The sequence below is a fragment of the Agelaius tricolor genome, unplaced genomic scaffold (genome assembly GCF_023055355.1).
Source record: "Agelaius tricolor isolate 1412-34295 unplaced genomic scaffold, bAgeTri1.0.p SCAF_8, whole genome shotgun sequence".
Lineage (NCBI taxonomy): Eukaryota > Metazoa > Chordata > Aves > Passeriformes > Icteridae > Agelaius > Agelaius tricolor.
Window position 1 is genome coordinate 17,863,729 of NW_027269268.1, and position 72,089 is coordinate 17,935,817.

The 72,089-nt window shown below is 40.1% G+C and overlaps 1 protein-coding gene across 1 annotated transcript; it reads left to right on the top strand.

Annotated features, from left to right (window-relative positions):
* Positions 1–12,686: 12,686 nt before the first annotated feature.
* DKK2 (dickkopf WNT signaling pathway inhibitor 2) lies at positions 12,687–55,268 on the top strand. The gene is made up of 4 exons (XM_071431790.1): positions 12,687–13,591; positions 49,228–49,378; positions 50,025–50,174; positions 50,701–55,268. Exons 1-4 carry the CDS (start codon positions 13,334–13,336, stop codon positions 50,949–50,951), a joined length of 810 nt encoding a protein of 269 aa, XP_071287891.1. The 5' UTR covers positions 12,687–13,333; the 3' UTR covers positions 50,952–55,268.
* Positions 55,269–72,089: the final 16,821 nt, after the last annotated feature.

Consider the following 72,089-nt stretch of genomic DNA (forward strand, 5'->3'; position numbering starts at 1 on the left):
AGCCCCACCTAAGCTTCCAAAACTCTTAATTTGCCTTCCACCCCAGATGCGTGCACTGTTATTTTTCTGAGCTCACTCCTCTGCTCAGCCACTGCATCACCCCAGATCTGCCTTTGCACAGCTCACATGGCTTTTTCCTCCTGTACTGTTAGTGTAGCCTTTGTGAAGGGATAGCTCTGAATTTCATGGGGGAAAACCATAGTGCCTCTGAACAGAGAATGTTAAAAGCAGAAGGGAGAGAAAAAGCTAAAATTTAGAATATCTTACCCTCCTTTATAATTTCTCAAGGTTCTCTATTTCAGCAGTGCCTACAGAAAGCTCCTGAAAGATGCCGTGGCTGAGTCAGAGGAGAGTAGCTCACACTGTGGCTTTAATTGTAGCATAAAAAGATGCAAAGCACAAACATATGAAAACCAAATATCAGTGGCTATATACCACTCTCACACCCTTCATTTTGAATGGCCTCCTGTTTGGGCCACAACCTGTGGTGAGCCCTGGACTGCAGGCTGGTGGATTTGAAGCAGCGAGGCTAAGGGTCATGGTGGTGCTGCTAGCAGCCGAGGTGGGGCAGCTGTTGGGGCAAACCACGAGGCTCTTGGCTAGCAGGGCAGGTCCCCCTGCTTTCTGCTGCAGCCAGCCTGCACACAAATAGCTCTTGTTGGTTAATGAGACATTGCCCTGTGCTCTCCTTGTCACATCTGCCACCTGGAGAAGGGATGTGAAGCTGGCGGGTGCACTGGCAACAGCAATGTCACATAAAAATCTGCTCTGGGAGATGGGACAGTGGTGGCACAGCCTCTGCAGAGCGTATTTGTCATGTAACAAAATTCCTTGGTTATATTCTCCATCTCCTCTGCATTAAGACAGAAAACAGCTGGGGTTAAGCTGAGGCACTTCAAAATTGTATGTAAAATCAGCTAGTTACACTAATGAAGGGCTGGTACCGACCATCTCCTGACATTACTTTACATTCTGACTCTGAAAACACTAAAAACCTGATGCTGTTCAGCCATAATTAAGAAAAAAAGAGTAAACAAAAGCAGTCTCTCTGATGAAGAAAATTAATTTGATGTATCAAAGTAGCAACAAAAGTTTTTTTTCCCCCTATATTGTTTCCCTTACTAAAGAACCCATTCTGCATCTGCCATGAAGATTTGGATGGTGGGTTGAGATCACACTGAAAGTCAGGGTGGCCTACATCAGAAAAGTTGCATTTCACAGAACATTTGCTATTGATATGTTGGGAAAGTGTCAGACTTGTGGGAGGACTGGAGAGTATTTGCATGATACATTAATAAGAAACAGTTTAGTATACTAGATTACTAAAGCATGGTTAATTTTGAAGCCAAAGCCCACACATTCTTAACTTTGTTTCCCAGCTGAAGAGCCAGTGTGCTCTCATGTATTGTACAGAAACTGGAGTGTTGTTCTTTGAAAGCAAACCCAGTGTTTAGAAAATGCAAAACTGAGCTAACAGCTCAGCATATAGGCATCACACAGGATGTTATTTTAAGCTGTAATGGAGAAATGTCAGTACAGTCAGTATTTGTATTTGCAGCACGTGTATTTTGAAAAAGCAGGTTACATACGTTCTTGCTTTACAAGTCTTATGAAACCGAGATAGTTTCATTTGTCTTGGGAAGTTCAGTATCTGACAGGCTGATGGGAGGTCTGCTCAACAGTTCCTAGAGGCTTTAATGTGCCAGTTTGATGGGGAGCTGCTTTTTGAGACCATGTTCCTCCTCCCAGGAGTATTTTGAAACAAAATTTTCTGAACTTGAGAATTTAACTGACTTTAACCAAGTTTGCTGTACCACATCTCCAGCTACTGTACTTGTCTTCTGGAAGTAGTATTAATCTTTTCCACCTTGAGAAAAGCACTGGGCCTATGGGAATGAATGTTTTCTGGAGCTATTGAAAATGTACTCCTATTTCCTATGATCATATAAAGAATTAGAACTAGAGTCGATTAAGTTTCTTCTCATTTCAATTTCAATCACTGCAATCAAAAACTAATACAATCTTCAAGTCAAAACTTGGGTGGCATTGTTGCTTGAGAATGAAAAAGCTATCAAAAGGTGCTGTGATTAGCTGGTCACCTGTAAATTCAGTGTTTAGGAGTTGAGAGATAATAATGTTAAAGTCAGAGAGACACTGCATGTGAGTAAGTTTTAATCATCTTGATTGATTTTATTGGGTTTTTTTGAGAGGTATTTTTCTTTGATAATGAATGCAGTGTAACAGTGGCTTTCATTGAAGCAGCAGAATTCTACCACCCAGATGCTTCGTGCTGAGCTTGTGCCTTACAGTTAATGTCACTGTTGCTCTTGAGTTGTAAATGGTGTCCCCTCAAAAAGTGCCTTAGTTCTTCCTCCTTTGGTTTGTTAGATTTTTTACATTCCTGTCTGAAAAATACCTAACTCTGGGAATAACCATCTGGACTGCTTTGATGGTTTGTTGCTGACCATGTGTGTGGCTGTGTGTGGTAGCAAATTAAAAAAACCAGTGTCTTAGCCACTGATTAATAAATAGTACCATACAATTTGGAAGGGTGTTTTTTTCCACAGAGAAGCTCCCGGCTCCTGCCACGGACATAATGAGTTGATGATCATCTGTAAACTGGTAGGAGCAGAGATAACAAAAAACTCACATAATAAAACCATGTGAATGGTAAAAAAACACTAATAAAACAGGTACATCAGTTAACCTAAATTATTTTTTCTTTGATTATGCACAGAATCCCTGTGAAGAACCTTCTCTTGTTCAGTTTTAGATAAAGTGATTTTATTATAGTAGTGTTCTTTTGAGGTATAGAGGCATGGATATAAAGGATTTTTTCAGTAAACATATACAGAATTTAAATATTTCTGTCAGAATTGATGCTTTGCTTTAATAAGAACTATAAGTAGAAATTAGCACTTTATTTTTTTATTCATCATTCCCCTTGTTTCAATGTTGTGGGCTACTTACTGTTGTTTTGTGAAAAATTCCTAACCAAGAAAGACTAAGATTTAGCATGTATTGGTACCATATTGTTTTTCATTTGGTATGTAAAATTGGGAAGACTGCATAGCCTGGACATAGAGTATGGGGTAGAAGTGAGATATTCTTTCTCACTAGCAATCAGAGCCAAGTCTACACAGATACACAGAAGTCAAAAATTGGAGGTTTGGAAAATATAAGTTAAATGTCCAAAGTTGATCAGACTGGTGAAGAAAACCAGAGTCAATGTATTCAGCTGCAGGTTGGAAACCCTGGGGACACCACCTGCAGAGCTGTGTCCATCTCTGGGGTCCCCACCACAGGAAGGACATAGACCTGTTGGAGCAAGTCCAAAGGAGGGGCCACCAAGTTGATTGGGAGGGATGGAGCACCTCTTGTGTGAGGAAAGGATGAGGGAATTGGGATTGCTCAGCTCAAACCAGTCTGTGATTCTGTGATTCCATTTAAACTCTTCTCATCCCCCATAAGTCATACCTAGATTATTATCTGGTTCACTTTTTATGTTAAATCTCTTAATATTTACTCTGTTTCTTAGATTTTTCTCTCTTCCTAATAATTTTAATTCCACTGTTTTAATAATTAGTTTTCTCTCTACTGATACTTTATGCAAAATTGAGATGGCTAGTTGCACCTTTTGTTACAGTCAATCTTTTCATGGGGATTCCAAAGCTATTATTATTGAACTGGGCAATATGAGTGATTTTAGTACCTTTTGTGTCAGGACACAAGTTTATATTTTAGACTATGAACTAATGCTTCAAACCTCTAGGGAAGAATAAAGGATCAAGTCTGGGCTGAAAGAATCAGAAACTTGAAATGAGAATCATTCAAAAACCTCACATTTCCATGTTTTCATTAATTTGTTATGTTATGCTCTGAAAAAAGGAAAGTCAAATTCAAAGACCAAAGTCCACATAGCTTTCTACACACAAACTAGCATTTCATCTAGATTATACATATAAATAAAGTTGCAGCTTGCTCCTAAGACATAAAAAGCAAAGGTCAGATGATGGAAATAAAGGGAAAAATATGTAAGTCTGTTTGTTCTGCATTTCTTGGCAGCTAATATATTCAGTATTCTGGTACTTGTTATGTAGAAAAATAGAGCTGCCTATTGTGGATAACAGCAAATAAGGCAAAGGACCGGTTTTGTTCCTCTTGTAACTCCATCAGTGTCAGTGCACTTAAACCAGGAATTCATTTAGCAGGGGTCTCTGAGTCACCAGCTGAGGTTCAAGTGCTAACTTCTTCTAAGACCCAGAGAAGTTAAGCTGAGAAAGGCTGGCAAAAAGGTGCAATTAACCCTTTCAGCTGGAAAACTCTGGGACAGAGCAGGCTCTGGAGCACAGTGATAGATGGAGCCAAGCCTTGGGAAGGAAGCTGAGGCTGAGGTTTACACAGTCATTGTCTTTGAATTACCAAAGGCTGTGAGTGAAGCTGGCTTACCCAATGCCAGAATGGGAGTAAATTTAGATGCTCCCAGGATTATTTGGGCTTTGAGCAGTGAAGCAAGCTCCCTTCTCACTAGCAAACTGGGCTGCACACCAAAGAGGAGAGCCTCCCTTTTCTTCTCCTCACCTTTATTTGTCATTTTCCTACACCAAGAATAAAATGGGGAAATATCTACAGCCAGGGAGCTGTGTATAAATATACACTGGCAAGAGGAAAACTGCAGCACCTTGTTCTGACCTGTAACCATTGAGCTTCTCAGTTGCTCTCCATCACCTGTGCATTAAGCCAGGAATGAAGCCTGCACAGTTCACTAAATGGCTATCCTAATTTTACCTTCTTCAAAGATTTTAGGGAGAAAAATGTACCATAGTGCTGCACTTTGCTCCTACTCTATTTAGAAGATGCGTAGACAATGTCTTTAAAACAATATGGACTGAACTCCTTATCTTATTGCTGTCCACTTTCAGTGACAGATAGATCAAAGAGCTATGGTATCTTTAGTGCTGCCTTGAGGTTCTTTTTTCTCTGATATGCAAGCAGAAAAATAAAATACAGTTGTATTAACCTGTTAGTAGAACAGATTTTGAGTCTGTTTAATGAACTAACTGTTAAGCATAAATTCTTTTATTGTGGGCAAGGAATTTTTGCCATCATATTGCCATCTCCAGATTCTAAAGCAATATACTTGTGGTACACAAACTGGGGGGTGGGGGGATGGAAGGGGGCTGTAAAGAAGCTTATTTTAAAATATTTATCTCTTTATATTTTAGTTATTTTTTGAAAATAAAGACAGGCCATAAATTGAACAGTCATACAGAGAAGGAAGAAACCACAGTTATTTATAAAGCAGAGGGTCTGGTGTTGCCCTGACAGTGGGATATCTACAGCCACTAGATACACCATCCTAACTCCAAAACCATATATAAGGTAGGTTTGAAAGCCAAAGCATATGCACAAAATATGCACATATTTTTACTTTTGGTCTTTTATACAGTATTCAGTTGTGACTGCTGAAGACTACATGAAATCTGTTTATCAGACAACATGAAATAAATGTAAGAAACAACAATCAGTTTTTTCAGTACTTATTATAGCTAAGGTTGCACAACGGTTTCTGTTCTAACCCTTTTTAACCTTGTAATTTTCTACTGTTTCATTTCAGAGAAGGGAATTTTCCTTACGGTTATTTTTCTTCGGAAAGTTTGAGTAACTTGGCTCAATATTGCTAAAAATATTGCAAAGAAAATGGGTGAATGTAGGCTTGCTAATTATAGATATTTTTCTTGTTTTAACAACTCTTCAACATATGCAGCTGGGGGAGGGAGAGAGGCTGAAATTTCAGCTATTTCCATATCAAGCCAGCCGCCTTTCTGAGCTACCGCGGATTCATGTTTTGGTTTGTGAGTTGTGATCTTCTGGAAAACCACGTGCTGAGCGTTCCCAGTGTCGCTCACAGACATCCTCCCCACGGCTCTTGGTGCTGGGGAAAGCTCTGGTGGGGCCAGCAGCATTCCTGCTCACACACACACACGGCAGGAACACGGGGAGTGCTGCCTGGCCATTGCTCTGCACGTGTGGCTGGCCCCCAGGGAGATTGTGGAGGTGGCTGGGGGGTTTAGCTTGTGGTCTCCCAGGGGTGGGGCCTGCCCCTTCATTGTGTTTGGCTGAGACTTTCCTTTTGGAAAGAACTTCTTTGTCTGATCAGTGCTAAAATACAGGTGGCTTTGGGAACGTGGTCAGGTGGCGTTTAGTTCACTGACATAGTAAAGGAGTTTCAGAGAAAAAGTGAAATGGCTTGAAATAATTTAAAACGACCTATTATTGCATTGGCTTTTGAAGCAATGTTTATCAATGGTTATTAATTTTGATGGGCTGGGAGTGCTTTGCCATCCTTCCAAGAATTTGGTTATTCCTGCTCCAAAGGGTTAATTGTTGTCAGAGAGGCTGATTGAAATCCTGGACTGCGAGCAACCAAGCTAGTCACAGCACACTGTGTTGTGAATTAACTCTGACACCATCCTGGCCTGTTTTAATCAGGAAAATGAGTTATTTATGAGGAATAACTGTAACATTCAGTACTCATATTTTTCAAAAAATATCAGTGGGAGAAAAAAATATAAATAAGAATTTCAAAACAGTTTTATTGCATCATTTGCCTTTCTGCTCAAGAGGAGCATGGTGCTAGGAATTAGACCCAAAAATACAGAAATCAAAGGACGTGATATTTCTCCTCCTGTTTCCGTGCCCGGGGTTGCACGCTGTGAGCCTGCCGCTCTCCAGGCTGTGGTTGTGCCTCCTGCTCGGGCTGCAGCTGGAGCCTCCCGTCACGACTCAGCCGGGTCAGGCGGCAATTACAGCAGTGGCTGTGCTTGCTGACAGTTTTGGGGCGAGGGGAACCTTTGGGGAGGAAGAGGTGAGCCGGGGCTGCTTGATGTGGCCGGGCACGACGTCAGCCGGGGGATGCTCCGCAGCCGGCACCGAGCTCCTGCCAGGCGTGTTGTGGTGGCAGCCAGCGAGCGCTGGCAATGCCACTGCTGGCAGTGCCACTGCTGCCAGCATCTCCCTGCACCACCCTGCAGGGCACCGACAGCCTGTCCCACCACACTGAATAGTAAGGGATGAAAGCAGAGGAGGAGGAGGAGGAGGATGAATTTTACTCCTCTGGCCGTCTGTCCCAGCATCTACAGCAGGGTTTCCGTGGCACTCTTGGCTCGAAGGGTTATGGCAGCGGCTTTCACACACCATCTGTCAAGTGGGAAAGAGGAGGAGGAGCAGGGGGACAGTTCCTGGGGCAGGAGCAGTCCCACCTATGGACTTCAGTGCAACGAGGCATAAGCTCTAATGAGGGGTGGTGATATAGAAATGTTGCCCGTGAAGAAGAGGTTTGTGCTGGCCATGGGTTGCATTACTGTGGATTTCTGGACACCTATGTCATGGCTTCAGGCCCCAGATTGTCCTCCAAGGGCTTTGCTAGGGCCACAGTCCCAAGCCATGAGACATTTGCTGGAAGTGCTGGAGTGGGGGCGTCCTGTTGCCCTTGGTCCCCATTCCACCAGCAGTGCCTGCACACTCTTGCCTGTCTACTGCTGTGCAAAGCCTTTTCTGTTGAGAGGGTTTGGTTGTGAGCTAATTATAGAAATGGTGAAAAAAGGAAGGAGGAGATCCTTAAATGTACTTTAAAAAAAAATAACATTGTTGTGCTATAGCCTTAGCAAAAGCAACTTATTGTTTGATGGTCCTGATTTAATTTTTTAGTCAAAAATATAATAAAAGACATAATAGGCCCCAAGAGCAATGCTAGGAGAGATTTGGCCATATCCAAATTGTTAATGTGAGGGGCAATGGAAATTCATTGCAGCTGGTAAACCTAAAAAATAATAACAAAAAACAATGCACCTCTATGTAATAGAATGTCTTTTGGATGACAAGTATTCCTAAATGCTTTATATAGAATTAAAAACAGATTTAATTTGAAGAACAGGTAATTTTGTTTGTTTAAGGGAAAGGAAAACATAGGACATTAGAGTTAACTTAAGCTGGTGTAAATCAAAAAGGGTTCAACTAAAGTCACATGGCTTAAAATATAGATGCTGTAAAATACACAGGATCGTAATTGTGCCCGTAATATTTTACATTTACAGTGTGTAATTTTGCCCCTTTGGAGGAGGTCAGGTAAAGGATCTCTTCATTACATCCTATTTCTCTTTTGCCTTTAAATTTGGTTTATTAATTTCTTGTGTTCCTTCATTTCTTGCTTTTGTCTTGACTTCTGCTAGATTCTGCTCTTTCCAAATATTTAGTCTTTTAAAACTTTCAGTCAAAGGAGGGGGAAACAAGAGGACAAAAGGTTGCTTCTTTTTCCCATGTCTCTCCTGACACCCTCCCCCACCAAATCCTATTCTCCTCCCAAGAAAAATGAAAAAAGGCTGACAATTAACTTAATGGAACTCCCTGGCAAAGAAAAACAAAGAGACAGTAGAAAAGTAGAAAAAATATTGATATCTGTGAATGAAAATACCCCAAATTTAAATAAATTTTATGCCTTTTTTTGTCAAGAATAAGAAAAATTCTGGAAAAATTCTGTAAAACTTCTGTTTGCTTAAGGCCACTCAATTGTCTCATTAAATTTATAAACAAGTTTAATTAAAAGAACCAAAGCATTTGTGAAATAGAAGTATGTGTTTGAACCATTTAAACCTCCAACATTTGTTCAGGGAATGAATACCGGCTTTAGAAATAAAGAGAATCTCTGTGGCGTGTCTCCTCTCCATGGGTGCAAGTGAGACAAATGAAAAACTCTATGTTTCTTACAGAAAGCATGCTAGTTTAGCTCCAAAGAGATACAAATGCAGACTTCTGTATTGCAATATATATGGTTTTTATGATGAAAGGAGAGCTGAACACTTGTGGCCTGCTGATGTAGTTCTCAGTGTTTGCACTGGAGGTCTCACTGGCATTTAATGAGCGTGGCCCTCTTGGCTGTCAGGCTTCTGTGCCTGGGCTGTAACCAGCTCAGCCTCACCTTCTGCCTACTGGAATTCTTCAGGAAGAAACAGCAGTTAATGTGGAATGTACCCAGAGTCAAGGGATAAGTCCCACCTCTTGAGCATCCCAGGAAGATTTGTGGTTATGTATGCAATGGTGAGGAGCAGATTCAGGATGGAACTTGGTGAGAGATTTCTTGTGACTTTCCCACATGTGATGTAGGATTTGCCATTCACTGGTTTTGGTTTTTTTTGGGTAGTGCTGCTTCCATTATTCTGTATGGTTACTTGCAAAGTGTCCTTTTGGACACAAATACTGAATTGCTCTGGGTAGTGTGACTAACCACACACGAAGTATGTGGGCCTTAGCTTCTCCAGAATAGGCATCAAACTTAGTGGAGAACTTAGAGGTAGACTGTGTTTCTGCATGATCTGTAGTGTGACCACCTCTGCTTAGTGCACTCCATGCACTTGGCTCTCTGGTAGAGGAGCCCCATGGCGAAACACAATGTCCCCCGGGGCATTTTTATGTTTTAGAAGTTCTTGATGTTTCTCAAAATCTAAGTTGCAGTGGCACAGTCTGAAAAAATCTGAAAAATAAATCTGAAAAACAGAGATGCTTCTTGATATTTTTGCTTCCACATTACCTTATTTAAGTGGATATTGTGAAATAAGTCTGTGTACAGACTCTGAGGTGCATCAGGGCTGCTGAAGTGAGGAGCATGGGTAATTTACGTGTCAGTTTGGAAGCCTGTATTTGACCGGTTTGAAGGAGCAAAGGCATGGGTTGAATGCTAGTTAAAAATGGGGGGAAAAAAACAAAACAAAAAATTCCCCATCAAACTACCAAATAGCTAGTTTCTCTACAGGTATTTTTCTACAAGTACAAGCTTTTGTTAAGGGGAGAAAAACAAAAGCTCCTCCCTAGCAGAGATTTGGTGTCCTGCCCATCTACTTCTGCTTTCTGTGGTCTTGAGCATCCTGTTGGCCTGGCAGCAGCTGCCCTGCAGTGAAGTGGGTTGTTGCTTCCTCTGGAGGGAAATGTCTGTCAGGCTAATAAAGCAATACCTGTTCCCAGTCCCTCTGAGATGCTGCAGAATATCTTCCCTTCAGAGCAGTGAGTCACAAGATAGGTCTTGCCCTGTTGTACGGTTACCCATTTCTATTCCCACTAAATTTAAATTAATGCCCGGAAACTTAGTTGAATACAACTGACTGATGAACTTCATACTTGAGTGAATCCAGACCGATTGACAAAATGAGTTTGGGGCACCTGTTCTGAGATAGCTGAAAAGCTTTGATCATTCCTTCCCAGTTTTCTTCAAATTTCTAAGTGTTGTGGATGTACAAGGACTTTGTTATTTACATCTAAAGACTTGTAATGTGGCTTGAGTTTTCCATGTATTAATGTAAATAAAAATTTTAATAAGGTATTAATAGACATATATTTAATTAATTTAGAGTCTACTTATTATCTGATCCTTTAGGTGCTCTGTGCCTCTTTTAATACCACCCATGTCCATTTATTTCAAGAAGAGCTGTATGATATTGGCATGAGGTCATTGTATTGTGTTTTTAATGGCATGAATTTTCTTCGCATGTCTCATCAAATTATTTTGTTCTCTTTAGAATCTTCCCTTATTCCAAGAAACTCTGGTGGATAATACTCTACCACTGACTTAAAAATTTGTGTTTGTTCCTGGGTGAGAGAAACACAGGTGAGATAAGAATTTTCCATGTCATTACCTATTAGAGCTTTTCCTTTGGGCATGGATAGCTGTTTGCTTTTGGGTTTGGGAGGGCTGAAGTGCCATGAGGCCTGGGTGTCAAAAGCCAAGTCAAAAACAATCAAAAAAGACTGGCTTACATCTCTTTCCTGTGAAGTAGCAAATTCCTTTTTGATTTTTCAGAAACATTTCCTTAAAAATGTCTCCAAGCATTACCAAGGATTAAGTCAGAAAGGTAATTTTAGTTTATTTGAAGCTGCACAAAGATAGAAAAAAAGGAAATGCTACAAAGAAGACAAACTTGAGGGCTTTTTTTTTCATTCTTTGCTCTTTGCCAAGCTGAGTACAAAAAAAAAATCAATTTTAATTTTGAACCTAAGTTTTTGAAATCAAGTCAAATAAAATTTCTTTCAGTTTCAAATCCAGTAAACACAAACTCATCTGAAGCCTGAGTCAGAGCAAGTGCCATACTCTGTAGAAGAGTTTAAAACTCAGTCTTGACACTGAAATGTCATTTCAGTTGTTCCTTAAAAACAAAAAAATTAGTAATTCCCTAAAGAGATCCTTAGATAAAGAAGATAAAATATCCAAAAACTGCCCCAGGAGATGGATTTAAATTATCTCAAACAATTCTAAGGTTCTGAGCTCTGGATAAAGACAGAAATTACTCCATTCTTCACAAGGTGCTCTGTTTAATATAATACAGCCCATGAGGTTAGGACACATTGCTACCACTCACATGATGCTCGCTGGACAACATTTGACAGACCTTATCCAAGGTGGTGTGGTTCCTGGGACATTCCTGCTGAGAGCTCCCAAGTTCCCAGGAGGGCTTCTGCTCACTGCAAGGGAGCAGCAGCACTGGAGGCCACAACGGTGCCTGGGTCCTTTCTGGTTTTTCTTGACTTGGCAACTGCTGTTTGCACAGCAGTTAATTTACAGTAAATGAAATTTCGAAGTGCACATTTCTTGTTCCCCCCCTTCTGCTATGTAAAGGGCTAGAGTAAGAGGAAATGATTGATTAGAGGAGGGACCCTCCAGAAGAGGGGAAAAGCATGAAAATTCTCTCCACTGTTCCCAGACAAGGTAATGTTCATACAAGAACATGTGGGACAGCAAGAACGCTGTTCCTCTCACCATCTTTTGTTCCCTCCACCCCCTTTCACAAGCCCAGGGGAAGGACAAGGGCTTGTAGCTGCTCCATGCCAGTAACTGAGTGCCTCGCAGTGATGTTCTCTGCTTTGTTCTAGAGCTTTTGCAGGGAAAAGTTAAGAGTTGTACTGTTCTGCTAATTTTATACTCTGTGTCCCTGTATACCTTCTGTTTCTGAAACTCGCTGTTTTGGTGCTGCAGCAAGGCGATGTCTTGGATGGTGTGAGTGTACTTTGTAGCACTGGGGATTTTACAATCGGATGTGTGCTCAGGCCGAGGAAATGGAGAAGGTGGATACGAAGAAAGTGTCCTGGGTTGATGTTGGCACTGTGGTGTGAGAAGGGGCAGGTGGGGAAGAGTGCAGCACAGCCTTCTCGGCTGGACGTGCCCTGAGCTTGGACATCGCTGGCTGGGGCAGCAGGTTCGGCAGGGTTCGATTGCCGCTCCCGCCCTCCCAGCTCTGCGGGTGTGACGAGCTCTGCGCGTCCGAGCGTTTCGGGCTTTGCCGGGGCACCTGGACACTTGTTCCGGTGCGGCAGCCCGGTGTCGGGGAGGGGGCACGGGGGGCTGAGCCCCGAGCGGGGCCGGGCCGGGCTGACCCCGCGGCAGAGGGGGAGCCGGCCGGGCTGGGGGGAAGGGGTCGGGAGGCGCTGAGCGGCGTGTCCCCCCCGGGGATGGGATTGCGGGCTGCGGAGGGGCCAGCGAGAGACTCCGAGACCACCGAGTGAGAGGGGCAGCGGCGCAGGAAGCCCGGCGGGGGCTCTGCCTCCCCTGCCGGGTCCCGGCGGGCCGGTGCCGGGGCTGCCCCGCCGCCGGATGCCCAGAACCCCTCGCCCCGCACCGACCGGGCTGCAGGAGGAGGAGGAGAGGAGGAGGAGGAGGAGGAAGAGTAGGAGGAGACCGGGCGCTTTCACTCCTGCTGACTGCTGAGGCAAAAGGCAGAAAAAGGAGGAGGGGAATAAAAAGTAAAGAGGGGGGAGAGAGAGTGAAAGAAAACTAAGCCCAGCTTTTGCCGGTGCTGCTTGGATTGGATCTGGTTTGAGTTTCCTCTCTGCTGGCTTGAGCAGCAAGAGAAGGAGGAGTGGGGGGAAGTCGCTCACTCTTCCTCTGAAGCTGTAGCAAACGTGCTGGTTGGTGCCTGTGCTGCCGGGGAGCTGCCCGGGTGCAGTTCCTTCGCAGCATATTGCTCTCACTGCCTGGACTTCTCGAGGACCTGGAGGAAAAAGACATCACAGACCTGACGGTTGCTCACTGCCTATAGACTTGTCACATTTTTTTGTTTTTTGTTTTTTTTTTTCCTAGGGGAATCTTTTTTTAAAGTATTTTTCTCCCGTGTCTCAGAACAGCAGTTCCTTGAGTGGCTTTGAAGTCCATTGCTTCCTTATCAACTTCGGGAGATATTTAGAAAAACTTTTACCCCCTCTCTTCTGTTCTCATAGCCAAAAAAAAAAAAAAAACCAAAACCAAACAACAAAAAAGGACAAAAAAAAGATAATCCTTTTTGGGGGAGGGGAGATGATCGTGCTGATGTGGAATAAGTGCTCCTGCTGTCTCCTCTTACTAGCCGCGGTCCTGATCGTGGAGAGCTCCCAGCTAGACAGCTCCAGCTCCAAGGTGAACTCCATCAAGTCCACCCTGATGGGGGAGGCTCCAACTCAGGCAACCAACAGATCTGCAGGCATCCACCAGGGACTGATGCTTGCTAGCAGTAAGAAGGGCAAAATGCTAGAGCAGATGGGAAAACCTCCCAAGCACTATCACCGGCAAGGAGAGGTAGGACATGGCTTCATTGCTTGAGTGTCTGTCCGTGTGCTGTATGTAAATAATTGCTGGTCTTCCCCTTCATATTATTTTCAGAGCTTTAATATCCTAAATTAATTAATTTACTTCATTGGGCTTGCCTGGGACAATATAATGTCATAATAGATGTTAAGAACTGTGCAAGTGGGAGGTTTAAACCATTGATTTTTATCTGTAGGGTTAATAACTGGTGGAAGAAAGAGCAATCTAAAAAACGATCATCTTTTCTTTTTTTCGACTCCTTCAAAAGGCTGCCAGAAGCAAAGGAAGAAATTTCTTGGTAACTGTCAAGACAGTAAATGAGTTGAATTTGAATAGGTGAGGAAAATTTGAACGTGAAGTAAAAAATTCACAGCAGTGTAACAAACTTGGTTTTAGAAATCACACCTGGCAAGTTGATCTCTGGTATCTTTATCCTTGGTAAGAATAAAAAAGCATGCTATCCCTGTGGTATACTTTAAGGTACAGTCCTTTGTTTAATAAGACAGAAAACTAATTCTATGTTCCTTGTCCAGAATATGCTCCAATGATTGTGGAAGTTTTGTTTGGTTATGAGAGTTGGAATGTAAAGAAGATAGTAAAGGTTATAGAAAAAGAAAAAGAAGGTTAAGGGGAAAAAACCCCAACACTCTAACTTGCTTGTGCAGTCTTCTTTCCTCCTTACCCTGTCTGGAAACTTGCAAGTCTGGTAGAAAATAATCTTCATTCAACTGTCTTTGCACTAAACTATAAAGCAGCATTTTAAATCATCAGTCCTGTTCTTCCCTCTCAAGTCTTAACTTGGATGGTACGAATGTTCGTGTTGTGATGTTGAAAGAGGTAGACTTCTTCAGAAAATGTAGATTTTATTGGGTATTATTAGTATCTCTAAATACAGCTGCTTTTCATAAGCAACATTGTAGCAGCAAGAGAGTGTGCCAACATTCAGCACTAAAAAGGCAAAATACTCAATGCCTGAAGGGTCTGTACTTGCTTAAACTTTCCTTATAGCAGCAGAGAAGCTGAAAATTCAAGTAATCCACTGAATTTGCTAAAGTGTTTCACATCAGCTTCCTAATAATTGAATGTTATAATTTGGTTTTGTGTGCAAGCATAGTAACAGTAGTGGTAGTTTTGGTTTTTGTGTCTGAGAAATTTCCAAGCTTTCTTTCCCTAGCCACTCAATTGTTTTATAATTTGCGCAGAATTTGGTTGCCTCTCCTTACCTCTAAGCAAAGTTTAGCAAGAGATGCTGTGATGAAGTTTCATATTACTAAAGTACTGTGCTCTTCTCTAGTTCACATTTTACTAATTACAATTACATTGCTATGTTGAATCACCTTCAGGAGATAGAGGTGCCCAATGCATCTTCTTATATGTTCTCCTTGGATTTTCTTTTGTTTTCAACGTATTCACAAAATGTCCAAATACAGGTCCTATTTTCCACCTGAGTGTCAGCAGTCTCATGAGTTTTGTGAGTCTCTGCTGCCCAGCTTTTGCCTATGGAGAAGTCTTGCCACCTTCCCCCATGTACAGCATCCTCAGCACTTCACTGTGTATTCAGCGCAATGTTGAAAATATTTGATTATAACTCACCCAGTTCCTGAAAAACAATTTGTGCTACCCACTGGTTGTATTTGCAAGATTTCCCCTAACTTGCCAGCCTGGACTGAGATTTCTGGGTGCTTCTAGTTACTGGCATGAACTCACAAGGCACATTTCAAGGGAGAGACAGCTCTGTAAGTATCTGTAGTGGTAGAGGAGATGTCATGCCTATTAAGATTTCATGTTTGTAGCATAAGCAAAGACCCCCAGAGAACTGGTGGCTGTGACTCCCAGGGAGTGAAGGCTGACCTCCCATCAAGGGCTGTCAGCACTGAATTTACCCTGAGATTCTGTCCCCAGATCCGGCATGGCCTCACACAGATGCATGTGAAAATGACACAGATTTGCTCCCTATAATTCTAGATGCTACTTTTGGCCATCTGCCTGAAGCAACACAGTTAATGCAGAATTGCAATGGAAAGAAGAAAAAAAGGGAAAAGACAAGGAAAAGAAAATGAAAGAGAGGAAAGAAAAAAAGGAAAAGAAAAAAGTAAAGAAAAGAAAAAATAAAAAAGAGAAGAAAAGAGAAAAAGAGTATCTTTTCTGAAAAGGTTTTCTCTTTGGTGATACTTCCAGCTGTAGGGCTGGTAAGCCGCTGCATTTTTTAACAGCGGGGTCACGCATATCAACCAATTAAGACATGATATTTTCATAATCTTTTTTGAAGTACTCTCATATTAGGTGAGTATTTAATTTGTTTAGATTATGGGACTTTGCACTGAAGTTTACCATGCCACTTGCAAAAGAGCAGGCCTATGCATTTCTTTCTGAAACAATCTGTTTAATTAGTGGAATTTGTAATGTCTCAAAAGTAAGAGTATCTTTTATATCTTGGCAACATTAGATGGTGAGTTGAGAGTCTTGTTTACATCTAGGAAATAGTTTTATTAAGGACCAAGGATATGCATGTTAAGGATGAATTAATAGAATTTTGCTGTTGTAAAATCTCTGAGCTGTGCTTTCAGGTCTGGATTTACATGTGGTGGAAATCACCAAAACTGATGAAAGGATCATCAACCTACAACCTATTTACTTTTCAATTATGTTAATTCTCAGGACTTAGGAGCAACTTGGGAGTGTTTAATCAGTGATAAATCAACCAATACAATAGCTGATGGCTTATCTGGAGTGTTGATGTTTTTCAGCTGGTAGTTACAGTGCTTCTGCCCAGAAAGGGAAGATCCAGTGCTCTTTTGTCAGGCAAAGTTCCAGTTTAAATTAATGAAAATACTCACATGAGCAAAGCAAGTTGATCCAGCTTGCAGAGAGACTGGCGGGGCAAATGTGGATTTTAGTAAGACTTAACATTTTTATGTCTTTCTGAGGAATATTATTTATTTTCTGGTCTTATTCCCTTTACTGCCTTGGATCAGCAGGGAATGAGAAGCACTGATGTGCTAAATCAGTGAGATTTCATTCTCTTCACTGTTCTTTACTGTCACTGCTGCTTTTCCTTTTCTACAAGCTGTTAATGTTTCCCCAATTTCACAGAGAATCAGAAAGCGTCCACAGCATTTGCACAAGGGAAATTTTTGCTCAAAGCCAGTATTGTACAGTGCATGCTAATCTAGGTTACTTTGGGGGGGTCGGGATTATATCCTGTCAGCTATTTATTTCCTTTCAAAACTTGATTTGGAGAAATGCTTCTAGGGTTATCCAACACCTCAGTTCCATGACCTGTCTGTGAAAGTGTTCTGGACATATCCCCTCCCTAGGAAAATATGATACGGTGAACAGAGTCATAATTGACAGTGAAGAAAGATTAATTTTTCTGTGTGTTAGCTATAGCTTCCACTGTGTTTGGGCAAGGTCTCCCACGTGAGTGATCTAGCTCAGCTATAGAGATGCAACCTGAAAGGAAAAATAGAACATACTGTACGATGATGCTTGAAAGGCATAGCCATTCCACAGATTCCTGGTTGATGACTTTGTAGCCTCTTTAATTTGCTTCACCATCTTTTAGACTTCTTGCCTCTGGGTTTTAGTCCTCTCTCTCCTCTGAGACGTGTGCCCTCTGTCAATGCTGGGGTTTTCGTGCCTTCACACTCAATTGCCTTTAATGATCTGGCAGGTTGTGACCTACCAAGCTTTATTTCAAGCTATTGTCTCTCCTTAATCTATGGGTGCTATTATCTTCTTCCCTTCCCACCTCCTGGCCACAAGCTGTCGCTTCAGTTCATTCCCCAGCTAGATGTGTCTCTCATTCCCTTTGTCCCTTTGCTGCTGCATATCTGTTTGGGTTTGTGCTTCCCCTTGAGACTTTCCCTTCCCCACGAACATGATGGGAGCAGTAGCAATGAAGGGAAGAACTGGGACATCCAGTGGAGGGAACTGACACATCTGTGGGGCTAAGGGATAATGAGGTCTGGAACAGGGAGAGAGGAGTGAAAAGCTGGGACAAGTTTTAGTGCTGCCGAGGCATCACAGACAGCTATCAGATAAGCCTTAGTATTCCAAATGCACTCGATTTAATGCTAAGATATGTTTATTTTTTTTAAATTCTATTGCAGCTTGAGCTAAGATGTTTGAGACCACAGAAGCCAAACCAAAGAGGCATTTATTCAAATTACTAATTTGATACTGATCTCATACCTATTAACGCATGGACATACATGTGTTTCTTGGACAGGACATAGCTACCCACAAGGACTTGCTAGAAAATGTTTGGATGATGCTTTGTAGCGAGTAAAACAGCATGAGATGTAGTAATTGAATGCAGTGCCCTGACAATGTTACAATAAAATGTACCAAAGACACCAAAAATGTAACCACAATATCTTAAATAGCTAGCAACCAAGACAGTAAAAATTATTTCTTCATGGGATTAAAAATAAATTAATTAAAATAGCTAGAAATTACATCCAGCAATAGCTGCCTTTAATTTTTTTATTTAATTTAAAAAATTGAGAATTGCTAAATCTGCAGAGGCCACCAGAGGATTAATTCTTTGCTCTTGCTGTTTGGTGTTAGAAATCTGGGTGATATACTGCTTTACTGGCAGCAGTCTTGCTAAATAACCTACTGGCTTCCCTCTTAACTGCAAAAAATGGGGTGCCGAGTATTATCTCCTTCCTGGGTCATGCTTGGTGTCTCCTTCAAATTGCTATTATTAACTGATGTAATAATATAGAGCAAAAGCTCCTATAAAGTAGGTTTACTACCAGTATTTCCTATTAGCTTTGCAACAATGCCTAGAAAATTTCTAGGACTCTGATGTGCGGCCGGGTGTGCAAGTACTTAGGAAGAGTCAGTTTCTGTATGGAAAGTCTGTCAGTGCTTAATGACAACACAGATGATGATGAAGCATGATTACATTTTCCCCTCAGAAAAGTGAGTATGATTAACTCATTATGTTTGATTAACTGATGCTTTGCAGATGCAAATATAGCACAAGTTTAATTTTGATCTTAATTATCTCAACACCGGATGTATCTTGCAAGCACTTTGTATCTCATGGCTTGTCAGTAGAGCCTTTGGTCCTTTTACACTTGTTCTTACAAATGCCTCACCCTGGAAATGTTGTTCAGGAGGAATTTAGCTCTGCAAAGGAGGAGCCCCATGAAGCTTCTGCTTCTGTTTGGTTTTCCAGCATGGCTTTCCTCTCCAGGTTTTGTATATCTGCTTATTTTTTTAAGTATATCCAAACAAGTTTTAGATATATGTAAAAATGTTAATTTGGAGAACACTTTCAAAACAGAGAGTTTCCCCTCCTGCATGTGGTTGCCAAGGTCCCTACCAAGTTCATGCTACCACCTGCATGCACACACAAGCTGTGGCTGGCAGGAATTAGGGTGTGGTGGGACACACCTGGAGCCAGCAGCCCCTGCTTGGCCCATCGTTGCCATGGGGCTTGTCACCATGTCCTGTCGAGCTTTGTGTTGGTTTTGGCACCGCAGTCATGAAATGTTTAAGATGGATTTAAGGAGCTGGAGTTTGTGTGACACCATAGACATGGTGGAGAAAGCTAGAAGCCATCATTCTGCTCTTCCTGCACTGGTAAAATTCCAAGTATATTAAGAATTTTATATTTATTTTTTTTCTTTTAGTGAACTGAAGATAATCCTTTTGAAATCTTTGTGTTTTACTGCTGTGTTCTAGGTGGTATTTCTGGTACTTTTAGATTGAAACCTATAGGAAGCTTCTATGAGCTTCGTATCCATGGATGTGAAAGGCCAATACAAAAGCCAAGAAGATCATAAGATTTGCTTTGCTCCTCTTTTAAAATGATTTTTGCCTGCAAAAGTTTTTATTTACATTAGAGACCATGAACTTCGTCTCATCTTTTTTTCACCAAGTGTAGGATGTGCATTGGCAGTGTGTGTCCCCAAACCATCACTTTTCTTCAGTGTAACTTTTCCCCTTTTTGGTTGAAGGTCAAATTTATTCTAATGGAAATTGTAATCAACATTAAGCAATTTTCAAATTGTAATGAAATGTGGAAATAGATGATTTATGGTATTTCCAAGCTAATTGCAGAATCCTTTGCTCCAGAATGTAGTGCTAGAGAGCGAGCAAGATGGCTTAAAAGGATACATATGTTCATACTAAAGGACAGCATAATACTAAATCACAGCAATCTTCAAATAAAATAATGAGTTTTGTTCATCTTGGTTACAGTTTTTTGGGGATAGGCCTTAAATGCATCTATGATTTATACATTTTTGTTCACACAAACAGAACCTGAGTTATGAAAATAAATGGAATACGAACGCGCAGTGGGAACATGGAGTTCACTCATTCAGCAGCTATTTTGTTCTTACTAACGGAAAGAGCAGAGCAATGCTACAAAAAAGGAAAAAAAACTTAAAAGTTGTTGGGTTTCCCCCCCTCAAAGCACATAAGCACACGGTTCAGCCCCTTGGGACTTTCTTAAAGCTAAGCTTTGATATGATTGAATTTTCATATGCATAGTAATGAATCTTTGAGACATGCATGTTGCACATGTGTAGTGCAAATGGCACTGGTTTAGCATTTTTAGCAGTAAGCAAAGGCAGACTGCTCTGCACATGCTTGGGAATGAGGTGTTGCTTCACTCTGCAAGCCCTCTGCCTCATTCTCTGTGCATCATGTAAGTGTGAACCAGGCTGTGCATGCTTTTAAAAGCATATTTATCGGTCCAGTGAATGAGAGGACAGGGTTCAGTTCTACGTGTTTTGGCAGCTTGCCTTGAGTAAAGCAGTGACTTGCTGTCAGCATGATCTCCTCTCTGCAATCCGAAATGACTACAGTGGAGATCTCTTAAAGGAACTGCGAACACAATGCGTTGATGTTGCAGCAGGAAACTTTTATTCTTGGAATCTCATTCTTAACTGGAACAGCATCAGGGAAAGTAGTGCATCTGGCAGGGGAACATCTCCTTTACTTTTCCTTTTGCACAGAGCAAGGTAGCTTCCCAAACTGTGTTAGTTTTTGGGATTTTTTTTTGCTTTATGTCCCTACAGAAAATGGTGCACCTCTTCTTGGCAGTCTGAAAAGATACTAAACTGGAAATTCTGCTGTGGCCTGAACAGTCAGGATCAGTACATACCGCAGTGTACTTGCCATATTTCTTTGTTTCTTTTCTTCTGGCTTGAAAATGAGAGCAGAAAGTCCTCCCACCCAGTTTGTTGTGGACTCAGGATGCTGTTTTTACCTCAAAAAATAAAAGTTTGTGTTTCTTTCTATCTTCTGGGGTTTAAGGTTGCCCACACAGAGACTGAGCTGTGAGTCTTTTACTCTCCCTCTGGTAGGAGTACTGGGTGCGTACTTCCTTTCTTTCTTTTTCAAACACATCTCCCTCTCATTCTTCAGGAGGGAGGGAAGACAGGACATAGCAAATGGTCATGTTTTACCAGACCTGCCATTCTTAAATTTCAGTTTATCATCCACTGAGGTAGCAATAATGACACCATCTGGCTCACATAACCAACCACTCTGTGTGAACGCTATGGGGTTGCCCAGTGAGACTGAAAGTTGCTCTTTCAGACCTGTTCCGTTGCTGTTACTCCCAACAAAGCTAAATTTCCATTTGTATATTATTCATAACCAATTCCTGTGGTAGGGTGAGAGAGTGTGGGTGTAGGTCAGAATTCAGGAATGGAAATTTTGGGAACCAAGGAAGAACCATGAAAATAGGAGGTTGCCATCTTCTCTCCACACTTTCTCCATATGGAGGATATGTTGATGTTGCTTCATGTCATATTAGAGGTAAAGAGAAAAACTGCCTAGGCTTGGAAGTCTACTTTATAGTTTGGTGGTTAGTACTAAACTGCTTAGCTGCATACAATGTTTTTGTAATTGTTTAAATAAATACTGAGTTCTTAAAATGTTTTTTAGGAATGCTTGTAAACTTCTGTGCTTGGATTTTTCCCCATTGCTATCTTCCAGACATCCCACTCCTCGCCAGGAAAATGGCTTTTTAACAAGAAGAATACTCTGGAGATTACTTCTGAGAGGGTCCTGGCCACAGCAGCTGCAACAAATTGCCACTGAACTTCAGTCCCAATTGATTTTTATTGCTAAAAGGATAAGTGACCAAGTGAATACTTGCATTATAGCTTCATGACAGTTTATTAAGTATCAAACTGTAGTGTGTGATCTTGTCTAATCAGAAGATTAAGGCTTTCTCTGCGGAGAAAAATTTCCCTCAGACTTTGTACTGATGCTTAAGCTGCAAGAGGGTGTGAAAGTCCTGCCAGTCCCAAACTGTTCTGTGGTTAGGCTGGCTTAGGGTTTTCCTCTGCTGGGGCTGGTCGGTGATGTCAGTACGAGCAGAGCTATAACAGCATGAGGCAGCTGAGAAGTCAAAGCACCGCAATCCGTTGCATGTTGGTCCACCTCCTGCTGAGGAAACAAGTCCATGGGGGGCATTTCCTGAGCAAGAGGGTTTTGAGTGGCAGCACAGCTTCAGCATAGCTCAGATTATGCTAACTGTGAAGCATTTTTGGCATGATTTTCCAAATAAGCAATAAAGAGCCCAGGAAGGTAAATAAAGGATGAAGCAAAATCTTGAGATGGTACAGGAGGCATGCTTGTGCCCTTGAGCAGGATTTGCCACCTAGAAAGGAGGTGCAGGTGTGCTTGCCCTCCTTGCTGCCTCTCTTCTCTAACTTTGAGGATCCCTCCTTCCTCAGACACGCCTGGCCTCGCTGTCACTGCTGCAGCTTTGGGGCTTGGGTTTGGTTTTGTCCAATGCATTTAAAAGGACGATGCCTTTTCTTAAGCACTATCCTCTCAAGTTATCAGTGAAGAATAGATAAGAGAATCTTTATTTCAGGCATACATGTGCACTCCAGGTGCGAAGGGAACTCTTAAACTGTTTATGAGTGCACAAAGCCCCATGAACAAAGAGGGCAGAAAAGAACGTTGTCATTTTAAGGAAAAATATGTTTTAAGGCCCTGTTAAGAAATAAAGCTAAAACAGAACTGCAAATGGGCTGCAGATTGTCTGTGTAAGAGAGATTAGCACCCTGAAAATCTCTGATAGGCTTGTGCCACAGATAGTCCCAGTTAGCCAAGATGCCATTTGAGTGGTTATCCACTGTCAGGCTCTTGTCTTGGAGAGTTACCCACAAAAGCCTCTTCCAATAGGCATACACAGATAAGCAGTATGTCACTGCCTTGGCTCTGTTTTAAAGGTTTTAGATGACTAGAAGTCAATGGAGACATTGTATGAAAGGTGTGATAGTGGGGTGTGAGTTCCAGATCTGGGTGCCCTTGTCACTTTTAAGTTTGGTGGGGTTGAAATCTATTTTACTGTTAAAGGGGTCAGAAGGGTTAAGGACGGTTAAAATGATAGAAAATGCATTGCTTTAACAGCCATGTGAGGATATCTTAATTTGTTTCTAACAGCTTTGAGGTACACTGGAGGTAGCATCCATAGTGATGGTGACAATTCACTACTCAAACAAAAGTGATGTAACTTGCTCCCCTCCTGCATTGTTTTTCAGCAGATGGCACCAAAAAATTTGGCCATAGACACAAGTTCATGCTGCCAGAAATGCTACACTTCAGTTCTTTGTTCTGCAAAATATGCTGCTTTATTGCCCTTCTTATCCAAGAAGTGCCACACACTTCTGCACAGAAAACCATCTCAAAGGTTTGGCCCTGTTTACTGACAGGATGCGTCTGAAATGTATTTATGTACCTAACTCCCTGAATGTTTTCAGTGGGAATTAGGTTCTTCCTGCATTTAGGGAGTGTAGTCATGGTCTTTTCCATGCACAAGAGGAATTCAGAGGAAGTCGTCTGTCTGAGACTTGGTGCAAGGCATGCTCAGGGACAAGGATCTCTCTTCTCCTTCATCACCTATCATCTATGTTTGGTCATCAGAATAATTTGTTATAATTATTATTACAGAAAGTTTAATCAGAATAATTTATGCTGTTCCCTCAATGATGAAATAATTATCTAAAAAATCAGTTATAGGTCACATCTAATGTAGCAGACACGGTTACACCAGCCCTTCTCTCTGGGTTACAGTCTTCATCCAGAGTAACTTTTTTCTTAAACCAGCATATCTTTTTCAATTTTTTTTTTTCCTGTAAAACTGGACATGGATGCAGAGATGTTGCAAGGAGAGCTGTAGTGCTTGTCTTTAATGAGCCTCTTCCTGACCCACCCTGTGTAAAGCAGTTGACACATCATGTGTTGTGCAGCTGGGACGGCTACCCTGGCACATATCTCTGATATGTGAACGTTTTGACTTTGGCCTTTTGGAAGCCCTGGTCCCATGCTGTTCTCCAGAGTCGTGTTTAAGTCATTTCCCAGATACTGTGGATATAGGGCCGGTAGGAGCAAAAGCTGCAGTGGAATTCACGAGTACAGATTTAGCTGATTCTGTGAAAACAGATTGCACAACATAGACTGACAGTTTCTGGATTTGATTTTCTCTCTTTCCTTGGTTTGACCTCCAGTGTTCCTTCTGTCAGCTGGTCAGTATTTGGTTCTGTAGTTGTAGAGTTTGTGCGATGTGTGTGTATGTGTGAATGTTTTTTTTTTTGTTTGTTTCAGTTTTTTTGTGGGGTTGTTGTTTTAATTTTGCAATGTAGCCCTTTCAATTTGAATTTTACCCCTTGATCAAAAGGCAGGCCAGTTTCTGTGAGGCAGCAGCTGGAGGGCTTGAAGGGTGCTGAGGTTGCACAGGGGTGAAATTCAGGCAGGGTGATCCGCGCTGCTGAGCAGTCTGAGCAGACAAGAGCAGCCATGGACAAAGCTCATATCCTGTCAGTGGAACAATGCACATCTCTGTCCCTGTGGTACAGGGAGCTCAGCTGCTCCTGATGCTTTTGACTCTACTGGAAGTGTTGGTTCTTGTTTCCTTTGACCATTTGTTAGTAAAATGGCCACTGCTTTTACTTTTGGTCCCCTTCTGCCCTAAATGAGCCTATTGTCAGGAAATCAATTTAAAGAGTAGCTACTAGAGAACATTTTGTGAACATTTGATCAAAATCAAATTACTCCGTCTTTGGTCTTCAAATACTTATGCCAATGGAGCTATAGCTCAAGTACAAAAACTTTAAAGAAACAGAATTGCCAAGGTATAACCCATTTTGTAACTGATTAGAATAACTGATAATTGATCAAAAATAAGCAGGATTAAACAGCCATATTTCACTATACAGGGAGGTTATGAGCAAAGCTTCACATAAACATTTCAGGACTGATGCTGTTCAACTTACTGGCAAATTTTCTGGAAAATGGGAACAGAAATTTTGACAAAAATTTATTCACAACAGTAAAAGCTTAAGTGAACCACAGAGTTGCAGTAAATGCCAGTATACTACCATCTGAGAGACAAATCCCATGGGTAAAATTCTAATAGTGTAAAGCAATATAATATGGCACCATATGATGGGAATTTGGCACATAAGTGATAACCTGTAATTTAGAGTAAATTTAGCTATCTTTAACGGTGAAGTCACACCAGAGAGACAAAAATTAAATACTAAGAACATATTAAAAAAATAATCCAAGTGGAATATCAGGAAGTGAAAAAAAAAACAGAGGGCATTTTTAAACTGGTTCTAATCTCATGGTGCTGAGTAACTGTTAAAAGATATAAAGCAGTCAGGATTAAATGGAGAAGGGATGATCATAACACCAGAACTGCTTAAACACAGGATAAAGTAAATAGAATGCAAAGACCCAGTTTGGAAAAGGGATGCCCATAGGTGAACAGAATAGAGAGAAATAAAGCACTGAAAGTCAGAAGAAGGTGAGTGGGGAACAATTGCTCAGTGTTTGCTGTAGAAGAAGAGCCAAGAGCAGACAGTGTGAAATTATCAGACAGCCAGGAACTACTTTTTCATGTTGTGGATCTCATTGCCACATGATGCTGTGAGAGCCATGTGTGGGAACTGCTTACATGGAGAGGAGACAGGCACAGAGATGAGAGATGGCACTGGTAGGTACTGAACTTCCAGCCTTGGATGTGCATAAGGGCCTGTTGGCTGAAACTGAGAGAATGCAACTGGGAGAGATCCTTCTGTGTTTGCCTATAATCTTATTCCTCTGAGTATTTGCATCTAGCTGGATGCTGGCCTGGCCACTTTTCTCTGATAGGTTATGGCAATTTTTATGTACTTATGCAGTTAATAATTTTCATCAACATAAAATCAATTTTTTTTTTAATCAGTATCATAAGTATTCCGGCTTGTTGCCTTAATTTATCAGGAAATTTAAGCATATCTGGTTCAAAGTAAGCATTTGTGTTTTGTGTACTTCTGTTAGGATCTGCATATACAAATATGATGCAAAAACTTAACTTCTGAGCTGAACCCAGTCCTTGGGTCTATGACAGTGGGCACTGATTTTCTTATCCTCTCCAATACCCGTGGACATCAGTGTTAACACTCCCACGAATGCCAGTGTGGCTTTGTTATCCATATTTTTAGTCAAAATGTTAAATAGTCCAAAGAGATTGCTGCAGCAAATGGAAAACATGACTGCAATGAAAAGGAAATGGAAAGAAGAAGAAAGAGGCAAAGAGGCTTAGAACAGATTTACAAAGTATGTAGGATACACAAGTCAGGGGAGTCTTTTCAAAGATTTTTGCTAAAATTTAATCAGCTACAGAAGTAAATGCTTTCCAAAAAGGGTAAGATTTTCAAGTCATTCATTACTCAGAACGAAGATTTTTGGGGTTTGGGGCGGGGGGTTTGGAGTGGGGTGTGTGTCTTTTTGCTTTTCTTTCTAACTTCCTCAAGAATTTTGCTAACGAATAAATCCTTCCCTTGCAAATTATCATTATACACAGGGCTGAGTATCTTTAAATTTTGTAAAAGTCCAATGTTTCCAAAGTTGTTACAGTTTTGAGGGAAACTACTCTGATGCCGGGGAAGTACAGGGTTGGTTGGCTCTGTTTACAAATAGATACAAAAAAAACTGTGGACAAAGAGCAACTCAGAATTACAGTCAAACTCCAGTAATCACCTGTTTTATCTTTGAAGTAAATTTGACCAGAGATTTTAGGAGCCTAAGTAGAATTCACAGTGTTGTAAGCCCTGGTATGTGTATGTTTGTGTGCATGTCTTTCCCTGCTTTCACCAGATCCTTGTCTGCATCAGGCAAAAGTTGGAGTTCACAAAATATTGTGTTCCCTCTATTGTTTTCCCCTTGCAGCAGTCTCTGTTCACCATCTCTGACTTAACGAGTATTGATAGTATTAAAAAAATAAGTTTTAAACCCTCCTTTGATCTTCTCTTCCACCTGCAAACTCCAAAAGAGTTAAAAGCCATGGTTAACACACATGTTTAAATACTTTGGCATTCAAACTTGGGTTCCAACCATGCAGGTTCAGTAAGAAACTTGGCAGGACTGCTGCCTCTCCACTGTGCTTGACAGCAAGGTGTGACATCTTGTCACCAGTTGATTGATGTGAAGATACTTGGTGCATTAAGGCTAATGCATACATGAATTTTGGTAGATGAGACCAAGTCCAGTCTGCTCCTTTCTCTAAAGCACACATAGAAAGGAACTTGCTATCCTGAATTTGTCTGCTTGTTAAAATCTCTGACACCTTTTTTGCTGGTAAAAAAAAAATCTGAGCTAATGGTGTGTTATTTGTTCATTCTGCTGGTTCTCTGCATATGGTGTATTAGCTATCTGAGCAGAGTATTTTCAATGGCTCTGTGAAATATATTTACAAGGGCCATAAATGCTTTGTTGGTTGGACTTCAAGCATAATACTTGGTTGGCTCAGTCATCAGTTATGCTAAATTTCTATGGCATTGATTCAAAAAAACCTGTCAGTGTATGCTATCTGAATTTCCCCATCAGAAAAAGGCTCCTCTTTGAAACAACTATATGATATTTCAAGGAACTAAAAGCACTTGGAAGATGATAACATAGATAACCAATCCAAACATTTACACAATAGGGAGTATTTTTAGAGAAGAGAAACACAGAAGAAATTAAATGTCATAAAGTTTAATAGGAAGTGCACAGGTTGAATATGGCTCTGCTTAAGTCAATATGCTTTTAAACAGTAGTTTTTCTAAACATGCCTTGAAATATTTTTATTTTTAAAAATCCATACCTAACAAAAAAAATCTTGGAATAAAAGATTTTTTGTTTAGTTGTTCAATGTAAAAAAAAAAAAAAAAAGGAGCCATTTTCACAATTGGTACAGATTCTAAGCAGAAAAAGATCATAATTTATTGCTGAAAGGAAGAATATTTGTTTTGAGAACCTGCATTTGCTCTTGAATCAGCAGGTTATGCTGCATTCATTTCATATCCTTCTCAGCTTTCATGCTCTCTCATCCATCTCTTTCTGATATTATATTAAACTCTTGAGTGTATAGAAATTTAGGTTCCCAGGACTCTGAGTTAGACTGGAACTCAATTCATCTGACAGACTTTGGAAACTGGGACTGTAATTCCCAGTTCATTTAGATTCTTAATGATCATTCAATCTTCTGTCTGTGTTTCTACTTGCTCACTCACTTTTTACACGGTAGGAGTCATTCAGTCTTCAGATCAGAAGCATATGGTACCCCTCCAGCAGACAAACATTTTCCACCAACATTTTTAAGAGAATGAAAATCTAAATAAATAACCCCCAAGGCTGAAAGCAGCCTATTCACCAAACAGCAATTCCACAGGAAAAATAAATGTTCAGCAAAGTGATCTTTCATTTGAAAATTGGATCCAGACTCTACAAACCGAGAAGGGTGAGCGACTGTGTCATATGTGGTGCAATGCAGGTTGTCTGCAAAGTGTGCTGCCACAAGGTACTGATGTTCTGCTTATGGAGAAAAGCAAATTGGGCAAAAGTTAAACAGTTTGTTTGTCAGCAAACTGTTGAAATCATGATACCATGGATATTATCCCTTATGAATAATAAATGGTTAATGCGTACGGACCATCCACCAGCTAGTTCAGAATGATGCAATTCAGAACAGATTCATCTTTCAACACTTTGTTTTGAAAAGATTAGATTTTTGTTCTTTGAAGAAAAATGGTAACATCTGAAAGGCAAACAAAGATTAGTCTTTTGGAAGGTCAGACACATAGTTCCATGTTTTTCTTTTGCTCTAATATTGTAGTTTCTCGGTAAATTAATCATTGTTGCCTTGGTTTTTTTGTAAGGAATTCACTTCTTCCATGGAGCTAACTTCAGTAGTAGTAGTAGTAGTATCTTATTGAGGATGGAGGGAGGAAAAGTAGTGTAAGGACTTAAGGGCCAGTTATCCTGTCAAAATGCAGTGTTATGACTTGGCTGCCTTTTCAAGTACCCATGTGAACTTGAAATCAAAGGGATCTTTTCTGAAAAGAAAAATCACTGTAAGTATTATAACTTAGAAAATACCATTTTTCTTCAGTTGCACTGATTTTTTTTCCACCTGTGCAAGTCATCTGAATTGAAAGGAAATTTCAACAATATATAATAGCTAAATCCCATATCTTTGGGCTTCAGGCTAAGGTGAATTTGTGCTTAAATTGATTTAGCAAGTGATCAGTCAGAAAAAGATTTTAAGAAGGTAACTAAAGCATTTCTACCTTTAAAATACTTACAAAGTTTTAGCCAAGGACATAATTTTAGGGATGGTAAAGACAATATCTATTATTTTCCCTCTGTAATAGCATATGCTAATATGATATTTTTTATATTATATATGACTTATATATCTGTACATATGTGCCTATATACTAAGACCATTTATCATATGTGGATTAAGCAGGAAGTTTAAAATTTACTTTCTGGGGGGTTTTGCTGATACTGTGTTGTTATTAGAACTGCTTTTGCAATCTCTAGTAAAAAGAAAAGGGAAAACACCATAAAAGAAGTTCAAGAAGTATTGATAGAAACACAAAACCTTGAGTTCTTGTAAGTGGAAAAAAACCCTTAAAGAAATTTGGTCTTTTGAAAACTAAATTATTCATGATTTTAAAATTAATTTTTCAGTCTTACTAAATGCTCAAAGCATAGCAAATTTCCTTTTCTAAATAGTTTTGAAGGTAAGGTTGGAGTCTGGAAATAAAGTAAAAGTATTATAAAACAGGTTGTTTTAAAAAATGGCATAATGTGCTTTAATGTGTATTGTTTTCCAAAGTTTAAGTTTAGTCAGTTCACAAATGGGATGAGAATTATTCTATCTCTTGGAGATTAAACCTTTCCTGAGATTAGGCTGTGCACTTTTTCTGGTTCTCTCATTAACAATAGTCATAATTTTGTGATTGCTTTTTGGTCAAGAACTTTGCTGTTCATGCACATGCTAGAGAATATTACTGTCTGGATTCAGGTTAATAGGTGTGATAAATGAGGGGAAATATTTACTGTGTTAAGGAAATTCAGAAAACAACTGATTTTAGATAGATCTGATGGCACAATTTAACATTATCCCTTACTTCAGCAACCTGATTTCAGATGGAAAGACTAATTAGGACATTTGTAGTACAAAGCTAGTGTTTCTTTGGCTGAAGAACCTTTGTTGAAGCATAAAATAATTTCTACTTGAAGGGAGGGACTGCTTTGACTACGGTCCCCCCCCAAAAAATAACCACAGTAATAGTAAGTGTAAGATTGGTCTCATATAGATGTGCAGAAATGTGAATTGTTAACTACAATCTGATTCCTTGGTACTACTTGTCACATTCCTGTGGAAATTAGTGGGAGATTACAAATTTCTACCAACAGCAAATCTGGCTCTGCAAATAATTTTATATTCTTTTAATTCCTGTCGTTTTAAACCACAATGGCACAAAAAAAGCCTGCATTAATTCTTTCCTCTTATAAGTGTGCATCTTGGCATATCTGACATCTAGCAGTAGTTAGGACTGCCAGCCAGCCTTCCATGTCTGTTTTTATAAAGTTGCATGCCAGTAGAAACTGCCCTACAAATATGTGTTGTTTTTGTCCTACCCCTCAGCTTCAGAGCCACGTTTTAAAACATGGTTATAATGCTTTTTTGCTTGTATAGATAGATCTGTTAGCTGGTGTTTCTGTGTTGTGTTTATCATGAAAACTTGTTGGAAAACTCGGTTATATCAAATTATTTCTAAACCACTTCCTACTTGGTAAGGTAAGGATGGGATTGATAAAACAAAGAAGTGTTCATTTGATGTGTGGTTTTGTGACTCACTGGGTAAAACTATTTATGCTGTGTGACTCCAGTAGGTTTTCAAACAACATCAAGGAGATATTTATTGGCAGTGCTGGTTTTGTGGCACTGAGAAAAGAATAAGTAAGTGTAAAGGAACAGCTGTTTGAAGTTCTTCTAGGAGAATTTAAATCCCATATTTTCCAACAATGTGAATGAGTCTGCATTTGAATGCTAAACCAGAAAGGTTTATGGTGCATATGGTACCTATTTGAATTTTTTAAATGTCTAATTTCTGCCATGGAAATGGAGGCCAGCTTGAGTTATTTATTGTGGGATGCAGAAGGAAATCACGACCCTTTGCAGGGACACGTTAGAATCCCTGCACCATTCAGCCAGTTTTCTCCTGTCACACCTACTTAAATTTTCAAAAAGAAGCTTTAATGTATTGAGTGTGCTCTGGATCTTACTAGTTCCGAGCACTTATGACAGCTTTCAGAGATTGCTGGTGGCTCCCAGTAGATTGTAATTCTAGAAACAGGAGCCTGATGCTAAGCATCACCACCTGTTCCCCATTATTTTCCTTCAGAAGAAAACAATGCAAGTATAAGATTACATACTAATGGAACTCATTTTCACTAAATAGGTACATTTGGTCACATGTTATTTGGTGGCCCATAAAAGAAAAAGAGGAAAATAGTATGCTGTTTTCAAAAGGGAGAGGCAAATAAAACTTAAATTCAGAGTTTCCTAACTAGGATAGCTAAACCAAATTCTTCCATGGCAGGTATACCAATATGCACTATGTAAGTACATACAGATTGCTTGTTGGAATAGCTGTGTTTTCAATTTGATTTGTTGTCCTATCCTAAAAGGCTTTGGACTTCATTAATCTCTTTGTAAATTCCCTTTAGAGCTAGATTTGAACTTTTTTGGCATTTGCCCTGAATTCCTATTTATGCTTTGCTTAAAACAATGCAGGTCTCATCTCTAACCAAGGTTTCTCTACTGCCCCTCAGTAGAAAAAATTATAAGCAGATATAGCACGGTTATAATGACACTTGCAAGTTAAGTAGTTCTCTGTTATATTCTGTTATTATTTGCCATACACCAGCGTGGTCCCATGTTGTATCTCTGCTATAAAGTCATGTGACATATATCTAGGTAATGAAGAAATGTTTAAAATGAACTCATCACTGCTTTTCTTATTAGGTGAGAAAAGGGTTTAGTATGGTGTATGCACATGTAGGCAGTACATTTTTCAAGCATGGGAGCATGTGTATGTCTCCCTCCCTGGAATCCTGAACACATCCGCTTTCATGTAGAAGTTGTGATAGCCTGGCCTGCTCAGGGGACTCACCAGTCCTGCTTTTGGGTGCAGACCAGCCTCTAAAGTTGTATCTATATATCTGCTTCTTGGCAATTCTTGTGGCTGTTTTCCCTTTTGCTAATATCTTATTCCCAAGACCACTCTAAAAAAAAACAGCTTTTTTTTTTTTTTAAGAAGGTTTTCCCTGCTTGTGTTGCTTGGTGATTCTTCTCCGAGAATCCATGTCAGACTGTGGGTAGCCTTCCTTCTTAGTTTTGTTGTTATTCTCCTTTCTAGCCTTAGTCTTGCTTCTTGCAAACTGTTCAGTAAAAAGTGGTGGGTTTTTTGAGATAGCATACTTTTTGAGGTGTGCTATTTCCTGATTTTTACAAGCAAGGTTCAGCAGTTCATTGGATGGCAGCAAATTAAGGGTGACTTTACCCACTTCTTGCACCTTTGGGGAGATGAGGTATTATTAGCAGTGTTTCTTTGCTGCGTTCGTGCTTGGGAGACAAACCCTTCAGTCAGTAATCCCATCAAAATTATTGGGGTCATGTCTGTGGGATGCTTCGTAGCTACTTAAATAAATTTTCTGGAGTAGGTTTGGTGGCTGTATGAGGCAGCCGAAATGGAAGTACTGTCTCAGCCATAATTACCAATTGAAAAGACTTAGGATCAGGCCTTTTATCTGGTTTATTCTCTCAGATGTTTGTTCTGTAGCATTGGACTGGATTCTTAACTCTGAAGCTGGGGTTTTGCACAGAGGAAGCAGAAATAGATTTATGGAGTGCTCTATAGCTGCTTTTTCTGAATGAAGTACTGCTCTAATGACATTTATTCAGGGACTAGGTTTGTCTGCAAATCAGATTATTTAAGTTTTTAAGAGTTTCATTTCTGATGTACCAAATGGATTTTGGTGGACATCGTCAGACCATGACTTTACTCATTACATAGATAAATGGATATGGTGTTTCTGAAAAATTGACAGACATGGTCTTAGCTTTTCTGTGATTAGAACAAAGCATTTCTATGCCTCTTTTCAAAAGTGTGTCCAAGTTGCTTTAAAATAACTGAAAGTGAATGCTTCCAAACAGCAGAAAATTTACATTTAATAATTTTTCTTCTGCCATGTATTGATGACTGGCTCTTCAAATCTTTGATTATGAGGTAAGTCTATAATGAGTAAATCTGTTTTGAAGCTCAATGAAACCATGGTATCACTGTGAGGACTACTCACATTAGGGAGAGATAACAAGATCATGTCTTTTTAGCCTTTTGATTTATCAAATAACTTTAAAACTTTGTTCTGATTTTGGCTGGGAAAGCCCCTTTGTTGGCCAAACACAAAATTTCCATTTGTTTACATCAGTTTTTTTCTTCCAGAGCAGATAGCAGCAGTGCTGGATTCAACATCTAAAAGCTCTCTGGCAGGATGGGTCCTTGCACCCAGCCTGCTAAGCACTGTAGCTTTACTGTTATTCATGTAGCTTGCTAATAAAAACAGTGATCTGGGAGAGTCATGAGCAGAGTTCTGCTTAATGGAGTCTCATTTAGACTTGTGGCTTGCTGCTTTTCTTTTGAACTTCTCAAAAGTCTTTCTTGAGTTACACTTGATAGGAATGATAAGGGTACTGCTGCACGTTCCTCAGCAAATCTGTAACACACAGGGTGTTTTTCCACTTAGATATGTGTGTATTTACATGGAAGTTGGGCCTAAGACACAGTCTTGTTTCCAGACCAGATGTGCTTTGACTTGAAGACTCTAAGATCATTAATTTTGATTTTTGGTGCATTGTAAATGACTGTGGCTTAGGCATTGGTAAAAAGCAGCTGACGCTGAAAAGAAATGAGGAAAGAAAGTCAGCAAACGTTTGTATAAATAGCTGAAAGAGGTGCTGGGGAGGATCCAGGCATTTGTATTTTGCTCTTAGCATGCACTCTCTACTGGCCATCACTCTACAAATGGCTGGGTCTTAGTGGTGTGACAAATTGTTTCACTGCTGCTAATGCTGATATTGTCAGTGCCTCCCATCTTGCTTCATTGAGTTTTATAATGAAGACTAAAACTACAGCAGAGGAATAGGTCAGTGATTGCAAGGGGGTGTGTGTAGACCTACTTTGTCCTCTGTTTAAGGAAAAATGGACTAACTGCACTAGGATGCTTCTTCCTGGCTTTTTTTTTTTAGGTCTCATGATCAAGCATGGTAAGTCTTGTTAATACCAGCTAAGGAAAAATAAGAAAATATTTGGAAAGGGATGTTTTGCAGCAGAATGATTATGTTCTCTCAGAATGTGTTAGAAAAACATCAAAATACCAATGTAGCTGTATTTTATGTTCAAGAAATATTCTGAAGCATACACAGGCCTAACTGATAGACACTACACTTACGACATGTTTTACTGAAGGACTACTCAGTATCCATGCTCATGCTCTTTCACTCAGTCTACATGTGGGCTTCAGCCTGATTGCATTGGTTTAACTGAGGAAAAAAATCTCTTTTATTGAATAAACCTGAAAAATACACTTACATTAAATTAAGTCTTTGAAAATACACTATGTGCTATCTAAAGCTTGAGCTAAGTATTGAGTAATTAATACATCCTATTGTTGCAGGTGAAGATAGCCTGACACTCTCAAACCAAGAATTTTGACTGATAGTTTATTTATACTGACAAAGTTTACCTCTCTAAAATAAATTATCTCTTGGCTGTTAACCCTTTAAAATAAGCACGGACTTGCCTTTGGGCCAAGACCTGAAGTGACATGCCTAATTGAGGAACTTTTGATTAAAATGAGAATAGTGCACCAAAATGACCAATTATGGGTTTTCAAGCAGAACGTAGCACAAGGCTGTACCCCAGTGCCTCAGTTTAGAGAGATCCTCTGAGTAGGCAAAGCACTGAATGCTCCTATGTCATATGAACCTTTGAGCTGGTTTCAAGGAAAATCCACCAAATTTAAGAAAAAACTCTAGTTTTTAAACAGTTGTACTTACTTAATTTATGGGCTGATTTTCCTACTTGGGAGAAAATTCTTAGGACAATAGGAATTGTACCTGTTTTGAGAATGAGTGGTCTGTGGAAAAGGGGTCATTTTCTGTTTTGGTTTGGGTTTTTTTTTCCCCTGTGATTTTTCCCAAAATATGCAAACTCTCAGGTGAATTTAGTCACTTGGCTATGCCAAGAACTGCCTAGTGGGTTTTGTAGCTCTTCCAACAAGAGCAGGTGTGTAACCACCACTATGTAAGAGTTGGTTTAGTGCAGGTGGAGGGAGATCCTCAGGGCCAATTGCTCATCAGAGCTAAAGACATGGCCCAAAGGAAATTGTGCTGTCTTCTTGTTTTAGTTCTAATGTGTTCTGAGCAATCCTATCTCCTGGAGATTTAGACGAGCAGGAAACTGAAAGGGAATTGCTTGACTTGGGAAATACCCTTCTCATGACTAAGGAAAACCACCTAGTGTTCATTACTTTTCTGTGATGAAGTACTTTTAATTCATGTCAGCCTGGTCTGTTTTTCTGCCTCCTTGTCATGTAGGAAAATAATCTGTTGCCCAATAGGTGAATCACACTTTGTATACAGTAAACTATTACAAATGTACGTATATTTTCAGAAATATAAATATGCAAATAACATCAAGGATCTGAATAACATCACTACTGCTAGTTGAACTACCCAAGACTTAGTTATAAATAGTTTTATTTGTCTAACTGAAATTATTTTTTTTCCCTGGAGTGTCATATGAAGTATAGGGAAACAGTAAGTCATATCTCCATATCTTCCAGCAAACACTGTAGCAAAAAGTAAGGAAGGAAATCTTCTCTTGTCATGATTACATAGCCATGGTCAGTGTTTGATTTAAACATGAAATTTAAGGAGAACTCTGTGCATAGTCATGTTCTGAAAGATTTTTCCAGTTCTGAGTTTGTCTGTAAAATATGCTTTTAAAAATCAAGCTGTTTCTCTAAAATATGCTTCCATGGGTATCACTCAAAAGTATGATACATTTTTTTCCCACTTGTCTGGTAAATATGGTCATCTTGATTTGTGTTTCTGTCTCTCTGTAAAGGAGATAATTATTGCAGTTATTATCACTTATATTTAGCACATCTGAAAAGAAGGGTACAAATTCAGAAAAAAAAGAGAAATAATTATACAGTTAAATGAATTATTTCTGTTCTTTGTACTTCTTATGTGGCCTTGGCACAGCAAGCCATTTATACCCCACTACCTTGGGGGGTATAAAGGAAATAAGAAAGAAAAAAAATAAAGGTAGACAAAACCAATGAAGTAAAACACTTGAAATCTTTTCTGCCCTTTCTGGTTTTGCTGTGTAGGCTATCTAGCAGGTAAAGAACTGATCATGCACAATTTTAAGAAAGCACAGTACCTAGACAGCACAGCACTTAGAGGCTGCCTCTGGGCGAGGTTACAATGCCAGCAAGAGGAGGCCAGATACAGGATGACTCTGTGTTTGCAATCCAGGGCATATAAATGTGAAAAATGCCTGCTAACAAAGCGTGCAGTACCCTGGGGAATGCAGCTCATGCAGAGTAGAAGTTGTCAAGAAGGTGGTGCAATATTACCATGGTTCCTGCTTCTTTGCCTTTCCTAACAAGAATCAGATATACACGGAAGTTTTCACTACAATAAAGTTGCGAGAACTAAAAAGTAGTATCAGGTTGCTGCATCTGGCTTAGCTTTAGAAGTGGAAATATAGTAATGGGATAAATGAAAGGGCCACCCACTATAAAGTGTGGGTGACCAGTATAAGGAAAAAGCACCCCTGCTTTAATGCTTATTTATTCCAAAGGCTGTTACAAAGAAATTGCTCTCAGTCTGATGTAGTGCCAAACACAGGGGATTAAACTTTTTAATGACTTTTTGTTGACCAACATCCAAGACATCGAGGAACAAAAGAAATTCTGTAACTCCACATAAAGAATATTATTTTCAGACAAGAAGAAAGTGCTTGAAAACATAAGTTCAGAAGATAGGATAAAAGGTAGCAGGGAAGAGGATAAATGCATGTCTCAGCAGCAGAACAGTTTATTTTGAGGGTGGAGAACAGATTTAGAGGTAATTCCATGTTAAATGCCAGAATTCAAGGTAATTTCTTGCTAACGATGACTAGAATAGGACAGTGTCCATTTTGGCTGGATTCAGAAATTGTATAGGATTATTTTTCTTTCTTTCTTTCCCCTCTCTTTTTTCTTTCATTTCCTTGGATTAGGTGGAGTTTTTTTCCCTACAAATCGGATATTTTCTGAAATCCTACTGTTCTGTCTCTTTTGTGTTATGGTCCCTAGCATAAAGGAGGCCTTGCTTGAAAATGGAAAGGGGCCCATAAGATTGAGAAGAGGGTGTAGTCGGAGTACAGTGTCTGGAATGAAAGATGGTCCCCCAGTGACTATTGCAGACTGAAACTAAGAGCAGTCTCTACTAACTCAGGGACTGCAGACATAAATGTAGTCTGAAGCCACCCTGTTCTTGCCTCCTGGACTGCATGTGCTCGCTCTCTCTTCTGAGAATTGGGGTCTGGGTTTGTTTGAATTAATAGTGAAGTCATTACACTATGTAAATATGTTAGTCTTCATCTGGTTTTACTCACAAGCTATTCTTGCCTTGCTGTGCTGTTCCTGTTTTCTTGTTTGTGCAAAATTAACCAGGAGCATTTTAAAAGAAAAGGGGCTAAAAGGGTGAATAGTGTTGAAACCTTGATTGCTACGTTATTTACCGCAGGCTGAAGTTTGGTAGGCAGTTCCAACTTAATCATATAATAAGAGTACAATGGCATTTTTAATGGAGCTTTTAGGAATCCTTTCCCTTTGTCATCTTTGGCCTTCTTTGAGTAAACTGTGATAATTTGCCTTAATAGCCTAGAATTACAATTTTTCATTTTTCTCTTACTGAGGAGTTAGCTGAGCAGCAGTATGAGTCTAAGCACTTCACAGAGGTTGCCTGTGCCCTCAGGGGGCTGTAACCAAGTGTTTTCCCAGGACAGCTGGTTTTCTGCAGGTTCTCCCACTGCATAAGTACTGCTGGCTCCTCATCCAAGCACAACTGCTCCTAGCTAGAATGAGTCAGGATGAGAAGCTACACTCTCATACTGTAATTCTTCTTGGTGCTATGAAAAGGAAAGCCCCAAGCTGCATTATTGACTTGTCCAGTTTGTCAGTCTCACTTGTGCAGACCAATTGTAAAAACTGAAGAAATAATAACTTTTTTTGTTTCTTTCTTTTTCCTTAAAACTCATGGACTTCTGTGGCAATGCCTCTGAATCACCTGTGGTACAAGAGATTGGAAAGTGGGAGCTGGTGCAGGTACCTCAGAGTTGGTTGGTTGTTCTGACATTAAAGCTGGCCTGATGGAATTTCATGTCTGATTTCAATTCTCTGTAGGTGCTTTGGCATTCTCAGCTCCCCTTGCAATGGAGCAGTCACAGCCATCATGTTGCAGAGGGACTCATGTAGAACAGGAAAAGAAGGAAGGTGTTTGGAATATCAGATGTCAGTGGTGGTTTCTGACGCATAGAGAAAGAACTGGGGGTTGGAAGAGGCATATGAGTCAGGTGTTCCCACACAGACGACCATCAGGGAAGGAGACTAATGCTGACATTCAGTAATGATGTTAGATTGTGGTCAGCAGTCTGCCAAGGTGGAGACTGCAGTTCATCCTTCTCAGACATAAGGCATCTGGCTGTCTCTCCATCTGCCACAAACTCATGTTTTCAGGGCTGTCCTTCTAAATATGAGAAGCAAAGAAAGCGCATTTTGAAAAATGGTGTCTTAAATGCTTTGTATTCTGCAATGCAAAGTGTATTCTGTAAGGAATAGCAAAGAGTCATTTCCAGGGTGAGGACTGCAGATGCTGCACAAATGTTTATAACCTGAAAGCATTCTCTCTCCAGGTGGTGTAGCAGACAAAGAAGAGTTTTTGCACTGACTTCAGTAAGACAGGTTTTCCCCCTCGTTTTTCTAGAATTTGTGAATGTTTGAAAGCAAAGGCAGTTTACTTGCTTAGTAGGAATACTACAGAAGGTAAAGCTGTCATCTCATTTTTCTTGCTCTGTATACGTGCTTGCAGAGATAGCTCCCAATAAAAGCTCCACCTTGACAGTGTGCCATGATTTGTGGATGTTCAAACCCAGGTGTTGAGCAGTAATTCGCTGCCAGTTTCCAGGAGTGTTATTCTACACCCAACCACATCATCTGAGTATTTCCCTCTGTTTTAATGCCTGGTACTTTAGGAGCCATAGGGTCTGCTAGCTGTTTTCATATGGATTCTTAGTATTCCAACTGCTCATCCATTGCAGTAAACATGTTGATCAGGAAGCCAGAAGACTCTCATGCTGAAATAGGTGATAAATAGCCAATTAGAGACAAAACTTAAAAAGAAAAACCTTCAGAAAAAGAGTGGGGAAAAGGCAGAGGTAAAAGGGCAAGAACAGTCTGCTGAAAAGACTGGACATAGAACAAAGTATGTGTTAACAAACCTTCATTCTTTGAGCAGCCTTTGGTGATGCATTTGAAAATGACATAAAATCAAGACTTGGAGGCTTCCTGTCATATTGATTTAGAGCTACACTGTTGACTTCAAAGATTACCTAACATTGTTTTGATGCTCTGTTGTGATGCTGCTGCTGGTAGTTCACCAAACAACATGAATCAGATACATTGAGACAGACCCTGTAAGATTTGAGGTCAAACTGAATGTTCCCCAAATTTTTGTACCTTCTTTAATCATGTCTTCTGTAAGGTCCCAGTTCTACAGAGCAGGAAGCCACCTTCAAGATCAAGCAGAGTAGGTGTCTCGTAATCTCTCCAAATGTTGAGGAGGAAACACTGCTATGAAATATCATGGTCACAATACCAGGTAGACAGGGAAAAGCTGAGCACCTCTGTATGTACACTGTGCATGGGGCAGGAAACATAGTTTGCTTCCTTTGAGAAAGGAGGATTCTGCAGACTGATGCCAATATGAACCTAAGGGTGATAATTTGTCTTAAAGAGGGGATAGAATTGGAAAACTCATAGCTGTGCTCCCTCAGGGACAACAATGTATATGCTGTATTCTGGAGCAAGTTTGATGCTGTTCCGTGATAAGCAATGTACATCTGTGCATATTTTGGGCATACTGTGCTGCCCTTTAAGTTACTTGGAAATGTAACTCATTTCTGGTTTTACCTGGTTTTACCGAGGTCAGCTTCCACCTCCTTCACAGTCATTATTTTAAAATTTATAGAAGTATGGTGAGGAATTGAAGGTGAATTAAGTTCAATAAAATTTTAAGGTGGATTATTCTAAAAGTGTTAAACATTTGTGTTTATACTTTTGTGCCACATGTAAAATGCACTAAATTAAGGCAGGTTTAACTGAGATAGTGTCCTCCAGGAAATTTTGCTGATCCACTTGCATTCTTTCAGATTACCTTCCTCCATATGTCTTTCTGAAGCCAAGGCCAGCTTTAAACAGACACTACCTTCTCCCAGTAGGACACTGTCATAATTTGAGAGGAAGTAGGTTTTCTAAGATGCTGTGGTCACACCAATGGGTGTTCAGATTTAAATATTAGCACCTAGTGTGGCCACTGAGGACATTGGATACGCCTCTGAGAACACAGGGGTTAAAAACAGAGCACTCCTGTGGGAAGCCCTCTTGAGTTTCCGCGAGGGAAGCAGGTCAGACCTCCCCCGGCCCAGCTGCTGGCTGGGCAGGGGAGGGGAAAAGCCGTGCAGCCGGGAGAGGTAGGCCTGACCCCCCAAGGGTGGAAGGGTGGAAGAGAGAGAAGCATCAGGAGGCATTGAGCAGCCCCACAAGGACACAGAGAGAGAGAGAGAGAGAGAGAGCCTGTGCCACCTTGAAATTCAGTATCATGTCCTGGCAGCACAGTCCAGCTTGCAGAGAAGGGGGGGTGCAGTGAGAAGGTGTCTGGCCGCTTGTGGGAGTCCCTGGGTGGGCAGAGCCCAAGTTTTTAACCCCTTTTTAGACAATAAAAACTTTACAGAACATTAACCTTTCCTAGAAGAGAGATAGAGTAGAAGATGAAGAAAGAAATGAGCAAGTGTGATGAAGGTCTGAGCAAGGGAAAGATGTTGGGAGAGAAGAATCTTAAGGGAGAAGAGATGATAGAGTGGTTTTAACTAGACTGTCCTTGTTATAGCCATGGACAGAACCATGTTTCCTGTGACACAGAGACTGCATCTGGGGGGAGGCAATGGCTCAGAGCCAAGAGGGTTCAGTGGTGGTACCCCTCGGCCCCAGGGGGTGAAATTTGGGGGGGACAGGTGTCCCAAAAGTGAGGCTGTGCTCTTTTTGGAACGGGACAAAGCATCCTTAAAAGACAACCCTAGAAGCAGCTCTAGTCCATGTTCAGTGGTGAGAGCACTAGACATGAAAAGAAGTCATGATAGCAGATGTTCTCCAAGCGGTGCCACAAGTAACATAAAAACACATGAAGTTTCAACAGTGTTTCCAGGAGAAGCCTATAGCACAAGAAAGACTCCTCTCCTCTTGATGAACTGAGAATTAATTGTCTGAAAAGTAGTGCTAGACCAAGAGCTGAAATTTGGGAGATAGACATATTAGAAATTTAGTGGGGACAAGAGGAAATGTATTTGTAAGGTTTTCATTTTTCCTGTGTGTTCCTTTTTACATATAGTTGTAGTGTAGTTAATAAAGTTTTCTTTATTTCTAAGTGGGGGCCTACTTTGCTTATTCCTGGTCACATCTCACAGCAGAAACCGGAGAGAGTGTATTTTCATGAAGGCACTGGCATTGCGCCAGCATCAAACTATGACAGACACAAAATGTAGGTAGTTCTGTAAGAGAAGGTGTAGATTTATAAGCTGTAGAATAGGTTGGAGTGATCTAGATAGTCTAGACCTAAAATGCTTGTTGAAATTCATTATGTGGGCTGAGAGTCACATTGAGTGAGATATCATTCAGGAAAATCTTTGGAGGTCTTTTCCTATCTGCACTGGGAGAGTCACTGCTAACACTGACCAGTGCTGTGTGAAATAGGGCAGCACAGCTCCCCTGTTTATTTGGAGGTGTCTGAACTCTCTTTCCACCAGATGCAGCTACACACTCCCCCTGAGCACAGCTCCCTTCACAACTGCCCAGTGCTTGCAGAACAGGATGTTGTTTTCCATGGCATTATTGTTTGGACAAGGAAAACTTATGAGACGACCCCTGTGAGTCTTGCCTCAGTTGGTTCAGAGGGACCTCAGTGAGGTTTGTTTTCTGGTTGTTAAGATCTGAGTTTTCTTTGGCTCTAGCAAATCATGAGAGCTGGACTACTGCAGGTCATAGAAATGTTCTTTCCCTGGTGGTCTAGCAGTGGATTGAGAATTCCTTTGAAAAATGAATATTTATTGTTTAATAATGTAGGCTTTTGGGACCATTATCCACACAGTTTGAAGGAATGATCTTTGGAAGCTGCAATATATGTATCCATGATGTAGCACTCTGTGAATCAGACCTCATGTAACAGCAGTGTTGTGTTAAATTGCAGAGTTAAAAATAAATTATCTCTAGAAGAAAGTGCTTGTACTGAATCTAGAGGCTGAATATGGCACTTTTCTCTTTAGGTCTGAGAGAGAAATGGGTCAGAGTTATATTAACAAAAACAAGGTTTGGTGAGAAAAATTGAATCATTAAACTTGCTATGGCAACTGAAAGAAGTAAAACTGTTTCATTGCAACTACTGTTAAGTTTTTCTTTTAGGAAGGATCTGTGCCACAGCAGTCACTGAGAGTTGAGAGTTTCTGGTTTCTCAGTCTGAGACAGGATCCATGTCTGGAGCTGTCTGAGAGCACAGCATGATTTCCTCTGTGGGATAAATTAACCATGGCTTTGTGCTTGCACACAGTGAGATCCCTCGCTATCATCTATGCCTCTGCTGAGCTAAGAATAGAAAAAAGCAACATCAGCAGTGCTGTGGGAAAAATACATCACTCCAGATGGCTGCTGATAAAGGCTTTTCTTGTTTGGGATTAATAATAAAATAGTAAATAATGGTAATTTCTCATCCACATCTTAACCTACATGTCTGCTTAGCAGCTAGGAGAAAGTTAGGCTGGAGTCTGTCAAAGGTGGATTTTTCTGGATACACCTGAGAAGCTCTCAGTAAGTAGTTTAGTTGCCTTGCAGGAAAAAAGACAACCCACAAAGAGCTGGGAGTTTGCTTTGTTTGTTGGTTATTAAAAGGCTTTGAATTCCCCTCTTAGCCCCTCCATTCTGCTTTATCACATTGTATCCTGTGAGATCATGTTAGGATTTCTCTCAGACTTCTGAGAGAATCTTCACTCTGTCTCCAAAGAGGCGAGTAGGACGAATCCCACATGTGATGTATTCATTTAGCTCTACAGGCCACATGTTGCATACAACTGTCCCACCAATGTTGATCTGTTAAAAGCCAAAACAAATTTGAGACCCAACTCAGAATCAGGCCCAACTGGGGAGCCAAACAATGACTTGCATTCTTTGTAGTTAGTCTTGACAGCAGGCTACTTGGTTAAAGCATATGTTTGCATTTCCTAATTTATTGGCATGCTTTTAATTTGGATTACTAATTCTTCAGAGAAAGAGAAAAGAAAAAGAAAACATGGCACCCCTGTGGCTATTTCATATGTTTGCTCCATGGGGATCAAGTCCTTTCTCTGAAAGATAGTTCTGTCCTGTCCGAAGCAGGATGGGAAGGAGAGATTCTCACCATGATTGAGCCAGTTGGTTGCTTCATTGTGCCTGATGGCTTTGGAATATTAAGCAATATGCCCAAGACTAAAGGCAAACAAGCTCTTTTGTTCATCTCTCAAGTGGAGGTTGGAAACTCTGTCCTCTTGCCTATAGTTCAAGACAGTTTTGATCATCTAGCCAGCATATTGGCTACAGAGAGTTCAGCTTCCATCTCCTTCACAGTCATTATTTTAAAATGTATGGAAGCATGATTAATTGAAATGGAGAAAATAACTTTTTTTTCCTTAAGTAACAAGTGAGTAATAAACTGAGTTGCAGTACCAATTCATTTGTGGCAACCAGTCTCACAGACATTGTATAAATATAAAAGATTTTGTAGATGTGATATAGAAGAGATTTTGACAGCAGAAGATGTCTGTAGTATGTGGTAGCACAGCCTAGTGGCACAGGCATTTGCACAGGATATTAATAAATAGGGATAATATGTACAAAACTGAGTGAAAGCCTAAATTAGTTTTCTGACATATGGGTACCAGGGAAGCAATTCCTGGGTTTATATATGTGTCCATTTCCTTGGGTCCCTTGTCTCACCTTTGAGAGACATATGTAGCTACTGCCTCATTGCCAAGTGAGAGAAGATGATGAAGGACTGACCTGGGAGCTCTGGAGAGCTCTCACTTCCTGGCTGTACAACTGGTTGTAGCTTTTCTCCTCTTCTTCCACTCAGTCCCCACTATAATCAGGGAATGATTGCATGGACCAAATCTGGCAGAGTATGCAGAACAATACATGCAGTGGTACTGTCATTTCAGTGGTACGTGAGATTCATCTGTCTCACTGAGTGCTGCTTGGCATCCGCAGTGAAAGGCTAATGGACAACCTCCATGCTGTTTCTTCTGCTGGGAGGGGTAGTAGCCATGATTTTCTGCCAGGACTGACTCTGCACTTGGATTTTATGATGTGTTTTTTAAGAAAAGTTAATTGCTTCTGGGGGAATCACTACTGATATCTTTTCCATCAAAACACCTATTTGGGCACGGCTCCTGTCAGCGTTGAAGGTGGGTCTGAAGCCAGCAGTGTCTCAACTGCTTGTGCTGGATAAGTGATGACACAATCCAGGTAAAAATCTCAGTGGCTCTTCTGCCTTTCACTGACTCGTGATTATCTAATACAGTGTGGAGTACTTCAGCATAAAAACAAATGAAACATCCTAATACGAGCAGATGAGAGCCTGGTGATTAAGACACTGGCTGGGAATATGGTCTTCAAATATTTGCTGGAGGCCATGTTGAAATTCAAGACCTTATCTCCCAAAGCTCAATAAAGTATGTTTGCCATCAGTCTTCTCACCCTTCAGCACATTACAGCGTCTGTCTTACTCTTCCCCCTGGAGTACTTCTCCATTACGTTTTATAGTGCCAGACAGAGAGACTCAAGCTGTTTGACTTCTTAGCACAACAATCTCACCACTTAATATTGCTACAGCTTGCAGTGAAACTTTGTGGTACCTATAAAATATGTGTGATAGCAAATGACTCCAGCAAAAATATCAAGAAAGTGTCATTGCACTGAGAAAAGGGGCTAAGAGCTCCTCTGTCAGAAGGAGAAAGACAAAGGTAAGCATAAACTTCACTGCTGCATGGTTCTCAAATCATGGGAATGACATTACCCACTTAGCCACAAAATGTAGACAATCAGTTCCTTACCCAGCCTTCCTGGGAAGTTAATATAAAAAGGAAGATCTTTTAGTGCTTGGAACGACATGTTCAACTATAAAAATCCCCAAATTTTGTCCTCTATCCTCTGCATAATTTTCCTTGAGTATTCTATCATGCATTCATGAAATTTTGAATATAAATTCAGAAGAGAAAAGAGAAAAGTTTAAAATCTCAGTATTGTTGTGACTTGACTGGTAAGGGTTAGTCTTGGTGGACTGATGCAGGTGACATTTTGGTGCAGCACAAGCAACATCCATTTCAACATCTAGCCTGAATCCCCCAACATTGCAAAAATGCCTTTGCTGTACAGTTTTGGACAAGTAATCAACAGTGTCTTTTATACAAGGATACAAAACTAATTGGAATGGCTTAGGAAAAACCATGTCAGTAAACAATGCTCTTAATCAGAAAACACATTCTGAAAATGTGACTCATTATCACAGGCACATCTAGTTCATGTCATGCTACGGGTGACTTGATTGCCTGCAAGCGGGATAAAAAAATAAGATTGTTTAAATGCAGCTTCAGAGAGGGTATTTTATCTCAGTTTCATCTGGTTTCCCATGCTATCAAAGCTGTGTTTAGTGGATGGAGATTTACAACCAGAAAATGATACGTGTAGCTGAAGAATGTGACGGGATGATGCGCCTTATAGAATTAGTTATCATTGCTGGGGAAGTAGAGCTGGTTTACAGCTTGCTTCTTCCCTCTCCATCTGGGACTGATCTGTGTCTTTGTGTTGTATATAGGAAATGTTCTCTACAATTCTCTGAACGTAAAGACTCTGTTCCAGGCACCGTGGTGCAGGAGATTTTGGAAACCTTGACTTATACATAGATAATAGTTAACATGCACGTTTTTACAAGTATGTTTTCTCTACCCTGTATTTTAAAGAAGTGTACCTAGATTGACTCAACTGACAATAAAGGAATAATTATGGATGCATTTCCCTCCTGCTAGCCAAGGCTAAGTACACAATATGTTATTTTATTTTTCTGTTTCTATAATGAATGCTACACAGCAATAGAAATTACTCTGCTGAGAGCAGGAATTATGTCTATTCTAATGAATGTCTAGTGACTAGGAAACAGACCCAAGGCTATATAGGCATTTTTGTTTCAAGGTCCTGTCATTGATAGCCAGGCTATAAATGGATTGTGACTTTGGCAGATCAAAATAGTTGGTGGCAGCAGGCATTTGCAAGAGGGTTTCTTGTATGGCTGGCTGGTAGCTGGTTGTTTGAGTGGACCTTTTAGTTATTATCTAAGCTACATGTAACAGTCTTATTTTTTGATGTGCTGCAGTCATTTGCCTTAGGTAGGTCAGTTTTGGCTTATCGTAATTCAGAAGTATTATTTTTATTTAGGAATGGGCTCTAGATTGGGAAGAAAGGCTGGGTTCTGTTGATTTTCCTAGCAATTTTTGAAGTTTTCTTTTGTTACTTTCACCATTCTCAAGGACAGAGTGTAGAGCTGACAATTAGACGCATATCTTAAAATGTCTTTTTCATGTCACTCAGCTTAAAAGCCAAAAGTAAAACAATCACTAGATATGGTATGTGAGAGCATTCATTAGCACCATTCAGGATCAGGGAACTCTTTTTTTTCAGGAAGCTATTTGAGGAACCAAAATAAAACTGCAAGTAGGCTGACAAGTTGCAGGTGTATGCCACATGCCCATATTGGAAAAAAGATGCGGTTATGAAGGTCTTGATGACAGACAGGGGTCTAAAATGCCTTCATCTCCAGATTTTAGCCAGTCCATCTGTTTCTTATTTGCATTTCCTCCAGCTAGCAGAGTTAGTATTTTCCAAACTCAGTATAACCATGCACAAATCTATATAAAATCGCTTTATTTTTGCATTGTAAGATCCAATTTAAATAAGGAAAGTCTTACTTTTATGGTAACTATATAATAAATTTTAAGTCAGTTTTATTTATTAGTTTTGGAAAAATGAGGGACAGGAGTGATGAGATTGAGGAAAGAGCACTTTAGCTCCACTTTGCTAGAATAAGTAGAATCTGCTTATGCCTTAAGAGTACCAAAAAGGTATTTCTATTTATCTCTTATTGGTACTTCTAGCTTAAAAGATCTGGCCTTTGATTTCATCCTCTTGAGGAAATGTCCATTCTTAAGGCTAAAAGACTTCCACAAAGTTCAGATTACTCTGAACAGCTGCACCCTGGAAAAATTCTCAAAGGCACATATTCAGAGGGCAGAAGTAATGAGGCAACAGCACTTGGGAAATACCCAGCCAGCACTTTTGGTACTGTAAAGTAAATTTTGACAAACAACTCATGAAGTCACATGAGAAATGGAATAGTTTCCCCTCTCTCTACTGACATGAGAGAAATTAGGTTTTCTTTGAAGACCTCTTGTTTCTTATGTGATTCTCAACAGAATTGCATGAAGATAGATAAACAAGAGTTTCTCCACCTAAAGAAGCAACTTTCAAAGTGGATTCCTAAAGACCTGAGAGAAATATATGTCTTGTTTTCAAAAATTATTACAGTTAAGTAATCCTTCTACACTGGAAATTAGTCAGTTGAGCTTTTTTGTGGGAGGATGAGCAATTAATTGCAAAATCATTTTGAAAAGCAATAGTTTTATTTATTTGAAATACTGGAGAAAATTAGTTGAGGAAATGTAAACATAATTTTCCAGGAAGTGCACAAAATTTATGGTCATCTTTTTTTATTTAAACAAATTCTGCAAGAATAATTTTGAGGAATGGGAAAAAAAATCTATAATTAATTTTACAGGCAGTAAAATTAAATTTAAACAGATAGCATAGTTGTAGCTGTGTGGGAGCCAGCAGAAAGCATCCTGGAATGTGGCAGTGTGTATTATTGTGTCTCTTGCAAGAATCTTCTCTTTTCCTTTTGTAGGAACAAAGTTTTCTTTATCTTTATGGGAGAATGCAGTGCTTTTGCTTTTGCTTTTTCCTCTTTAAAGTCTGTTTTCCTGTGAGGTAATGCTGGTTTTGATGAATAGAGAAGAATTTTATACCCATGTATCTGCTTCTAGGGAATTATACGTGCAAGATATTTTGTGCTCTGTAATACATTCCATACTGCATACCACAGGGTGTGGTTTAGCAGGTGGCAAGTATAAGGACTATACTGAGACCAGAAGGGAATGAAAGGTTATCAAAGTTAAATGCTGACCAGTGATGTTTGGTCACTTCCAAGGAGTCCCACTGGTGTGGGCCAGGGATGAGTGCTGCAGTTACAGACATTTCAATGAGTGTGATGCAGATACTCATGGTGACAACACTGAGCTTATTGGTAATAAACCAGTGTGTTTGACAACTGCCAAAGGAAGAATGCCTCCTCAGAGTTTAAAATTAAATGTTACCTTTTGGAGGGTGTGTTTCAGTATTGTTACTGGCTTTCATGGCTGTATTGATTGTTCATTGTGGAGTTTTAAGCTCTTGCCTATGAATCAGATCCCTGAATCCACAAAAATATGAATTCTCTTGTGCCCGTATACGTTTGAAGATGAAACCATGAGCAAGCATCTCTTATTCTTTATGGAATGACCAGCAGTTGTGTGAGCTTAAAGATTGCTTTGTGGCTGCAGTGGAGCACCCCTAGTTGCATCTCCTAGCCCTGTGAATTGTTACCTCAGCTACTGTTTTATTTTGGAGGTTTCAGTGGCAGTTTGTTTTCTTCTTTTTTGTGTGTTTGCTTGTTTTGTTTTTTGTTTTTCTAACAGGCTGCATCCATTCCTTGTGCAAAGGCGTGCCTCACTGTAGACCTTTCTGTTCCCCTCCAGGCCTATCCCTGCAGTAACGACAAGGAGTGCGAGGTGGGGCGGTACTGCCACAGCCCTCACCAAACCACGTCCGCGTGCATGGTGTGCCGCAGGAAGAAGAAGCGCTGCCACCGGGACGGGATGTGCTGCCCCGGGAACCGCTGCAACAACGGTACGGCTGCCAGCCCTGGGCTTTCCTGCAGAAAATCAACCTTCTTGACATCCTCTGTTGCTATGAGTGCTCCCAGTATTTTTTCCTGGGCAGTAGCTCTTCTTTTTCTAAGCCAAGAAAACTTAATAGTCTACTTTGATCCACTCTGCCTAATTTTCTTTAATAGTATTTCTATGTTTAGGGCTCAGGTATTACGAGTCTTTTCTTATATTTTGTGGTAGAGGAACACAAAAATGCTACCTAAAATCACAGCTCTAAATTCAGTGTGCTTTGATTCACTGGAAGACTGCACAGAAGTCATATTGTAAGGAAGCAAAGGAGACTTAATGAATCCTGAATCTACTCTCCCTGGGGAGGGTTAGAACCATACTGTTTGCATTTCCATGGAGACTGGAGAGAGACGTCTGTAAGGAGCTCTCCAGGGGCTCAGGCCATAAAGCCAGCGTGACAGAGAGACTGTCTGACAGTGAGCGAAGCAGAGCTGTGGTAAGGCTAAGTGCCAGCAACCAGAGGTGAACGTGTGATTAGAGCTGAGCTTCACTGACGCCAAACCCTGGTGCTTTCATTATCCTGACCTGGTCGGTACATGTCTCTCAGCTGCTTTTCCTCTTATTCAAATCTTTGAGTGGCTGTCTTTTCCTTGCAGGTATTTGCATACCAGTGACTGAAAGCATCCTTACTCCTCACATCCCTGCTCTAGAAGGGCCACGCAACAAGAAGAATGGTCACTATGCGAGCAAGGACTTGGGATGGCACAACCTGGGGAGGCCCCGATCCAAGCTGTCACACATAAAGGGTAGGATCACATTTGGACTGGACTGCTCTGTTCCTTCATGTCATGAATCTACTGCTGTTAAGATACAGCAGTAGAAACCAGAAATAGGCAGTAATTTCACAGGGAGTGAATGTCTATTGTGAGAGATCACAGCATGACTCAGAAAGTGATGTAATGTCAACCGACAGTTTCTGTGATTGAAACAGCATCTGCTTTCTTCTCTGTATCAGATGTGGACTGACAATCATGTTATCAGTTGTGCAAGACTGCAGACATCCTCCTCTTGTAGCAGCCATGTAATTGAACACTTGTAATTCTGCTTACAATCCTGCAGCTGAATTTCTCCTTACTAAGTCATATGGCAGGTCTCATGAATTACACCCTTGAACCTTCCTAATTAGTATTTTCTCATGTGTTTACATCCTTCAAATAGCCACAGGTGGAAATATCACGTCTCCTTTTGCTCAGTTTCATTTGCATAAGTCTGCACTGAATCTGTAGTTTCACATTTTTCCATGAGATAAAGTAATTTGGTTGCTCTTTTTAGGACATGAAGGTGATCCCTGCCTACGGTCATCAGACTGCATTGAGGGACACTGCTGTGCTCGCCACTTCTGGACCAAAATTTGCAAGCCTGTGTTGCATCAGGGGGAGGTGTGCACCAAACAGCGCAAGAAAGGCTCCCATGGACTGGAGATTTTCCAACGATGTGACTGTGCCAAGGGTTTGTCTTGTAAAGTATGGAAAGATGCGACCTCCTCTTCTAAATCAAGACTTCATGTGTGCCAGAAGATCTGAATGAGGATTGGGAAGATAGTATTGAGTGACTGTGGCTTTATGTGTTTAATGCATTATAGCATGGTGGAAAAGGGGGACTGCAAATGAAAGTGGAGTGGCTAAAGTAACAGTTAGAGTATGAGTAGAAGTCACACCAAATGCATTTCTTTTTGAGCTGGTGGCAAACACAAGTGTAGCTGGAGTTCACCTACCGCGCGGTTCTCCTGTAAATAATTCTCCAGTTTGTGGGAAATGCTAGCATGCAAACAAGTAGAGTGGAAATGAATGTCACTTACCTCTCTGTGTTGTCCCACGATGTTTCAGGGGTTCAGTGTTAGGGCTACAGTGGGTCTACAGCGTGGTAAGGATTTTCTACAGAAATTGTATACATTGTACTCCTATAGGAAGCAGTGCATGCCAGGGAGACTCATCTGTCAACACATTATTGGCCACATTGCAGGTGTGAGGAATGGAAATAAAGTTATGTGAATGTCCACATGCCCTCGTTATTCAGGGCTGACATTCAGCAAGGAAGCACTCCTGCAGGACAAGAGTGCTATGTTTTCCAGGCCCTTATGAAGAAGGTGAAAACTGGCCATCTCAAAATTTCAAGAGAGCAGCAGTTTACCTAAGAGGAGGCATTTAAACAGGGTTTTGCTTCCTATACATGGGTAAATTGAAATGCTTTATGTAGTTCAATGTCATAGTAAGGCACTTAATTACTTGTATTTTTCTCAGTTTACTGCTAATATGCGTTGGGTTGAACAGATGAAGCAAATATGTGTGCATGCTGAATCCAGAATTATATACAGGCAGTTCCTCATTAGTCCTAAATATACTTTCCTTGCCTAAGCATTCTTGCATTATAGACAATTCCAAAAGAAATAGCAGTGTTGAAATGCTGAACATGAAGAGCTTTGAAGTAGTTTCTCTGTTGCTGTTATAATATAATATATTCAACACCTCAGCGTTTGTTGAGGTGTTTCGAGCACAGTGCTACAAACTCAGATTTTTACAGCTTATGGCACTCTGCAGCAGTATAATGGATTTGTTCTCGAGACAGCAGAGAAAAAGGAGGTGGATCTTGTGAGCATCTCCTCTCCTGCAGAAGAGGATGTAAGAAGATGGCATGACCACAAATGACTTGTTAAACATCATGTGATGTCACAGCATACCAGCCTCCAGCATGTATTCAGCCTGAAACTGATGTCCTCTCACTCCAGAGTGTTCTGCCAGGAATGACAGAAGCATGTAGACTGTGGAAACAGCTGCCAACCCTACGTTATTTGTGTACTGGTTAAAAAAGGACAGCCTCTCTCCTGTGACTTGTCTCCCAAGTCTTTTCAAACTTTTAAAATTTTACTTATTTTCAAACTTTTAAGATTTTACTTATTTTCAAATATTACTTTGTATAAACTTTGGTAAAGAGACTGATATTACTTTAAAGAAGTCTGATTCTATAATTGACCTACTGCTAAGTTGTAATTACCCATTTTTAATTACCCATTTTCATGTTCTATGATACAAAGATAAAAAGATACTTTTCTGTTTATTCAGTTCTGCACAACATGGGTAGGCCAGTATGTAGTTTAACTTTGAAGACCACATTACCATTATCTGATACATTTTTCCACCAGTGGGATGCCTTAAAGCTTTAGCTTAGCTACACTACTTGACTCAGCCTTCCTAATTAGGACATAGACCTCAGCTTCATTGCCCTTATCTTTCATAAGACTCTAAAGCACAAGAGTATTTCACACACCTCCTTCCCTACTGGAAACAACTCTTACTCCAGCATTTTCCAACGTCACTGAAATAGGAATAAGGCTCAGAAATTGCAAAATACTAAAAAAGTCCAGGAACCAATTTTACAAGTTTTATTTACACTGACACAGCACATACTCAGAAGAGGAACTCAAGCGCTCTCGTTGCTTCAAGTGCTCACTACACATAAAAGAAAATGAGCAGGGGAGTTGCAGAAATGGGGTCCCAGCATTTTTAGCTCTTCCTATTGGCCTACCCACCATTTTGCTCTTGCAAAACACAGTTATTTGGGATAATTTATTTACAGGAAATGTTTAATGAGATGTATTTTCTTATAGAGATATTTCTTACACAAAGCTTTGTAGCAAATATATTTGCAGCCTGTTGAATTTAATGTAGAAAAATGTATAATAAGATTAAATATATTAAATTTCTTTTCACATTCCTCCCCAAGTATCTTACCCATATTCTTTTCCTTACCTGCTGCTTAAGAAGAATAGTTCTTTACAGAAAGACATGCAAATCAATTGAAAAAAACCAATCATGTATCTTAGCTATGCAAGTAAAAACATCTGATTGTACTTATGTCTGTGTATAGGCTGAGTTCTGGTAAAGAACATGAAGGTCATCTTAAAATCCCCATACATCTTTTCTACAAAACTGGTTTAAGTGACAGCTACCTGTATCCTTCTCTTGGGTTGGTTTAACCCTAAACAATCAAGAATGCATTTTGAAAATAATGCACCTGGTTGTGTCATGTAAAATCAACCAGGTTAAGTGGGAAAGGTATCCAGACACATTTCCTGGATAGTGATACATACCAGAGGGACTCATGCTGGATAAAGGTGGTATTCAAATTACATAGTTGGAGGCTACAGCATGCAAATGCGCTCCTGCAAAATCTATAACTTGCAGTTCTGAAATAGCAACTCACAGCATTCAGCTCTAATAACATGAAACAATCCATGTGACACAACTGCGAATACCGTTAATAAAACCAGACAAGTTTTGATCCCAGGAAAACTCCTGCAGAACACAATAAATATTGCAAAATAATGCCTGTGGTTATTGAGCAATGGTCTTGATATCCCTGTTAGATGTTTCTGGTAACCCTTTGCTCCAACAGATGTACATTTGGGGGATGGAATGGTCTCCAAATCACACAAGTGAACGTATAAAATGAAAAAGTTTAGCTACTGTCATTTGCAATATTTGGTTGGTAGGCCTTTGAAAATTCCAACACTTTTAACATCAACATAATGAAATTGTGAGCATTTTCAGAGCCCAATGACTTCAGGAAAGACTGCCAAAGCCTTCAGAGATTTAATCTGTGAACAAAAACAAGAGGCACAGGCAGTTCCTTGCACACCACAAATGCTGAGCCACATAGCTGAATGGAGTAGCATGCAAGCAGTTTCGAAAGACTGAACTTTGGTTTTTTAGAAGACAGTCAATGTTTTGTGGAAATATACATCAGTTTGAGAATAAAAAAACAGCTACATTTTGGGATAATTGGGATAATTTGCTGTCACTCACTGTGTCACTCATCACGGTAATTAAGAATGAGTTTGGTTCAGTAACGTTTCAGAAATCTGCTGTCATGACACAAGTACACAAGATGTTATTGCTGGACAATTCAAATAATTTTCCTATTAGCCTAGAATAGCTTCAGCAGTGCAACATCTCTTTGGAAATGCTTACTAACTTCCCTAAAAATAATGGATTTCTACTTTGTAACTACATATATTTGATTTACAGTATAAATGTGGGTGGTATAAATGTGGGTGTGTATCTATTACTGTACTATTTGCTTTGTCTCATTTTGTTTGCAACCTATAGTATTTATGATTTTAAACATTTTTTAATGAAAACAATTAAAATTATTTATCTGCTTCTATAACAACACTTTCAACAACATACATCCAGCATCTACTACCTAAACCAGAATTCACTGAAATTTAAGCCATCTTCTGCATATTCTGACTTTCCAGCTCATTGTCTCAGCAACAGCAAAAAAAAGTCCTCACCAAACACCCAAAAATATCTTGGGCAGAGGCTGAGAAGAGACATTCCTAAACTATTGCTTCCCTCTCTGCTTTTATTTGGAGCTCTGCATCATCACCCCCACTAGCAAAAGTAAGTGCTATCAAAGAAAATTTGTATTTTTCATCCCTTCCAGTTTGCTTTCCTTCTAGGAAAGCCTATTAAGAAAGAGATCCTGAAGGTCAAAACCAGCAGAAACTATATAACAGAGGCTCTAAGCTCAGGATTTTAAGAGTTTTGAGACGTATCCTCTAAGTTTCAAAAATGTAATTGCTAGGAGAATTATGTAATATCAAGACCACGTTTATAAAAAATAAAGAAATCTTGTTCTTTGGGTTGTCAGTCACATGTTCTGAAAATAACTGCCCACAGTGTTGGAGTAAAACCAAACACTTCTCCTCACCCAAGCAAGCTTACCTGTAGTCCCTGACAAAGGGAAAGCATTTTTTTTGATTTCTTTTGCTTTGGGCACAGTGTACACAAAGGAATCATTAATTTTGTTTTATAATAAAGTTATGGTTTCTTACCTTGCTTACCAGTCTGAGGTATGATATCTCTCTTTTGCTGCATGAGACAGGAGTGGAGAAACAGAGTTAGCTTCAAGGTCTGTGCTGCCTCATTTAAATCCTAGGGTTTCACTGAGGTAAACAAAGACTTTCAGCTCAAGTACCTTATCAGCTAATACAGTTTTTCACATGCTCACCACTACCAAAGAATGCTTACAGTACAACACACACCCTGTATCCATTCTTACCATTTGTTCAACTTTACCTGGCTTCTCTGAGTTACTGAGAAGCCCCAGATGTCTGCTGCAGCCCCCTCTCACTGCTCTGACAGCTTTCCACAGCCCTGTTTGTGGCAGAAATGCAGGAGGTGAGGGAAAAGCATTGAAAAAGCTGGAGGTGGCAAGGGTGGGAGCCAGCCCAAAGCTTGAAACGGTGGGGACAGGGGGCAAGCTACTTCAAAAAGTGGTTAGATCCTATTGCAGACACTGTGAACATTAATGGTATCCCACACAATAATTAAGAGCAGGGAAAGGCAAATTCCCTCTCTTTGTTCCTGAGCCATGACCCCACAGTACTGACCCAAAGAGGGGAGGCATGTTTTAGTGACTCAGGTCCCTCAAAAGCTGAAGTGTTGAGCCTATTTCCCCTGGAAGTCGTATGCCTCTCACCTTGGTCCTCTGTGTCCAGATCCCAGTAATTCCAGAGGCTTTGGATTCAGGCACATTGTTTGGCTAACATTGCTATAGCTCAGAGCCTACCTGTGCAGAGGGTGAAAGTCTTTGCAGAAGGAAGGAAGAGGCAAAAGCAGGAGACAACTGCTCTTTACAGAGCTCCAGCTGGTCCTGGATCTGTTATTTTGACCACCACTGATGGGACTGACCCAGATGGATATATAGCAATATCGTTGCAAATTTGTTTGTTCTGGCAGCTCCCTGAGTTTTTTTTTGGAATTGCTTATTGTTATAGCATGAGTGTCAATTACTTATTTACAGATGTCTGGTACCAATAAACTCTGCTTTTTGCAGTACCAGCTTGCAGCTTGATTTAGAAGTGGTTTGCTGCCTGCCAACTTCCTGAAGCAGAGGAAATAATTTTTTAGAGGAAACTAAGATTTGAATAAGCCCAGGGTTGATTTTGTTTAAGTTTTTTTCTTTCGTTGTTAGGAAAAAAATATTTAGAAAAAAAAGAAGAAAACACCATTAACACACAAAGATTTCTTGACACAAATAGTAGTTTTGGAGTCTTTGGCAAAGCTTGTACTGTAATTCTCCACTGCTGTTATCAAAGTTGGCTGAAGAGTAGTTAACAAATCAGAAATGTATACCAGTGTGGTTGCTATGGGATGGTTGTTCCAGTTTTCTATTCCTCATAAGCTATTTATTTCTGAGAGTACCTTATTCAGCAATATTCACTCAAACTTACAAACTTTTTTTTTTTAAATCAAGTATTAAACATTCAATTATTCAGTACAATTTTAGTTGCAGGGCTCACAAGTATTGTTTCTTTCCTTAGTGAAGGTAATTTTCAATGGAGCCATCAAAGTATATAGATACATTGAAAGTACTGAATGACGCAGTGAGTTCTGGAAGAAATTTGCCAGGAATTTTGGAATGCAGCACTCTAATGAATCCAATGACCACCCAAAGCTTTAGAAAAATCCACCTCAAAGTTATTTGGGCAATGTCTTTTTCTCAATATCTGAGCCGTTTTGGATATTGCAACAGTGCTTAAAGGAAAATCTTAATGTATGTGCTCTCAAATGAGAGTTACCTCTTCTGTTTCAAGAAACATTTAACTCTTCTGTGAAGTTCAGAGGAGGGTGATAACTGTGCTTGCCAATGCAGCACACAGATAGGTGGTAATACTGTACATTTGGAGACCTATTGGATTAAGTTATAAAGAATTTTTGATTACTTGAAAGCCAGTGCTCTTTATCCTGGAGCTTCCTTCCAGCCTGTGTGGAGATCAATGGTTACAGAGGGAACATTCTGCAGGTCATAGATGAATTTAATTAGATGAATAGGAATAGAAATTTCATTAGAAATTTGTCAGGATGGCTGTAAATAACTCTGGAGCTAGAGGCCTTCCCTCTGCTACCACAGCTTCCAGTGAGAAGTCAAAATGTATCAAAACCTATTAATTCATCAGATTAATTTTGATTTCTCTGCATCTCTGGATTTTGCCTTTTGGCAGAGTCAGATGTGAAAATGCCAAAATACAATTCTCATACTATCTCCAGCATTTAGAATCTCACAAAATCACGGTATTTATAATCTCACAATAAGTGCCATTGCAGAACTTGTTTCCATGAGATTTGCAGCTCAAAACATTGATCCAAAATGTTCAGAAGCTTTGAAGCAGAATACAGAATTCCTTATGTTTATTCAATTACCAACTCCGAAACATGTGGAGATTCCCATGTTAGAAGCTCTTGTAGAAATGTACCTTAATGTGATTGCAATTGAATACCATATTGTGCAATGCACAATGTACATATTCAAAAAGCAGAAAAGATCAAATTAAGAAATTTTCTTTCCACATCTGATGCTGAAAACTAAAAGTCACCCACGACAGAGTGTGAATATTCAGCACTTGTATTGTACAGGGACTATATTAATGATTCAAACCAAAAATACAGAAGTGTGTTAGCACAACTCACTTGAATGCTAGAGTGACACCAAGACTGCAATATTAAATGCAATATAATAAATAAATAAATAAATAAATAAAGCAATATTAATATAAAAATATATATGTAATAACTAATTTCATGCCCTCCTCACTAACTAATTGTTGCACTACTGTATACCTGTCAGCATTTGCAGCAACAGGATTTCACCCATATGAAAACTATTTGTTGAAAATATTTGGTTGTAAACAGACAATTCCCATCATGGTGCCATAAACCTGTCCATACAATCTGCTTGTTGACAGTCATTACTATAATTAGTAACAATCCCTATAATTAGGCAATCAGGAAGACACTCACATGAAGGAATGCTTTGCATGCATTCATTTTAACAAAAGCTGAAATCACTTACCTATAATAAGAGTCAACTTCCCTGGTGTTGCCTTTCCCATCTGGACAAAGAGATTCATTTTTATATGACCAAACATATTTAATGAGCTTCTCAGCTGTGTTATCAGAGCAATTGTCCTAAAAACAACACAGGAAATTAGTTTTCACTTGTGAGCTCAAATCTAGTTCTATTTTTGATTATACGTTCACATATCTGCATTTTTCTAAAAAGATAAACTGTCCTAGTTTTCAGACTGTTCCAGGTTTATTCCACCTCTAACCCAGTTTCAGAATTTAAATCAAAGTAATTGTATGGAATGTAGAAGTAAACAGAACTGAATGATCATTTCTAGTTTCTACTGAGCACTAAAAAAATCTAGTAGACAAACTGTCAGGGAAATGTGAGATGAAGCCTGCAACAGCTTGAAATAAATGCTAGAATTCCTGTTTATTTCAATACATTCTGAGTGTTTCCTGAAATACATCTCTGATATACAAACACTTAGAGTATATAGAGACTGACCTAGTTATGATCCCCTCACTTCAGTGATCAGGAGTAACAACATTACAGGAACAGAAAATAGTTGCAGGAGAAGATTCATGGAGGGGAATAAGTAGGTTTGGTTCAAGGGTTGAGGGTTTATTGACTTTTTAGAAAGAGAATTACTGTGAAGATGATGATGAAGTGCTATAGAGTCATGAGAGATTGAAAGAAGGTGACCTGATGCAGTAATTAAAAATTCTTCATGCTAGAAAGAAGCAGTAGGTCATCATAATGCTCATGTGCATAATGAGATACTTTATTTTACATACTTAGCCCATTTAAACAGTCAAGAATACTGTCCTGAAGCACAGCTCACACATGATACCAAATAATATTTCCCTCAAAGTCATTTCACTTTGAAATCACTAAGATAGAAGGTGGCTTGTTTCATGTTTAAATACATCTGTTTTATCCCCATTTGGTTTAAATTGGATTTTTTTTTCTGTCTGGATGAAGAAGACACATCTAGCCACTCACATTTCAATTCATCTAGGGAAATTGGTGAGACATGCATGTTTGAACATGCATGAAACTGCTAAAGTGATCAACAGCTCAAATCAGCTTCATTGACACTTAAATTAGTAACTGTGGAGAAACTCAAATACGGTAGTTTAAAGCTCATCAGAACTAGAACTTGTGGCAAAATCTATGGAAATTTTTTTTACTCTTTTACTGCTTCTATTTGAGGCTAGTAAGTGATGTTTTTATCAGTGATTTTTATTTTTGGATAGCTCTAGATAAAAATTCCTTTTGAGTACTCCTTCCAGCTTTGGGGCCTCAACATAAGACACACATGGACCTGTTGGAGTGAGTCCAGTGGAGGCCATGGAGATGCTCAGAGGGCTGGAGCACCTCTCCTCGGCAGACAGGTTGAGAGAGCTGGAATTGTTTAGTCTGGAAAAGAGAAGGTTCTGGGGAGACTTTACAGCACCTTCCAGTGCCTAAAGGGGGCCTACAGGAAAGCTGGAGAGGGACTTTTTACAAGGGCAAGTAGTGACAGGATAAGGGAGAATGGCTTTAAACTGACAGAGGGCAGGTTTAGTTTAGATGTTAGGAAGAAATCCCTTCTTATGAGGCTGGTGAAGCACTGGGATGGGTTGCCCAGGGAAGTTGTGGATGCCCCATCCCTGGAAGTGTTCAATACCAGGTTGGATGGGGCTTTGAGCAACCAGAATTCATGGAAGTGTCCTTGCCTGTGGCAGGGGAGTTGGAACTAGATGATCTTTAAAGTCCCTTCCAAGCCAAAAAATTTTTTTATTTATCCTTAACCAAGTGTTAAATAATGGTGTTGCATCTTCTTTTTTGCCACAAACAATCAACCCACTACAACACTGACATTTAGAAAGCTTCCTTACATGATAGCAAGAAATGTAAACTCCATGCCTCCCTAAGTCACAGGAATGGTTTCCAGTTCTTAACAGGGAAATATTAGCAATGAGAAATTAATCGTAACTTCCCTTCTGTTTGATATAAGGATTGAAAACACATTGTCTTTAGAAAAAGTAGTTTGGATTATTCCTAGAAACTTTAGTGAAAAAGTTTTGTAGAAGACTTTTTGTATTAACAACAAAAATAATAACAACAAAACATAATAACAGTAATAATAATATTTTTCTAGTTTGCTAGAAAATTTTACTACATTTTTAAATATGTTATTTTTAAGGCTTAAAAATGTACAGGACTTAATAAAGGATTTAGCCAAAGAGAAGACCTGGCACAGGATTCCTTTCAGCAAATTTTAACTGTCTGAAGGTAAAGTGTCATGACAATATTATCCAGACAAGAGACAATGAAAAAATCATTCACCTGCCCCATGTCAGAGCCTGCTTCTGTGGAAGACTGCCTGGTGCTTGGTGCTTGCCTTTGTTTCTCCACTGAATAGAGGGAGAGCTTCAACACTGAGTTCATACCACAGCTGCTGCTTTCAGATGGGTAAGGAACAGAGAATATGAATTGTACCCTTTGTGCATAGGAGAGGAAGGTTTAAGCAGTGTGTGCCCAGCAGGAAAAGTGGGTCAAATACTGCCTGAGATCAATATTTGAAGTTATATAACTGTCTATATTTTAAGCTCCCCATATCTCACGCTAGCATGGTGCAGTTTTTGCACCCACCTAATGAATATTTTATAAACTGCCTCTCGTTGCATCTGGTTCTAGATCTGTTCTTCAAACCTCTAACAGAGTAGAGTGCTGCCCTGACCCTTGAGGGACATCTATCATGTATCATGCCCTCTGAACATCCCTCCCTCCTGGCTCTGCCTGATGATGCCCCTCACTAACTGATCATTAAATCTTCAGCCAGAGTTTTGACTCTCATTAACCCTTTGTTTCTGGAAGATACTCCTTGAAGACACCAAGATATCCACAGGTGTCTTTGACATCAGCTGAACCACCAGCATGGCCCTGTTGTTTTGTTTTTGCTTATTCCCCCACCAGCCTGCAGCCATCTCTCTGAAGTCTAAACCCTTTGGTGCTGGGGCTGAATTTTTCTTCTGTGTTTGTGCAGCACTTAGCACAAGAGCATACAAATTCACAGACAAAGGTCTATTACTATGCCTATTTTTACTACTATATCTTTATATTTACTACAAATTTCAGATGGGATTATTCTGTTTACAATTCCTAGAGGCAAATGAATACAGAGCATTTTCCTGCCTCCCACTACAACAGTTTTCAAGTTGTTTCATGACCCTCCCATGTTCAGAGACCTTAAACTAGGAAGTATGCCTGTTGTCAATAAGTTGGAAAATAATTAGGAGTTTTCAAACCAAAAAAGGCAATAAAAGTATTGTAAAAAAAAAGAAAGAAAGAAAGAAAGAAAGAAAGAAAGAAAGAAAGAAAGAAAGAAAGAAAGAAAGAAAGAAAGAAAGAAAGAAAGAAAGAAAGAAAGAAAGAAAGAAAGAGAAAGAAAGAAAGGAAAACCTCATACTCTGCACAAAGGTGATCCTAATACAGGCTCTGGGAAGCTGCTCTGCCTTTTCAGTGAGAATGTGGATCAAGCTGTGGGTATCCTGGAAGAGAAGCTGCAAACACAAGCAAGCTGATGGCAGCTTGGCTCAGTGTCTTCTCACAGGGAGGTAGAATTGCTGGTTCTGCTTCTCAACATTTCCATCTACAGCCAAAACACTTTAAAGTGTCTTGCCATCACACTCGATATCATGCTAACTGCAGAAACTCTTACTATCTGCTGTTCCCATCCCATGAAAAGCATGACTTCACAATAGTGGGATTACAAACTGCTCCTCAAGCAATCTGGTAATTTAAATTCCATTTCCCATATGGACAAGGCAAACAAGCTGTAGATGGACCTTCCAGCTATTCTTTCTTTTTAATAACTGATGCATGATGGTCATATGCTAAACTCATTCGTCAATCTTATTTTTTTATCTATTGCCTGGAAAATACAGCAACTTAACCCTGGATGGATGGATGGAAGGAAGGGAGACTTCAGGGCTGTGAATTAAAACCAGCCTGCTTGGAGAAGTGAGGACAGGTGCTGGCTTTGGCCAGCTGAGCAGGTGGAGGAGCTGATTGTGAGCAGGAAGGGTCCAGACAGACCCTCTAATTAGGATGGTGATGAGAGCAGGGCACCTTGTGTAGCCAGTTTCAAACCCTGTAACCTTTCACCTGAAGCACCCTGGCTGAGCCCAGCCATGCCCAAGGAGCTGCACCTTGCCCTGATGATGTGCTGGTGAGGGCTCTGCACACCCGGTGGTCGCGGCTCTTGGAGCTGTTCCCAGAGACGTCGAGCTCTCAGCTTCAGTCCAGCTGGCAGCCTCAGTTTGCTCTAATGAGACCCAAGGTGGAAATAAGCTGGAGAGGTGCATTCCTGCTTTCCTCCTGACCAGTGCCTCTCAAGGGAGCTGCTTGCATGCTGCTGTGGCCATATGAGCTGAGCCATCAGCTCACGCCACCCTGGGACGAGAAAAGTGACACAACCCAGTCATCACACATGGGGAAGGGTCTCCTCAGGAAAGGAAGAAGCCATGCGCACCTGTGGCTTTATTAGGAAAAAAAAAAAAAGCCTTAAGGACCACATTTCCATATAATTAAAAAAAAATTCCACCTCTTTTAAATGTTTTCAAGCACTGACATCATGTTTCTAACAAAAAATAGCGTAGTTCTACTTGTATTAATTTTGTCCCTCAGAGACCTTTTCGTTGTATTTCAAACACATCTGAGCTAGGAAAACCAAGGAGAAATTTAAAAAATCTGTATTTGGAGACACAAATTGGGAAACAGTATTTTGGAAATGGATTTGATTGATGAAAGGAAAGACAGCCACTTTAACACAATACATAAAAATGTTTTTGGAGTATATTAGACAATAAACAGGGTAAAGAAAGATATTTACACTACTTAGCTGTTCTAAAGCAAGGCATGCTCTTAGCCAGAGTTTAAAAACACAGATCCAACAATCTAATTTACATATTTTGAGCTTAATAAAAAAGGCTTAAGCTTTTAAATTACTTTAATCTTATAGAAAAAATTTCAAGGGCTAGATTTCTACTGTGTTTTTTCTTGTATATGCAGTAAGTTGAACTAATCTTGTCTTTGAATGAGTTCACATTTAAAATGGTAATAATGATTTAATTGAATTTACAATTCTAGGAAAACAAACAAACTTTCCAGTACTTGTTTCTACAAGGTAAGTGTTTTTCAGAGACAAAACACTTAATAAGTTCTAAGATACCAGTCCTGAGATGGGGGGTGTTTTTAATTTGTCTAAGATATCTGAAGATGTTGAATTGAGACTTTCAGAAATATTTACCTTTTAGTAATTCTCCTAGCTTTTAAGTTGAATTCTTCAATAATTTACATTAAATATTTGTTTCTTATGGCTGCTCTTGCAACCCCTGCACCTGTCATATCATTAGCAGATATACCTTCAGAATTGCAACTTGAATTTATATCCTATTGATAAACTTCTAATATCCTGGGTATAAAAAGAGTCCATTTACTCTTGTAACACTTATAAACCCTGCATATCACGCCACACTTCTTACTCAAGTGCAAGATACAGTCTGCATGTTTAAAAGCCTGGCTCAGGTTGGGAGAGCAGCTTCTCAGGGGTTCGGTGTGGAGGAGAGGAGAGGAGAGGAGGGAGTCCTGGTGCCACAGCCCATTTTCCCCCTGCAACACGCTGTGCCAGGGGCTGGAACACCCTCTGTCAAGGGCAGTGTGTCCCCTCAGACAGGATTTCCTCTGACTCAAGCCACAGAAGCTTTGAAAAAGGAACTTTGTGGAGTCAACAACCAGGCACTGATACCGGCAGAGAAGATGTAGAAAAAGCAAAGCAGGAGCTGAAAATATTCTCTCTCTTCAGACTGGGCTTAAGCCATTCTTGATGCTTGATCCAAGCTTGTTCCAATGTCATCTCAGTCCCTCCACCTCCGTAGTGCTCCACAGCCCTTATCTTCTCTTTCCCTATTCTTTACTACAAATTTCCCCTATTCCTTGTCTTTCTAATCCCTAAACAATATTCTTCTGCCAAAAAGGGAGAATTAACATGCCATTTATCATCACAACATTAATAGCTATGTATTGCTGCTCTCCCCTTTTTGTCTATTCCTATACTACTCTCCAAGGCAGGAAGATTACCTCTTACCCTACCCTTTGTATCATGCCCAGCAAAATGTGTCTGGTTTTGGTCGGTCCCTCGTAAATAACACAATCAGTAAAACCTCTGCAAGAAGAAAAGCAAGGAAACTTCCTCACCAGGATTTTTGTTGGTGATGAGATATTTTCTCAAGCTGTACTCTGACAGAAAATACCATGTTCCCACTAAGTAGAAAATTCTATTTTAGTCATTTGACTTAAATGGGTGAGTTGTTTATACTCACAGCACAGGCTATAATTCTTTGCTCATGGCCTAATAAAATGCTTCAATTTCTGAAGTTTACCACCTTTTCTTTCTCAATTTCTCTTCACTATTCAGATAGCATAGCTACAATACTTTGTTTCTTGAAAACCTAAAAACCAAAGCAACGCAGACTTCCATTTGTCCCAAGCTCCTGCATGTCAGTTTTCTATGACATTTTTAAACAGAATAATTACACCAAGACCCAGATAATCTATGTAACATCATGAGAAATCAGACAGTATGAGAAACATTCTGGAAACCTGTGAAACTTGTTCCAAAGAAGCTATAAAAACAAACTGCAAGCAGTGCTTGCCAGTTCTCCTAATGTTCTTACCCATTGTCTTTGTCAACAGGCACTTGAGGCTCTTCAGAGCTTCCATTTGCCCGGCCCTCGTTCCTGTGCGCGGTCGGTCCTGCCCCCGTGGGCACGTCTCGCTGCAGACCCATCGCTGTGCCTTCCCTAAGCCATGGTGAAACGTGCAGCACACACCATCTGGGCTCCTCAGCCTTCTGCCTTCTTGGCTTGCCCTTCCCTGAACCGTCTCTCTTACCCTCCTATGGACACTGTCCCTTTGTTATTACCTGCAATAGCCACAAGCCCTGTGGGTTTTATGCTCCTGGCCAGGCTTCAAGTTCCAGCGCTTCCCTTGTTTCTCACCCTCCGCACACTAATCAGGGTTTCCCTGGTGGGGTCTGGGATGTAGATGCCTGTTTAACTTCTGTCCTCAGCATTTCAAAACCATTAGTCAGGGCCTGGACTGTGGCCATCAGAATACTAGTACTGTAAGGTAAACAGTAACTCCCATATTTTCGTCACCCCCTGCATCTGGAAGACAAATAATGAGTCCCACAGTGTATTGTTTATTCTCATCCCATATTAATTTTAGTTATAATGGTCAGCTAATAGCCATTTCCTGGACATTAGGTGGAGCACGGAAGGGTACCACAAAGCATGGAGATGGGTACCATGAGATGGGAGCATGGCTGGCCCCTGCCTTCACACACTTCACCATATTCTGAACTTTATCTCCAACTAGCAATCCTGGTCATTGTCACTCTAATGAGCTACCTGTGACAGTCTGTATTACCTGCAAAACAAATGCTTCATCCAGACCAACCTGTGGTCAGAGCAAGCTTCTCTGAGTTAAACCCCATGAAATCCCCAGGTGATCATGCCTCTACCTGCATTGCTATAAATAACATCCAGCCCAACTGTTAAACTCATCTGCAAGCACTGAGCCTTCAGCCCATGGCTGTTAATTCATTCAGGCTCCCCTCTTCTTCATTTTAGGTAATGTCAGGTTGCTTCTCCCTTGGGTGAGATAATACTGTGCTTACTAATTCCCAGCTTGTGGGAAGGATGGAAGACAATAGGAGCTTGTAGAAGGCAGACTTGAAGACAATCTGCAGTTCCCCTGTCAGTCTCAGGCTTGAGACTTTTGGGGTCTATTGGTTTGCTTAAATTTTCTTTTGGTAGCAGCCCTTTCCTAAAATGGCCTTAATTTTTCTCATCATTTACCAAATCACTTCACTTCTATATGTGCGAGTTGCAATGCTTTTATTCATTTTAACTTGTCCCTTTACTTACCAGTATCAACTGTTATTGAAGATCAGCTTCTAAAATGTGCTTACATTTATATTGCATAACTTGCATAAAATATACTATAATTTAACAAACTATGTTAAAATACAGACTTGTCAAACTACATAAATCCTAATAAATATCCAAACCAAAGCTTTAGGGTCTCTTGTACTCACATCTGTTAACTAACAGACCCACCCCCTGTCTTTATCATAATAATAAATCCTGTTCCTCAACAAGTGTCAGTGAGACATGCATGCAAATTGATTTGTTTTCATCAATGCAATACCTAATCAAATTCTGGTACACATTAATGGTGACCTTCATCATAAAAAAAAAAACAAAAACAAAACAGTGAACATGTGAAAATGGAAACAGATGTTTTCCTAAATACCATAATCAAGAAGACCAATTTACAGAGTAGAAATAGTTATTTGCATGGTCAACAATGATGTAACAGATCATGTATCTTCTGCTACATGGTATAACAAATACCTCATTTTTTTGCCTTAGGATGAAGGATAAGGCTCTTACCCAAATAGACTGAGGAAAGACCAGTGAAGGAATTGTACAAAAGCATTTTTTTTTCAGTTTTATGCTTATGTTGTTTTCAATATTGCAATCTTCATCATTTACTGGTAAAGAAAAAAAAAAGAAAAATGTTATAAAGGATGAAATGGTATTTTTGACACAATCTATTGCTATTAAAATGGTTATAAATCACAAAAGCACTGGATCTTGATTTGTGCCCATACTACATGCAAAAAATTGGCTTTGAATGCAATGGAAATCAATCCCTTCTTGGAATAATATTTTTTATAGACTATGTGTTCATTTGAATCATGATTTGATACTTGAGGGCACCAAATTTTTATGAAAAATCAAAGAAAAAAGAATTAAAAGGAGAAGTGTAACTGTATCTAATATTTCAACAGGAGTCAAGATAAAGACTTATGCCTCAAGACTCCAAGGTCCAAACTACTGTCACATCTCACTCATTAGATAAAACATGAAATCTCTCCCTGTTCCCAAAGAAGTAGGAACATAAGACCACGGACAAAGGCAGTTTTACTAGGAGAGGTCTGCACAGAGAAAAGTTGTTCCAAAGAGAGGCTTGAATGACACAAAGAGAGATCCTTGGTGCTTGATAGATGGAGAGTGGGACGGCATCATAAAGATGTTAAGCTATGACAGAGAGAAAATAATAAAATCAGAAAGGAGTTACTGGTGGTCAGCAGGGAGTAAGTGCTCTCTGGGGATGTGCACCCAAGCCCCTAGAAGTTAACAGGAGATTAAATATAGAATATAGACTGGAATATAGACTGAAGCCAAAAATTTTTGCCCTTAGCTTCAGCACTGTCAGGACTTCCACTTACTTCAATGCATCATCAGTATAAGAATACATTTAGCCTTGGTGCTAAACTGCAGTCACAAGAGGAAATGTCATCCAAAATCAAACTTGATACTGAGCTACGCTGATTTATGACATGTGTAGATCCAAAATTTTCAGAAAGAAACCTTCAGCTCAGAAATAATAAAGGAACGTGTAATTCCTGCAAAGCATCAAAATCAAGCACTTACAGGAGGAAGCTGGGGTCCTGACAGCCCTGGGGGGAAGCTAAGTTCCTTAATTCAGGTGGCCTGAATCATCACCTGGCAGGTCCCCTCCACTCTGCAGGAAGCACCAGCCCTGGGCTTGGCAGCCCCTCTGCCATGTCCTCAGAATGCTCTTTGTCCAGGTAAAGAGGAAGCAGAGCATTGCACAGATCCTCAGGTCTTACTGAATGCTTTGCTTTTCCTCTGAAGATTACTTTCTCATTCTCCCACAATAAAGTTTAAAAATGTTAATGAAGAAACCTACATAAGTTAATATGAACAGAACAGCAGTCACCTCTCAGTTACGCAGTTGGAGTGTTACATAGTTTGTGCACAGAGCACAGAACAGCTCTGGCACAAGCATTTCACTGGATTTGCTTCCCTAAGGAGCAGATTCACTCTCTCTCTCTACTCCCCACAAACGGATGTAGTAATGAAATAAACTATCCCAGGCCAGAAAATGCAGATGTGCTGCTCTGCGTGCTATTGACACCCAACGCTGCGTCCAGCGAGAGTGAAGCCAGAAATGTCCACCACACCCAAACCGTCTCTGAAGAATCAGACACATATACCCTTCCTCCACCAGATAAAAAACACCTAACAATTATAGGTTTTATTAACTGCTTTCTCCATTTTTTCCTTCTTGCCTGTCAGCCCATTTATCTGAATGAAGGCTCCTCTGAACACTGTTTCTCACAAAAAAACGTCTTCTGAGAGATACTTTACATTTTTTCCAAGAATCGCACTTCGGCTACTGCATGGTACACCTTCTGTTTCACACACTGCTCATCTTAGAATACAGCAAAAAGCAATAATGATTGTGGGGAAAGGAATGCTAGAAGAATGATAGGAGAAGGAATTTTCAAAAAGTAAAATAAACAATTTCTCGAAGTCTCCTGCTGCTCCTCTTCACTCCCTCTCCCTCCCTACCTGCTTCTATCTCATGCACAAACATTGTACTTTGGATAAGTTACAAAGTTTGCACAGAATGAAGAGCAGTTATTCTTACTGACAGTACTATATGAAGCCAGTAACTAGGAGTAACTGGGACCAGGTCCTTTGGGAAAAAGGTCAGCAGAATTCCAAGGTATTTTTTCTGTCAGCACTAAGCAATCCGCAGGGAGTCAAAATTTATCATTATACCGGACTCATGCTTGAGTCTATCAACTTTTTCTTCCAGGAACTTTGGTCCATATATAAATATAGACTAAATATATTCTTACATGCTGAAATGCTTGGCTTTTGTTTTTGCCACAGGCATTCAAATACAGTTATAAAACAATGAACATGAGGAAGGATATATGCACAAATCAGAAAGAGTGCTTAAGACATAAATCTATGTCTAAGGAAAATAAGTTTTTCTTTAACCATTTGTAACAGATTATGAACTTGATTTTACTGAGAAATTGTATTTACTCATTTGACATTTGCATGCAGTATTAGAAAATTAATCTAAGTTTCTTTATAAAATAAATATATTTTTTCTATCATATAATTCTGTGAAAACAGATTTGATGGAGACACATGGAACAAAAAACTAAAAAAAAAAAAATTCTGTGTAGAACTGCACATGGTCAAAAACCTACAAAATGCATACAGGGCTTCATTGCTAATAAAATGATGCAACAATTATTATGAAGCCTGTGCTTCCCTTCCCTCAAAAGAGCAGAAGAAAAGGCAAACCTGAACTTTTGCAGAAACACCCAGAAAACCACCTCAATAACCCTGTGCTGGGTTAGAGTTAATTTTCTTCACAGTGGCTGGTGTTTTGGATTTGTGCTGAGCACAGAGTTGATAACATAAAGATGTTTTTGTCATTGCTGAGCAGACTAAAGAGCCAAGGCCTTTTTGTACGGCCATGCTGGCAAGGGGACTGGGGATGCGTGGGACTGGGAGGAGACACAGCCAGCACAGGTGACCCAAACAGACCAAAGGGATATTCCAGACCACATGACATCATGCTCAGTGTGTAATGTGGGAGGAAGAAATAGAAAGGGAGGGGCATTTGGAATGATGGCGTTTGTCTTCCCAAGTAACCACTGCACGGGATGGGGCCCTGCTCTCCTGGAGGTGGCTGAACACCTGCCCGCCCATGGGAAGCACTGAATTCTTTCCTTATTTTGCTTTGCTCCTGTGTGTGTCTTTTGCTTTCCCTATTAAACCTGTCTTTTTCTCAACACACGAGGTTTTGACCTTTTACCCTTCCAATTCTCACCCCAGTCCCACTGGTGGGGGAGTGAGCAAGAGGTTATGCAGGGCTTGGCTGCTGGCTGGGGTTAAACCATGACACATCCATACATTCCCTTGGCATAAGGTAACCAGTTCCCCTGTGTACAATTTCCCCTCAAATTCACTCCGTAATTCTTTTTTCCCCAAAAATGATAAAAACTTCAGCCTTGAGAAGAGGAGACTGAGAAGAGACCTTATTTTGGTTTTTAATGTCCTCACAAGGGGAGACAGGCACTGATATCTTCACTCTTGTGACCAGTGACGGAACCTGATAGAATGGCATGAAGCAGAGTCCCAGGAGGTTTAGGTTGGACACCAGGAAAAGGTTCTTCATCCAGAGGGTGTTTGGGCACTGGAACAGGCTCCCCAGGGAAGTGGTCACAGCACCAAACCTGTCTGAACTCAAGAAGTTCAGACAATGCTCTCAGGCACAGGGTGTGATTCTTGAGGTGTCCTTTGCAGGGCCAGGAGCTGCACTCGATGATCCTGATGCGTCCCTTCCAACTCAGCTTATTCTGTGATTCTATGGCAGAGGAGCTAAAAACACGGAAACTCAAGGATGGTTAGTACATCCTCTTCCATTTTAAAACCAAATCAAGAGCCACAAACTTTCTCAGGTCCTCAAGCACTTGCTCTGAGCCGTGGGCCATCATACACTTTTAGTTCGGCATCAGTCCAGCAAAGCACTTACACATGCACTTAACTTTGAGCACTTGAGCAGTCCCATGGATTTCAGTGGGACTTCTCACAAGTTTGATGTTAAGTGAGGGCAAAAGTGACTTACCTGGACCAGTGCCATAAACTGGAAAGCCCGTACTGCTGAGACTGAATATTTTCATGCATGAAGTGCCTGTCCTATTTTGTGGGAATGGATACTTAGAGATAATGCTAATAATAACAAGAACCTCTGTTATTCCAGGTACAGGAGGGAATGGAAGATTTTTTTGGACAGAAAAGAAAACAAACATCCATCCAAACTGGTATAAGAACCACCGTCAGGTGTTGCGTCTGTGTTTCCTAGGACAACGAAAATAATATTATTGTGTTTCCAGAGCAACACAGATGTATATGCCATGATGCAGAATACATTCACAGTATGCAAAGGAAAAAAATGTCATACATATAGTAGCATAACAGATGAAAGATCCCAATCCAGCTCAAGGACAGTTTTTCTTCCCAGTAACCCACACAGAATAAAATTATTCTAGCATTTACATTTTTCTGTTTCTATGCTATGCACTGACACTGACACAGATCTACTGTGGATCCGTGAAGCAACACTTTTTTTTTTTTTTTGAGTTTTGAGCCCAATAGGTGCTTTACTTTGTGTGGTTAATGAAGGACATCAGCCAGGACCTGTTTTCTTCCTCTGTTTCCAAATGTACATTGGAAATGCTTTTCTGACCCTTTCATTATTTTAATTTGATAAGTCAGGAACACTATAGAATGGACAAATAAACAGCACCATGGGCAAAAAATGAAGCTTGAAACTATAGGCACAGTAAGGATTGGCTGGGTCTTGACTGTCAGACTGGGCCCTAGAGGACTCAGCAGTGCTCAGGTGCAGACCAGCACTGTGATTCACAGGCATGCAGCCAGCAGGGTGTGAGGGGTGCAGCACACACCAGGCTTTCCAAGAATCACCCCCGTGGTGTGAAATAGAATCAGTTATTTGTTGGTTGGATTTGTTGGTTTCATTAGAACAGCCTTACAGGGAAGATTTACCTGCACAAAGTCTATGCCATGCACATGCAATAACTCCTAAACACATCATGTACGCAGAGGTTGCTACTCATATCTCATGGACCACATTTTTCTCCAGGATGACTCTGGCAGACATAGAAAATCTTTATCCATCACCTATGAAAAACCACAACCAAAATGGTCACTCAATCCTTAGCAGAGGTGCCAGTAACTGAAAAGTATGGAGATGAAAGAAGTGATTTTCCCTACAAAACCATCTTTCTGATGGTGCATGCTGACTTACTGTTGTTCTAAAATCTGTGAAGAAAA

Excerpts from the sequence above, each read along its gene's own strand:
- DKK2 (XM_071431790.1), top strand. The coding sequence starts at position 13,334 with ATGATCGTGCTGATGTGGAATAAGTGCTCCTGCTGTCTCCTCTTACTA. Across the intron at positions 13,592-49,227 it reads ACTATCACCGGCAAGGAGAG|GCCTATCCCTGCAGTAACGA; the intron begins GTAGGACATGGC and ends GTTCCCCTCCAG. Across the intron at positions 50,175-50,700 it reads CAAGCTGTCACACATAAAGG|GACATGAAGGTGATCCCTGC; the intron begins GTAGGATCACAT and ends TGCTCTTTTTAG.